Source organism: Pristiophorus japonicus, chromosome 2, assembly GCF_044704955.1.
Source record: "Pristiophorus japonicus isolate sPriJap1 chromosome 2, sPriJap1.hap1, whole genome shotgun sequence".
Taxonomy (NCBI): Eukaryota; Metazoa; Chordata; class Chondrichthyes; family Pristiophoridae; genus Pristiophorus; species Pristiophorus japonicus.
This window is the reverse complement of record NC_091978.1, coordinates 307,683,062-307,755,150: the sequence shown is the minus strand read 5'-3', so window position 1 is coordinate 307,755,150 and position 72,089 is coordinate 307,683,062. Positions and strand designations below refer to the sequence as shown.

The window sequence follows — 72,089 nt, the reverse complement described above, 5'->3', positions numbered from 1 at the left end:
CTTTCTTGATAGGTCAGTCCCGCCATCCCGGGAATCAGTCTGGTGAACCTTCGCTGCACTCCCTCAATAGCAAGAATGTCCTTCCTCAAGTTAGGAGACCAAAACTGTACACAATACTCCAGGTGTGGCCTCACCAAGGCCCTGTACAACTGTAGCAACACCTCCCTGCCCCTGTATTCAAATCCCCTCGCTATGAAGGCCAACATGCCATTTGCTTTCTTAACCGCCTGCTGTACCTGCATGCTAACCTTCAATGACTGATGTACCATGACACCCAGGTCTCGTTGCACCTTCCCTTTTCCTAATCTGTCACCATTCAGATAATAGTCTGTCTCTCTGTTTTTACCACCAAAGTGGATAACCTCACATTTATCCACATTATACTTCATCTGCCATGCATTTGCCCACTCACCTAACCTATCCAAGTCACTCTGCAGCCTAATAGCATCCTCCTCGCAGCTCACACTGCCACCCAACTTAGTATCATCCGCAAATTTGGAGATACTGCATTTAATCCCCTCGTCTAAATCATTAATGTACAATGTAAACAGCTGGGGCCCCAGCACAGAACCTTGCGGCACTCCACTAGTCACTGCCTGCCATTCTGAAAAGTACCCGTTTACTCCTACTCTTTGCTTCCTGTCTGACAACCAGTTCTCAATCCACGTCAGCACACTACCCCCAATCCCATGTGCTTTAACTTTGCACATTAATCTCTTGTGTGGGACCTTGTCGAAAGCCTTCTGAAAGTCCAAATATACCACATCAACTGGTTCTCCTTTGTCCACTTTACTGGAAACATCCTCAAAAAATTCCAGAAGATTTGTCAAGCATGATTTCCCTTTCACAAATCCATGCTGACTTGGACCTATCATGTCACCATTTTCCAGATGCACTGCTATGACATCCTTAATAATTGATTCCATCATTTTACCCACTACTGAGGTCAGGCTGACCGGTCTATAATTCCCTGTTTTCTCTCTCCCTCCTTTTTTAAAAAGTGGGGTTACATTGGCTACCCTCCACTCCATAGGAACTGATCCAGAGTCAATGGAATGTTGGAAAATGACTGTCAACGCATCCACTATTTCCAAGGCCACCTCCTTAAGTACTCTAGGATGCAGTCCATCAGGCCCTGGGGATTTATCGGCCTTCAATCCCATCAATTTCCCCAACACAATTTCCCGACTAATAAAGATTTCCCTCAGTTCCCCCTCCTTACTAGACTCTCTGACCCCTTTTATATCCGGAAGGTTGTTTGTATCCTCCTTAGTGAATACCGAACCAAAGTACTTGTTCAATTGGTCTGCCATTTCTTTGTTCCCCGTTATGACTTCCCCTGATTCTGACTGCAGGGGACCTACGTTTGTCTTCACCAACCTTTTTCTCTTTACATACCTATCGAAACTTTTGCAATCCGCCTTAATGTTCCCTGCAAGCTTCTTCTCGTACTCCATTTTCCCTGCCCTAATCAAACCCTTTGTCCTCCTCTGCTGAGTTCTAAATTTCTCCCAGTCCCCAAGTTCGCTGCTATTTCTGGCCAATTTGTATGCCACTTCCTTGGCTTTAATACTATCCCTGATTTCCCTAGATAGCCACGGTTGAGCCACCTTCCCTTTTTTATTTTTACGCCAGACAGGAATGTATAATTGTTGTAATTCATCCATGCGGTCTCTAAATGTCTGCCATTGCCCATCCAGTCAACCCCCTAACTATCATTCGCCAATCTATCCTAGCCAATTCACGCCTCATACCTTCAAAGTTACCCTTCTTTAAGTTCTGGACCATGGTCTCTGAAATTACTGTTTCATTCTCCATCCTAATGCAGAATTCCACCATATTATGGTCACTCTTCCCCAAGGGGCCTCGCACAATGAGATTGCTAATTAATCCTCTCTCATTACACAACACCCAGTCTAAGATGGCCTCCCCCCTAGTTGGTTCCTCAACATATTGGTCTAGAAAACCATCCCTTATGCACTCCAGGAAATCCTCCTCCACCGTATTGCTTCCAGTTTGGCTAGCCCAATCTATGTGCATATTAAAGTCACCCATTATAACTGCTACACCTTTATTGCATGCACCCCTAATTTCCTGTTTGATGCCCTCCCCAACATCCCTATTACTGTTTGGAGGTCTGTACACAACTCCTACTAACGTTTTTTGCCCTTTGGTGTTCTGCAGCTCTACCCATATAGATTCCACATCATCCAAGCTAATGTCTTTCCTAACTATTGCATTAATCTCCTCTTTAACCAGCAATGCTACCCCACCTCCTTTTCCTTTTATTCTATCCTTCCTGAATGTTGAATACCCCTGAATGTTGAGTTCCCAGCCCTGATCATCCTGGAGCCACGTCTCCGTAATCCCAATCACATCATATTTGTTAACATCTATTTGCACAATTAATTCATCCACCTTATTGCGGATACTCCTTGCATTAAGACACAAAGCCTTCAGGCTTGTTTTATTAACACCCTTTGTCCTTTTAGAATTTTGCTGTACAGTGGCCCTTTTTGTTCTTTGCCTTGGGTTTCTCTGCCCTCCACTTTTCCTCATCTCCTTTCTGTCTTTTGCTTTTGTCTCCTTTTTGTTTCCCTCTGTCTCCCTGCATTGGTTCCCATCCCCCTGCCATATTAGTTTAAATCCTCCCCAACAGCATTAGCAAACACTCCCCCTAGGTCATTGAGGAGGCCTGCTGGTGCAGGGAGAGAAGGCAAAAAAGAAGCAAAAAGAAATCAAAGGGTGACGTCACAGGCAAGGGGGTATGTGATTGGCTGGTGATTGGTGAGTAGTTTTTCTTCTTTTTCTTTTACTTTATCAGAGAGTAACTTTTGGCATTGTTGCCAAATTAAGTTAATTTAAGGGTTAAGTCAAGGCAGGAGAGCCCAGACCCATGTCATGCTCCTGCTGTGCTATGTGGGAACTCAGGGATGCTTCCAGTGTCCCTGACAACTACATGTGCAGGAAATGTATCCTGCTGCAGCACCTAACAGACTGCATTGCGGCACTGGAGTTGCACATGGATTCACTCTGGAGCATCCGCGATGTTGAGGATATCGTGAATAGCACTTTGAGTGAGTTGGTCACACCGCAGCTAAAGGTTACTCAGGTAGATAGGGCATGGGTGACCATCAGGAATAGCAATGGAAGGAAGGTAGTGCAGGAGTCCCCTGCGGTCATCCCCCTCCAAAACAGATACACCACATTGGGTGCTGTCGGGGAGGATGACTCACCAGGGGAGGGCAGCAGCAGCCAAGTTCATGGCACTGTGGGTGACTCTGCTGCACAGGAGAGCAGGAAAAAGAGTGGGAGAGCCATAGTGGTAGGGAATTCTATTGTAAGGGGAATAGATAGATGTTTCTGTGGCCGCAATCGAGACTCCAGGATGGTATGTTGTCTCCCTAGTGCAAGGGTCAAGGATGTCTCGGAGTGGCTGCAGCACATTCTGGAGGGGGAAGGCGAACAGCCAATGTTGTGGTGCTTATAGGTACCAACGACATAGGTAAAAAAAACGGGATGAGGTCCTACAAGCTGAAGTTAGGGAGCTAGGAGTTAAATTAAAAAGTAGGACCTCAAAGGTAGTAATCTTAAGATTGCTACCAGTGCCACATGCTAATCAGAGTAGGAATTGCAGGATAGCTAAGATGAATACGTGGCTTGAGGAATGGTGCAAGAGGGAGGGATTCAAATTCGTGGGACATTGGAGCCGGTTCTGGGGGAGGTGGGACAAGTACAAACCGGACGGTCTGCACCTGGGTAGGACTGAAACCAATGTCCAAGAGGGAGTGTTTGCTAGTGCTGTTGGGGAGGGGTTAAACTAATATGGCAGGGGGATGGGAACCAATGCAGGGAGACAGAGGGAAGTAAAATAGGGGCAGAAGCAAAAGATAGAAAGAAGAAAAGTAAAAGCGGAGAGCAGAGAAACCCAAGGCAAAAATGAAAAAGGGCCACATTACAGCAAAATTCTAAAGGGGTGAAGTGTGTTAAAAAGACAAGCCTGAAAGCGCTGTGCCTCAATGCGAGGAGTATTCAGAATAAGATGGACAAATTAACTGTGCAGGCATCTATTAACAAATATGATATAATTGGCATTACGGAGACATGGCTCCAGGGTGACCAAGGCTGGGAACTCAAAATCCAGAGGTATTCAACATTCAGGAAGGATAGACAGAAAGGAAAAGGAGGTGGGGTAGCATTGCTGGTTAAAGAGGAAATTAACATAATAGTAAGGAAGGACATTAGCTTGGATAATGTGGAATCTGTATGAGTACCAAAGGGCAGAAAACGCTAGTGGGAGTTGTGTATAGATCACCAAACAGTAGTAGTGAGGTTCGGGACAGCATCAAACAAGAAATTAGGGATGCGTGCAAAATGGGTACAGCAGTTATCAGGGCGACTTTAATCTACATATAGATTGGACTAACCAAACTGGTAGCAATACGGTGGAGGAGGATTTTCTGGAGTGTATTAGGGATGGGTTTCTAGGCCAATATGTCGAGGAACTATAGAAACATAGAAAAATAGGTGCAGGAGTAGGCCATTCGGCTCTTCGAGCCTGCACCGCCATTCAGTAAGATCATGGCTGATCATTCCATCAGTACCCCTTTCCTGCTTTCTCTCCATACCCCTTGATCTCCTTAACCGAAAGAGCCATATCTATAGAAACCAACTAGAGGGCTGGCCATCCTAGACTGGGTGATGTGTAATGAGAAAGGACCAATTAGAAATTTTGTTGTGCGAGGCCCCTTGGGAAAGAGTGACCATAATATGGTAGAATTCTTTATTAAGATGGAGAGTGACACAGTTAATTCAGAGACTAGGGTCCTGAACTTAGGGAAAGGTAACTTCGATGGTATGAGACTTGAACTGGCTAGAATAGACTGGCGAATGATACTTAAAGGGTTGACAGTGGATAGGCAATGGCAAACATTTAAAGATCACATGGATGAACTTCAACAATTGTACATCCCGGTTTGGGGTAAAAATAAAACGGGGAAGGTGGCTCAACCGTGGCTAACAAGGGAAATTAAGGATAGTGTTAAACCCAAGGAAGAGGCATATAAATTGGCAGAAAAAGCAGCAAACCTGAGGACTAGGAGAAATTTAGAATTCTGCAGAGGAGAACAAAGGGTTTAATTAGGAGGGGGAAAATAGAGAATAAGAGGAAGCTTGCTCGGAACATAAAAACTGACTGCAAAAGCTTCTATAGATATGTGAAGAGAAAAAGATTAGTGAAGATAAATGTAGGTCCCTTGCAGTCAGAAGCAGGTGAATTTATAATGGGGAACAAAGAAATGGCAGATCAATTCACCAAATATTTTGGTTGTCTTCACGAAGGAAGACACAAATAGCCTTCCGGAAATACTAGGGGACAGAGGGTCTAGTGAGAAGGAGGAAATGAAGGAAATCCTTATTAGTCAGGAAATTGTGTTCGGGAAAATGATGGGATTGAAGGTAAATAAATCCCCAGGGCCTGATAGTCTGTATCCCAGAGAACTAAAGGAAGTGGCCCTAGGAATAGTGGATGCATTGGTGATCATTTTCCAGCAGTTTATCGACTCTGGATCAGTTCCTATGTACTGGAGGATAGCTAATGTAACACCATTTTTTAAGAAAGGAGGGAGAGAGAAAATGGGGAATAATACACCGGTTAGCCTGACATCAATTGTGGGGAAAATGTTGGAATCAATTATTAAAGATGAAATAGCAACACATTTGGAAAGCAATGACACAGGATCGGTCCAAGTCAGCATGGATTTATGAAAGGGAAATTATGCTGAACAAATCTTCTAGAATTTTTTGAGGATGTAACTAGTAGAGTGGACAGGGGAGAACCAGTGGATGTGGTTATTTGGACTTTCAAAAGGTTTTTGACAAGGTCCCACACAAGAGATTGGTGTGCAAAACTAAAGCACATGGTATTGGGAGTAATGTATTGACATGGATAGAGAACTGGTTGGCAGACAGGAAGCAGAGTCGGGATAAACGGGTCATTTTCAGAATGGCAGGCAGTGACTAGTGGGGGGCTGCAGGGCTCAGTGCTGGGACCCCAGCTATTTACAATATACACCAATGACTTAGATGAAGGAATTGAGTGTAATATCCAAGTTTGCAGATGATACTAAGCTGGGTGGCAGTGTGAGCTACGAGATGGATGCTAAGAGGCTGCAGGGTGACTTGGACAGGTTAGGTGAGTGGGCAAATGCATGGCAGATGCAGTATAATGTGGATAAATGTGAGGTTATCCACTTTGGTGGCAAAAACACGAGGGCAGAATATTATCTGAATGGCGGCAGATTAGGAAAAGGGGAGGTGCAATGAGACCTGGGTGTCACGGTACATCAATCATTGAAAGTTGGCATGCAGGTACAGCAGGCAGTGAAGAAGGCAAATGGCATGTTGGCCTTCATAGCTTGGAGATTTGAGTATAGGGGCAGGGAGGTCTTATTGCAGTTGTGCAGGGCCTTGGTGATGCCACACCTGGAATATTGTGTTCAGTTTTGGTCTCCTAATCTGAGGAAGGACGTTCTTGCTATTGAGGGAGTGCAGCGAAGATTCACCAGACCGATTCCTGGGATGGCAGGACTGACATATGAGGAGAGACTGGATCGACTGGGCCTGTATTCACTGGAGTTTAGAAGAATGAGAGGGGATCTCATAGAAACATATAAAATACTGACGGGACTGGACAGGTTAGATGCAGGAAGAATGTTCCCAATGTTGAGGAAGCTAGAACCAGGGGACACAGTCGAAGGATAAGGGCTAGTGCTGTTGGGGAGGAGTTAAACAAATATGGCAGGGGGATGGGAACCAATGCAGGGAGACAGAGGGAAACAAAAAGGAGACAAAAGCAAAAAACAGAAAGGAGATGAGTAAAAGTGGAGAGCAGAGAAACCCAAGGCAAAAAACAAAAAGGGCCACTGAATATAAAGGGGCTGCAGGAGGGGTCAAAACTAAAAATTATGGTTTCAAAACTAGGATTAAAACACTCTACCTAAATGCACGCAGCATTCAAAATAAAGTAAATGAGTTGACGCCACAAATCATTACAAATGGGTATGATTTGGTGGCCATTACAGAAACATGGTTGCAGGGTGGCCAAGACTGGGAATTAAACATACAGGGGTATCTAACGATTCAGAAAGATAGGCAAGAAGGGAAAGGAGGTGGGGTAGCTCTGTTAATAAAGGATGATATCAGGGCAGTTGTGAGGGATGATATTGGCTCCATTGAACAAAATGTTGAATCATTGTGGGTGGAGATTAGAGATAGTAAGGGGAAAAAGTCACTGGTCGGCGTAGTTTATAGCCCCCCAAATAATAACTTCACGGTGGGGCGGGCAATAATCAAGGGAATAATGGAGGCATGTGAAAAAGGAACAGCAGTAGTCATGGGGGATTTTAACCTACATATCGATTGGTCAACTCAAATCGCAAGGGGTAGCCTGGAGGAGGAATTCATAGAATGCATATGGGATAGTTTTTTAGAACAGTATGTAACAGAACCTACAAGGGAGCAAGCTATCTTAGATCTGGTCCTGTGTAATGAGACAGGAAAAATAAACGATCTCCTAGTAAAAGATCCTCTCGGAATGAGTGATCACAGTATGGTTGAATTTGTAATACAGATTGTGGGTGAGGAAGTTGTGTCAGAAATGAGCGTACTATGCTTAAACAAAGGGGACTACAGTGGGATGAGGGCAGAGTTGGCTAAAGTAGACTGGAAACAAGGACTAAACGGTGGTACAATTGAGGAACAGTGGAGGACTTTTAAGGTGCTCTTTCATAGTGCGCAACAAAAATATATTCCAGTGAAAAAGAAGGGCGGCAAGAGAAGAGATAACCAGCCGTGGATAATCAAGGAAATAAAGGAGAGTATCAAATCAAAGACCAATGCGTATAAGGTGGCCAAGGTGAGTGGGAAACTAGAGGATTGGGAACATTTTAAACAACAGCAAAGAATGACTAAAAAAGCAATAAAGAAAGGAAAGATAGATTACGAAGGTAAATCTGCGCAAAACATAAAAACAGACAGTAAAAGCTTTTACCGATATATAAAAAGGAAAAGAGTGACTAAAGTAAATGTTGGTCCCTTAGAAGATGAGAAGAGGGATTTAATAATGGGAAATATGGAAATGGCTGAGACCTTAAACAATTATTTTGCTTCGGTCTTCACAGTGGAAGACACAAAAACCATGCCAAAAATTGCTGGTCACGGGAATGTGGGAAGGGAGGACCTTGAGGCAATCACTATCACTAGGGGGGTAGTGCTGGACAGGCTAATGGGACTCAAGGTAGACAAGTCCCCTGGTCCTGATTAAATGCATCCCAGGGTATTAAAAGAGATGGTGGAAGTTATAGCAAATGCATTCGTTATAATCTACCAGAATTCTCTGGACTCTGGGGAGGTACCAGCAGATTGGAAAGTAGCTAATGTAATGCCTCTGTTTAAAAAAGGGGGCAGACAAAAGGCAGGTAACTATAGGCCAGTTAGTTTAACATCTGTAGTGGGGAAAATGCTTGAAACGATCATTAAGGAAGAACTAGCGGGACATCTAGATAGGAATAGTGCAATCAAGCAGACGCAGCATGGATTCATGAAGGGAAAATCATGTTTAACTAATTTACTGGAATTCTTTGAGGATATAACGAGCATGGTGGATAGAGGTGTACCGATGGATGTGGTGTATTTAGATTTCCAAAAGGCATTCGATAAGGTGCCACACAAAAGGTTACTGCAGAAGATAGAGGTACGCGGAGTCAGAGGAAATGTATTAGCATGGATAGAGAATTGGCTGGTGAACAGAAAGCAGAGAGTCGGGATAAATGGGTCCTTTTCAGGTTGGAAATTGATGTTTAGTGGTGTGCCACAGGGATCGGTGTTGGGACCACAACTGTTTACAATATACATAGATGACCTGGAAGAGGGGACAGAGTGTAATGTAACAACATTTGCAGATGACACTAAGATTAGTGGGAAAGCGGGTTGTGTAGAGGGCACAGAGAGGCTGCAAAGAGATTTGGATAGGTTAAGCGAATGGGCTAAGGTTTGGCAGATGGAATACAATGTCTGAAAGTGTGAGGTCATCCACCTTGGGAAAAAAAACAGTAAAAGGGAATATTATTTGAATGGGGAGAAATTACAACATGCTGAGGTGCAGAGGGACCTGGGGGTCCTTGTGCATGAATCCAAAAAGTTAGTTTGCAGGTGCAGCAGGTAATCAGGAAGGCGAATGGAATGTTGGCCTTCATTGCGAGAGGGATGGAGTACAAAAGCAGGGAGGTCCTGCTGCAACTGTATAGGGTATTGGTAAGGCCGCACCTGGAGTACTGTGTGCAGTTTTGGTCACCTTACTTAAGGAAGGATATACTGGCTTTGGAGTGGGTACAAAGGCGATTCACTGGGCTGATTCCGGAGATGAGGGGGTTACCTTATGATGATAGATTGAATAGACTGGGTCTTTACTTGTTGGAGTTCAGAAAGATGAGGGGTGATCTTATAGAAACATTTAAAATTATGAAAGAGATAGACAGGATAGAGGCAGAGAGGTTGTTTCCACTGGTAGGGGAGACTAGAACTAGGGGGCACAGCCTCAAAATACGGGGGAGCCAATTTAAAACCGAGTTGAGAAGGAATTTCTTCTCCCAGAGGGTTGTGAATCTGTGGAATTCTCTGCCCAAGGAAGCAGTTGAGGCTAGCTCATTGAATGTATTCAAGTCACAGATAGATAGATTTTTAACCAATAAGTGAATTAAGGGCTAAGGGGAAAGGGCAGGTAAGTGGAGCTGAGTCCACGGCCAGATCAGTCATGATCTTATTGAATGGTGGAGCAGGTTCAAGGGGCTAGATGGCCTATTCCTGTTCCTAATTCTTATGTTCTTATGTAAGCCATTTATGACCGAGATGAGGAGAAACTTCTTCACTCAGCGAGTTGTTAACCTGTGGAATTCTCTACCGCAGAGAGTTGTTGATGCCAGTTCGTTGGATATATTCAAGAGGGAGTTAGATATGGCCCTTATGGCTAAAGGGATCAAGGGGTATGGAGAGAAAGCAGGAAAGGGGTACTGAAGTGATGATCAGCCATGATCTTATTGAATGGTGGTGCAGGCTCGAAGGGACGAATGGCCTACTGCTGCACCTATTTTCTACATTTCTATGATAAGGGTTTATCTGAAAAAATCAGAATTTTGAAATTGAGACTAAACCATATGGCAAACAGCTTTCTTTTCCCTCTTTTCCACAATCCCCAGGCAATATCTAGCTGTAGAAAACTTGGCATAAGACTTGGCTTTATGTTCATCTCTTTTTGAGATTTCATTTTATTCCAGCTCAATTTAGCACATTTGTAGTTCGGAAATTGCAGGGATATGGGGAAAGATCCAGAGAGTGGGACTAACTCGACAGCTCATCGAAGGAGTCACTGGAAACATGATGGGCCGAATGGCAACCTTCTGTGCAGTATTATTCTATAAGCACTGGAGAAAGTGTAAAAAACATTTATCAGAACTGAGAGATTATAGCTATTGGGAAAGATTGAATAGGTTGGATCTATTTTCTTCAGAAATCAGAAGACATAGAGGTGACCTGATATTGGTCTTTAAAATTATGAATGGCATGGACAGGGTACATGTGGAGAGAATGTTTCCACTTGTGGGAGAATCCAAAACTAAGGGCCATAAATACAAGATAGTTATGAATAAATCCAAGATAGTTATTAATAAATCCAAGAGAAATAAGGAGAAATATCTTTGCTCAGAGAGTGATTAAAATGTGGAACTCGCTACCACAGGATGTGGTTGAAGCAAATAGCTTTGATGCTTTCAAAAGGAAACTAGACAAGTACATGAGAGAAAAGGGAATAGAATGATATGCTGAAAGGCTGAGATGATGTAGATGGAATGGGAGGAGACTTGTATGGAGTATAAACACCAGTACAGACTAGTTGGGCCAAATGGCCTGTCTCTGTGCTTTATATTCTATGTAATAAATAGCTACAATTACTTAGATTTGACCTTTTAGATCAGACACAGGCCAGGTTTGCAGTTGAATAACATAAAAGTGCTCCAGATCTGACACTAAGTGCAAGCAAAAACCATGAGAGATGTGATTTTTTTTTAATTCATTTGCGGGATGTGTATGTCACTGCCACTGTTGGAGTGGATTTTCGGACATAGCAAAGCATGATGGGGTAAGCCAACTATCTGCCTTTTCACTAAATGAACTTTGTACCAAGAAGCCTATACTGGGGGAAGCGGCTGGCCGGTGAAGTGGTATCAAACGAATAAAATAGATTAAGTAAGTAAAGAGACATAACTTGATAGTATGTGACAGTATGTGATAAGAGTTAAGAAATTCAGACTGTAGGGGCGTACAACGCAGACTGAAAGTAAAGTAATTAGTGATGTGCAACAATATGATTGGTTGTATGTAAATGAATTGTGTTGCCATATGGATTGATTGGTTGTATGTAAATGAATTTAAATGATTCTATTCCACCCTCTGTAAACTGCTCATAACCCCGTGGCACAAGGCACTCAGGAAGAAGGTGCTTCGCAGGTTGCGGGATCTCAACTCTTCTCCCAGAGCTCTGTTAGCAATAAAGTTTACCTGAGTCTATGTGAATTTATTTTCACTAACAAATTGGCGTCACGAACAGGATACCGCGGAGCTGGATAGTTGTATGACCAGTAGAACGGGACAGTAGTCAATTTCTGACCACTCAGAAATTATACTGGGGGAAGCGGCTGGCCGGTGAAGTGGTATCAAACGAATAAAATAGATTAAGTAAGTAAAGAGACATAACTTGATAGTATGTGACAGTATGTGATAAGAGTTAAGAAATTCAGACTGTAGGGGCGTACAACGCAGACTGAAAGTAAAGTAATTAGTGATGCAGGGGTTGATTATTTTAGTCCAATGTTCATAGAAGGTGATATAGAAATCGGTGCGGAAGGGAGCTGATCACTCCAACTAAGAGCCGGACTCCAGTGGTAAGGAAACACGTTAATCTTCGCGAGCAAGACAAGAGGTCTCTGCGAGGTGAATCGTGGCCGTGAGTATTTAAGTTTGGAAATTGCATAAAGTAGAGGGGAATACAGGAACATAGAGTAAACATATTCAATGGCAGGTAAGGAAACGGACGTAAAATGTGGACCGCCCGGGTCCCTAATTAATTCTTACATGACCGATCAACAAGTCTTAATTAAAAAAATGCAGAAAGACGGCTGGGATGTATCCCGGACATTAGAACAACAACGAAATTGGATGGCAAAACAAAAGAAAGATAAAACCAAAAAGGCCGGAGTATTACTAGTACATCAGTTAGCAGGACTAATTGAGCAAGTAAAGGACGTTAGAGAGAAAAGGGAAGAGAAAAGTAAACAATTAAGTCAAGCACAAGGAAAATGTAGGGAATGGGAAAAGAAATGCCTGGCATTCGAACAACAGATTCAGAACCGTTCCCAATGGTGGGGGGAGGAACTGCAGCGAATCCCACTGAAACCTATAAACCATTTGCCCCCGGCGAGAGACAGCAGATAATGGCATCCTTGGGTAAATTACAACCCCGGTGTGAGAATACCAAATTTTGGGCAGAGCTGGATGCAGTTTGGGTGGGCCACCAACTACACCTCAGAGATATCCACCAACTAGTCTAAGCGGCTTGCCCGGCAGATCGGTGGAGAGTAGTGGTCGGAGGACTTTTGCCGACTTTTCAGGGGGACGCACGCGGTACTTTTAACCACCGAAGTAGATGGTCAACAGGCGGCCTTTGGCCCTTTTAAAGCCGAGATCCAACGAGTTTTAGGTAATGCCCCTACTAATTGGAGTAAAATTACTACAACCAAACAACAAAAGGGGGAAGGAGCCTCAGAGTATGGGAAACGATTATTCCAGATATATCAAGAATCCTCTGGACAGGGAAACCTGGGCCGCGGCGACCGAGCATTTATCCAGGCATTTAAGGATGGACTATCCGCTGCACACCAGACCATTATAAAAATGGGAGTAATTGTAACCCAGGATTATGATGAACTGGTCGAGTGAGCTAGTGGTGTCCAGGGAGGGGGCGATGAAAAATCCCAAACAAAGATAAAACAAGAAAGGGTTTTTGCAGCAGGGATGGGGGAGGACAGAAAAAGGGGACATGCCATAACTGCGGGAAGGTGGGTCACTTTGCAAAAGAATGTAAGGGGAAACGCATGGAAAAACAATGCACATATTGCGGCAAAAAGGGACATTTAGACGCGACCTGCTATAGTAAAAATGGCTATCTTAATAAGGCAAGGACCCTGTCAGAACAGGAATACCAGCAGTGGCAGGAGTACAAAGTCACCCTGTGATGCCCGGCGGCCCCTGTACAAAGTAAAAAGGAGGGAAGGATATATGTGTCTGCACTAGCAGGGGGCCAACAGTGTGAGATGCTAGTGGACACGGGAGCCTCAATATCCATTACCAATCTACCCCTTCCCGTAACTGACAAAAAGGCTTTAATAAATGGAATAGATGGACGGCTAACACCGGCCTACCTGAGCACCACCCAAGTGGTGGAAATTGATAATTTATGTATACCCATGAGATTTTACGTATGCAAGAATCGTGAGGGAACAATATTGGGGAAAGACGTAATGAAGGAATTTCAGGCCCTGATTGATTGTGGCAAGGGGAAATTAACTTGGCCAAAGGCAGATGGCAGTAAGGGAGATTTGGGACAGATAGCTCACCATATGGAAAGTTTAGGTGTAGCAACAGCCACAAAAACCAACTGGCATACCGAGAATGGAGGATATGGCGGCATTTGTGCCTCTGTGCCCGGGGTTTGGGCACAGACAAAATTGGATACCAGAAAGGCGGACATGGACCCTATTAAGGTCCCTGGACCATCTCATAAACCACACCGGCAATTCCCTATAAGATCCGAAGCCAGAACAGCAGTTGTAGAAATAGTAAAGGGACTCGTGGAAAAAAGTATCTTAAGAGAAACTGTTAGCATCACTAACTCCCCAACATGGCTAGTAGGGAAGCCAGATGGGAGTTACAGACTAACTACACCGCCCTTAATAAGGTCACCCCCAAACTATATCCGATAATGGACAGTCCCTCCACAATCCTTAATGGATTATCCCCTGAACATAAAATCTTTACAATCCTGGACATAGCCAATGGCTTCTGGGCACTTCACCTCGACCCAGTATCACAAGAGAAATTCGCCTTCACTGTGGAGGATAAACAATATACTTGGACCCGATTACCACAAGGGTTCCATAATAGTCCTGCCATATTCCACCGAGTCATGAGCGACGTACTAAAACAAATAGAAGTACCGGCAGGAAATAGTATTTTACAATATGTCGATGACATATTAATAGCTTCAGAAACCAGGGAGGGACATCAGGCAATCCTATACCTGGTGTTACGAGCTTTGGAGGCGGCAGGCCTTAAGGTCAACCCAAAGAAAGCCCAGGTAGGGAAAACCCAAGTCCTGTACCTAGGGTACTGCCTTTCAAAGGGGTTGAAAGAAATGCCCTCGGATAGGAAAAAGGCTGTCAAGGACATGCCTAGACCAGTAACGGTAAGGGGGGATGAGGAAGTTACTGGGTCTCTTTAATTATAGCTGGAACTTTATCCCTGAGTTTGCAAAGATTGCCGAGCCTATACAAAGACTAGTAAAGGGAGGAAAACTGGCCCTAGACCTTATAGAGTGGGGCCCTGAACAAGAACAGGCATATAGTAAACTCAAGTCAGAACTAGTCTCCGCACCTGGATTGGGACTGCCTGACATGGGTAAAGATTTCCACATCCAATGTACCAATGAAGATGGGTTCTATACGGCCGTGGTCATCCAAGATCACGGGGATAAAAGGAGACCTATAGCCTATTACTCCACCGCCGAAGGTCCGGTGGTGGCCGGATTATCCAGATGTATAGCTGCACTGGACTGCGCAGCTTGGGCAGTAAAAATAAGCGAGCCCGTGGTAATGACCGGAAACATCATTCTCCACACCAAACACACGTTGGTAGAAATGTTAAACACAGGAAAATCGTTTCTAGTATGAGATGGGCAAAGTGGGAAGCAGTCCTCTTGCCACCCAACAAAGCAGTAACTATAATTAGAAATGTAGGGGAAAACCCCGCGGAGGGCATAATGCAAGAGGGAGAGCCCCACGATTGCGGGGACGTGGATATGGACATGGAAGAGGATAGAATAAAAGACATGCCCCTTCAAATCACAGAACAAACCTTGTTTGTGGACGGCTCGCGAAAATACGTAGAGGGACTACCTTGTACCGGATGGGCTGTAGTTAACCAGGATCTAGAGACAGTCGAATCAAGGCGAATTAGTGGGGGGTCATCAGCTCAGGTGGCAGAATTGGTAGCCCTCACCCGGGCACTGGAACTATCAGAGGGTAAGATCGTTAATATTTATACGGACAGTAGATATGCATTCAGGGTAGTACAAGATTATATGACAGCATGGGGGAAGAGGGGTTTTATCACAACCAGCAGACATCCCATAAAACACCAGCTGAGAATAGAAGCTCTCTTAGCAGCCAGTAATAAACCAAAACAGGTAGCGGTCATTAAAATTAAAGCCCACCAAAGGGAACCGGACCGAACCAGTCCAGATTGGCTGAGTCACCAGGGAAATCAAGCTGCGGACTTAGCTGCACAAGAGGCATTAGAACAAGAGGAGTGTGAGGAAGCCTCAGTCAGCGCCGCTGGGGTCTGAGACGAACAGATAAGTATCGAGAAACTACACCAGGACACTTCTGAGGAAGAAAGGGGTATGTGGACAAAGCAGGGCGCAACGCAAGGAAAGGATAACGTTTGGAGACGAAACGACAAGGTAATGGCACCTGAATGCATACAGAATACCTTATTGAAGTTGCACCATGGCCTGTCCCATTCGGGATGAGAGGCCATGACCGGGAGTCTTCGAAGAGATTGGTGGTGGAAGGGGATGGGGAGAGATATTGCCAAACATTGCCATCGATGCATTATGTGCACACAATATAATCCAGGTAGGCCCATTAAAATTAAAATGGGACACCAGCCCCGTCCACGGGGGCCATGGGAACATTTACAAATTGATTTCGCAGGTCCTTTGCCCCCATCCCATGGAAAAAGATATTGCCTAGTAATTATAGATCAATTTACCCGGTGGGTGGAAGCTTTCCCCACACGTGATTGCACTGCCTCAACAGTGGCAAGGATATTGACCGAGCAGGTGATTCCCCAATGGGGAGTGCCTCTTCAGATAGATTCCGACCAAGGCACCCACTCCACCGGGAAGATTGTAAAAACAGTATGCCAGTTGATGAGCATAAAACAAAAATTCCACATCCCCCTACCACCCGCAGAGTTCTGGAATGGTAGAACGCATGAACCGTACTCTTAAGAACACCCTGGCCAAGGCCATGCAAACGTCAGGATGAATGTGGACAGAAGTATTACCTATTATATTAATGAAGTTAAGAGCCACGGTAAACCGGACAACCGGATTAACCCCTTATGAACTAATGACAGGAAGGGCGATGCAATTACCAGAAAGCATCATAACAGGTGGGGCCGACGTAGGCCCATTAAAAGACAAAATTAAACGGTATGTTTTGGAACTAAGCACTCAACTCAAAGGGATGCGTAAATTAGTAAGAGACGATCAGGAAGAGACGCTCAGAAAGACCTTGAAAGGCTCCCTGATGTCCCGATGGCGGGACGTCGTGTCATGGTAAAAACATTACCTGAAAAAACAGAGTTTGCACCAAAATGGAATGGCCCATATGAGGTCATAATCAGTGGAGACACCTGTGCCTGTCTGGACATAAGAGGGAAGAGTATATGGAAACATCGGACCCAGTTGAAATTGTACAAAGCAACTAATGAGTAAACACAAGACATGTGATTCACGATAATGTAACCAGGATACTTGTTTATGCACCCCGAACAGGTGACGACTGCAAGCAAGTCCAAATTACGGCTACTGCTAATGTGTAAATATTGTATTGTCTGAGCGTAACAAACATGTCTAAGATAGCGTATATAATCGCGTTACTCTATGTTGTCACGGTTGTAAAGCTAATAGGATTAGACGATAACTTGTTTTTCAAGACCCATATACGTTTACACGGCAATCGAACCATGTGTTGCCCACTAGCCCAATCAGTAGAGGCCCTGCTCGTGGCCACCCCTGGGTGGACCCCCCGTGACTTATAAACGGCGGATACCTCGGACGCAACCTGTGAGGGACAAATGGGCGAATATAGAAGGGGTATACAGGGAAGATGCGTGGAATTAATAAATCCCACAGATCCTGTGTGCAGGGGGTCCCGGGGAAAGGATGAAACGGTATGCTCAGACAATGCAAGCTACCCGCTTTGCTTCTCGGGGCAAGGGTGGGGGTGTGCATATGCCCTGGTCCCCGAGAACGCCACCTGTGTGCAGACGCAGTGTGCCCGTCAGCACTGTCGAGTGCATAGAGGCCAGTTTACTTTCACCTGTAACAAGCAAAGATGCCTGAAAGTGACCGCAGGGAGGCAAGTTATCTGCGGTCAGTGCAACGGAACTCATGTCAGCTCAGAAACATGGGCATACCCGTTTGATGCTTACCAATTGGTAGGATTGGGCTCAAATTCAAGGGAACCGAGCAATTGGTGGTATAAGCAGTTCACGAGTGTTAGCAACACAGACGTAAAGTGTTATAGAGCTAAGGAGGGATTCGTGTTCCTCCTCAACGGCACCTTCAAGACCGCAACACCGACCCTCCCGGTCCTCTTTGCAGTAGGAACTATAGGACCACTCACTGTTCCATGCCCCAAAAGGGGGCATACCCGGAGGATAGTAACACGGGCCATCAGCAAGGAGTTCTGTGCCGATTGGGAGGATTCTATCACGCTGGGATCATCACTGGGTTACGGGTTCCTCGGGGCACTGGCTATTAGGGGGATCCTGGGGGTCCTATTTAACGCATGGAGTAGTTTTTCTTGTTGTAATAATAATTACTTGTTGCTTGATTATCGGATGTTGTAATATCTGCTGTAAAGTCATAATAGCCCGAATAGTGCCGGTTGCCAGCGTGATCACCGGAAAAGAACATCTGATGGGAACACCCGGAGACACCGAGGAAGACGGAGCGGACGACGCAGGCACAGACCACTACCTATGAAAGGTAGGCTAGAGCTACAGGCAAGGTGTACATACGAAATGTCAGGGAAGTAACTTGCCTCGAAGGCCGCATATTAGGCACTGAGCCACCTTCATTGTGGTCATCTGGATTTCGTGAACATCCTCCAGGACCAACAGGGGGAACTGTTGGAGTGGATTTTCGGACATAGCAAAGCATGATGGGGTAAGCCAACTATCTGCCTTTTCACTAAATGAACTTTGTACCAAGAAGCCTATCTGCTGTCTCTGATATGAACTCTGCAGCAACAAGGACTCATGGCCAGGTGCAGACCACTGTTTCATAGAAAGCTTTGCAACAGAATAACTAACCACAAAAGATAAAAAGGAAGGGCCCCCAAACTCGCATCATGCTATCAGGTTTCACTAGGACTAAAAAGTTGTGCAACAATGATTAGTTATATGTAAATGAATTGCGTTGCCATATGGATTGATTGGTTGTATGTAAATGAATTGCGTTGCCATATGGATTGATTGGTTGTATGTAAATGAATTTAAATTATTGTAATCCGCCCTCTGTAAACTGCTTATAACCCCGCGGCACCAGGCACTCGGGGAGAAGGTGCTTCTTCGCAGGTCGCGGGACCTCAACTCTTCTCCCAGAGCTCTGTTAGCAATAAAGTTGTCTCTCTTACTTTACCAGAGTCTATGTGAATTTATTTTCACTAACACTGCCAATGCCAGCATTTATTGCCCATCCATAATTGCCCTCGAGAAGGTGGTGGTGAGCTGCCTTCTTGAACCACTGCAGTCCATGCAGTAAAGCTACTCCCACAGTGCTGTTAGGTAGGGAGTTCCAGGATTTTGATCCAGGATGGTGTGTGACTTGGAGGGGGAACTTGGGAGGTGGTAGTGCTCCCACGTGCCTGCTGGGGCAGTGGCAGACAAAATACGACCTACAGGCTGTATCTGGCCCGCCAATGGAATTCATCCGGCCTGCCAAGGCCTGGCTTCGAGGCTGTATGTCCGCCACACCTAACCCCTAGCCTGACCCGCCCACGTAATGTTAGGTGGCAGGTCATTGCCTCCAAGGCAGCACGGGAGCCGGAATCAAAATCAGAGGCTTGCAAATCGAATCTACTGTTCGCTGCATCAATGTGCCATTATCACACTGTAAGGGGTGGTCTCCAGGGGGTGGGGTCAGGTTCACTTCTGACCTATTTGAGCAGTTTGAAACGCTCCCACTCCCTTGGGTTCTAGACTCTGGATTTATTTGGGGGGTGTGATAAAGTGCAAAGGACAACTGGTTTGATGCAAAAGAACTTTGATTTTATTACAGACAAGAAAGTACAATGTCAAACTTATAATCACTCTAATAAAGAACAATACATCACACATTCAAAGGGGGTTACAGTAAATATTACACCTCCCATCTCCCAAAACCTAATCCTAAGCTAGGTTAGACTCCAGGGCAGTCAGGGACTATGCTTTCCAATCCTTTCTGGTCAGTTCGCGGTAGTTCGCGATTCGTTGAATTCTGTAGGTTCTGCTTGTCGTACCCCGAACGTCGGAGGAGACTTCTTACTGCGCGATCTTCAGTTGGGTTGAGTCCGCTGATGCGGTAAGGCGCATTTTGGATTTGTGGGGTAAGTAGCCGTTTTCTTTCGTTAGTAGATTTTTACAGTTCTTTAGGTAATGTTTTATCCGTTGGTAGCTCAGGAACAGCTTGTAGAGTGGAAACTTTCGATTCTTCGGTTTCTTTCTGTTGGAGTTTTGTTTCGAGTTTGGTCGATCGCGGTGTTTTTGGTGGTGCCACGTTGGCTGTGGTCGGTTGCTGCCGCGATGGTGATGTTCTTCCTTCCTTTTTGGACTTCAGGACTTCGAGGCTGGAGAAGTTGGTTTTCAACTGTCACGTTGGTTTCTCTCCCTTCTTGATGGCATAGTTGCTGTATGGCACATCCTTTGTTAAAACAGGAGGCCAGTTATACTGTTTGAGTTGTCCTAATCTTTGCGCCACATCAGTCCAGAATTCTTTGTTTAAATTTGGCGGGCTTGACATTTCTTTGTAATATTTGGCGGGCTCGTTAAAAGTTAATATGTCTTGGTTGGGTTGCTCTTCTAAATCTGTTTCCTGATGGAAATATTAGCTTGGTAATCGCAATGTCCTTTTGTGCTTGGTTTTTGCATACAGGCCCTTTGTTCTTATTCATGCTGAAGATGGCTTTTCTCCGTTCAATTTGATAGCTGGCCATCTCTGAGTTATTGTTGTAATGTTAATGTCTCTTGTGGAGAAGGGTTTTCGAATATCCATTTCTCCAGACAATTTACTTTAGTCCCAACACCCAGACAGCTTCAATAATCAAGTTGGCTCCTTTAGTTCCTTAGGCCCGCCCACAGACTTGAATGTCTTGTAAAAGTCCAAAATTCGATTAAAGTTCATAGTTTCTTCCATAAGCACTTTAGGATTTCAAACTTTCCGGTAGATAGTCCCAAAGTAAATTTCCTTTCCAATGAGCCCAAACACTGCGGGGGGGGGGGTTCCTGTGAATTTTGACCTTTCAACACTCAGAACCTCAGTTTCTGCTCCATCACTGCAATATGAAAGATGAGTTACTCACGGTTGCTGGGTTCAGTTTCCATAACTCTGTGCAAACTTTCCAGATAAATGCATGATAACATTTTAACATTTGTCAATTCAAATATATAAAATAACGCCATTGGCAGCATGGCTTGGAATTGACATCATTGAATTGGTTGGAAGATTGTTTACTTGGAGTTATCCCCGATATCCTGGCCAATATTTATCACTCAATCAACATAACAAAAATGATCTGGTCATTGTCACATTGCTGTTTGTGGGAGCTTGCTTGTACGCAAATTGGCTGCTGCATTTCTTACATTACAACAGTGACTACACTCCAAAAGTAATTCATTGGCTGTAAAGCGCATTGAGACATCCGGTGGTTGTGAAAGGTGCTATATAAATCCAAGTCTTTCTTTTAAAACTATTTTTAAAACTTGACAAAACTTGAGTTTTTAGTCTCAATTTGTCTCTGAAGGAATTTTAGCGACCAATTCATAATTAGTCCTGGGCTTGATTTCATTCCAGCCAGTTACAGAATGCTATTTTTGTTTATTGGTGCAATTGGATGAAAAGTGTTGTCTGAATTCTGCGGGGGTTGTGCCAGTTTTCCGGCGTAACTCTAGCAGACCCAGTGAAGTCGGGTCCCTGCCATTTCTGGCAGTTTCCTCAGTAAAGTGGTGGGGAGCTTCTAGCTCAGTGGTGGGCAAAGTTCATTCTATCCGGCTCGCTTGACATGGCAGAAATAGAATGCGAGCCGGAGCTCGAGCTGAACATTAGTCTGAGTCGAGATGACTCTTTTATCGAAGAAAGAGACAGGCGCTATGGCTTTCCTCTCCCGGTACCCAGAGTACAACGGCAGAAGGGTTCTCATCGTCGATTTAAATACAGGAGTAGCACAAAGATCCCAGATAATGGCACGCGATTGTAGTTCGGGCCTTATGAAGCTTCGGGTTCCTGTATTCACCACATTAACAACAGAACATCTCTTGCTGCGGAGGCTCTGCAGACTCGAGCTGCTCTGCCAAACAGCCTCGTAGACTTTCAGTAGAACATTCGATCGATCGATCAATCATTTCATTCACTTAGTAACAGAAGCTTTTACTACTATACTACATTTTGTGTATTTAAGATAGTATCTGACTACCAACTAAATGTATGTTTATAAATTATTGGGAGGGTAAAAGTGGGAGTGATGATCAACATCTGTTGGCCTGTTTCAAATTTACCATTTTAACACTTCGCTCTCATCAACGTGCAGTCCCTTTAAATTTGCTGGACGGTATCTCTTCCAGCAGCAGGAGCTAGTGAGCAGCCTGCGCATGACCTCACGATTGGTGCGCAACCGTGCAGCTGCTCACCTTAGGGGGAACATTGGTATGAGTCCCTCAACAGCTCACCAAAACTTGTTAAGTGGCCCTCCAGCCCAAATACATGCATAAGGTGGTGGATGGGGTGCTTTGTCCTGGATGGTGTTGAGCTTCTTCAGTATTGTTGGAGCTGCACTCATCCAAGTGGAGGGTTTAAAAGTGTGATCCATTTACATGATTCTCGTGCACAAAACACCTCCCATTTGATAAGATGCCACATAAAAGGTTACTGCACAAGATCATGGGGTTGGAGTAATATTTTAGCATAGAGGATTGGCTAACTAACAGAAAACAGAGTTGGGATAAATGGGTCATTTTCTGGTTGGCAAACAGTAACTAGTGGGGTGTCACAGGGATCAGTGCTGGGGCCTCAACTATATATGAAAGGGAAATCATGCTTGACGAATCTTCTGGAATTTCTTGAGGATGTAACTAGCAGAGTGGACAAGGGAGAACCAGTGGATGTGGTGTATTTGGACTTTCAAAAGGCTTTTGACATGGTCCCGCACAAGAGATTGGTGTGCAAAATCAAAGCGCATGGTATTGGGGGTAATGTACTGACATGCATCGAGAACTGGTTGGCAGACAGGAAGCAGAGAGTCAGGATAAACGGGTCCTTTTCAGAATGGCAGGCAGTGACTAGTGGAGTGTCGCAGCGCTCAGTGCTGGGACCCCAGCTCTTTACAATATACATTAACGATTTAGATGAAGGAATTGAGTGCACTATCTTCAAGTTTGCGGACGACACTAAACTGGGTGGCGGTGTGAGCTGTGAGGAGGACGCTAAGAGGCTGCAGGGTGACTTAAACAGGTTAGGTGAGTGGGCAAATGCATGGCAGATGCAGTATAATGTGGATAAATGTGAGGTTATCCATTTTGGGGGCAAAAACACGAAGGCAGAATATTATCTGAATGGCGGCAGATTAGGAAGAGGAGGTGCAATGAGACCTGGGTGTCATGGTTCATCAGTCATTGAAAGTGGGCATGCAGGTACAGCAGACGGTGAAGAAGGCAAATTATATGTTGGCCTTCATAGCTAGGGGATTTGAATATAGCAGGGAGGTCTTACTGCAGTTGTACAGGGCCTTAGTGAGACCTCACCTGGAATATTGTGTTCAGTTTTGGTCTCCTAATCTGAGGAAGGACGTTCTTGAGGGAGTGCAGCGAAGGTTCACCAGACTGATTCTAGGGATGGCTGCACTGTCATATGAGGAGAGACTGGATCAACTGGGCCTTTATTCACTGGAGTTTAGAAGGATGAGAGGGGATCTCATAGAAACGTATAAGATTCTGAAGGGACTGGACAGGTTAGATGCGGGAAGAATGTTCCCGATGTTGGGGAAGTCCAGAACCAGAGGACATAGTCTTAGCATAAGGGGTAGGCCATTTATGACTGAGATGAGGAGAAATTTCTTCACTCAGAGTTGTTGATGCCAGTTCATTGCATATATTCAAGAGGGAGTTAGATATGGCCCTTACGGCTAAGGGGATCAAGGGGTATGGAGAGAAAGCAGGAAATGGGTACTGAGGGAATGATCAGCCATGATCCTATTGAATGGCGGTGCAGGCTCGAAGGGCCGAATGGCCTACTCCTGCACCTATTTTCTATGTTTCTATACAATGTATATTAATGATTTGGGTGAAGGGACCGAGTGTAATGTAGCCAAGTTTGCTGATGATACAAAGATGGGTGGGAAAGCAAGTTGTGAGGACACAAAAAATCTGCAAAGGGATTTGGCAGATGGAGTATGTTGTGAGAAAGTTTGAGGTTAGCCATTTTGGCAGAAAAAATTAAAAAGCTAATTATTATTTAAATGGAGAAAAATTACAAAATGCTGCAGTACAGAGGGACCTGGGAGTCCTTGTGCATGAAACACAAAAAGGTGAGTATGCAGGTACAGCAAGTAATCAGGAAGGTAAATGGAATGTTGGCCTTTATTCCACAGGGTTGGAGTTTAAAAGCAGAGAAGTCCTGCTGCAACTGTGAGGTCACACCTAGAATTTTGGTCTCTTTATTTAAGGAGAGATATATTTGCATTGGAGGCAGTTCAGAGAAGGTTCACTCAGTTGATTTCTGAGATGAAGGGGTTGATTTATGAAGAAAAGTTGAGCAGGTTGGGCCTATACTCATTAGAGTTCAGAAGAATGTGATCTTATTGAGACATATGAGATAATGAGGGAGCTCAACAAGGGGAGTGTTTGCTCGTGCTGTTGGGGAGGATTTAAACTGATATGGCAGGGGGATGGGAACCAATGCAGGGAGACAGAGGGAAACAAAAAGGAGGCAAAAGCAAAAGACAGAAAGGAGATGAGGAAAAGTGGAGGGCAGAGAAACCCAAGGCAAAGAACAAAAAGGGCCACTGTACAGCAAAATTCTAAAAGGACAAAGGGTGTTAAAAGAACAAGCCTGAAGGCTTTGTGTCTTAATGCAAGGAGTATCCGCAATAAAGTGGATGAATTAACTGTGCAAATAGATGTTAACAAATATGATGTGATTGGGATTACGGAGACGTGGCTCCAGGATGATCAGGGCTGGGAACTCAACATCCAGGGGTATTCAACATTCAGGAAATATAGAATAAAAGGAAAAGGAGGTGGGGTAGCATTGCTGGTTAAGGAGCAAATTAAGGCAATAGTTCGGAAGGACATTAGCTTGGATGATGTGGAATCTATATGGGTAGAGCTGCAGAATACCAAAGGACAAAAAACGTTAGTGGGAGTTGTGTACAGACCTCCAAACAGTAGTAGTGATGTTGGGGAGGGCATCAAACATGAAATTAGGGGTGCGTGCAATAAAGGTGCAGCAGTTATAATGGGTGACTTTAATATGCACATAGATTGGGTTAACCAAACTGGAAGCAATACGGTAGAGGAGGATTTCCTGGAGTGCATAAGGGATGGTTTTTTAGACCAATATGTCGAGGAACCAACTAGGGGGGAGGCCATCTTAGACTGGGTGTTGTGTAATGAGAGAGGATTAATTAGCAATCTCGTTGTGCGAGGCCCCTTGGGGAAGAGTGACCATAATATGGTGGAATTCTGCATTAGGATGGAGAATGAAACAGTTAATTCAGAGACCATGGTCCAGAACTTAAAGAAGGGTAACTTTGAAGGTATGAGGCGTGAATTGGCTAGGATAGATTGGCGAATGATACTGAAGGGGTTGACTGTGGATGGGCAATGGCAGATATTTAGAGACCGCATGGATGAACTACAACAATTGTACATTCCTGTCTGTCGTAAAAATAAAAAAGGGAAGGTGGCTCAACCGTGGCTATCAAGGGAAATCAGGGATAGCATTAAAGCCAAGGAAGTGGCATACAAATTGGCCAGAAATAGCAGAGAACCCGGGGACTGGGAGAAATTTAGAACTCAGCAGAGGACAAAGGGTTTGATTAGGGCAGGGAAAATGGAGTACGAGAAGAAGCTTGCAGGGAACATTAAGACGGATTGCAAAAGTTTCTATAGATATGTAAAGAGAAAAAGGTTAGTAAAGACAAACGTAGGTCCCCTGCAGTCAGAATCAGGGGAAGTCATAATGGGGAACAAAGAAATGGCGGACCAATTGAACAAGTACTTTGGTTCGGTATTCACTGAGGAGGACACAAACAACCTTCCGGATATAAAAGGGGTCGGAGGGTCTAGTAAGGAGGAACTGAGGGAAATCCTTATTAGTCGGGAAATTGTGTTGGGGAAACTGATGGGATTGAAGGCCGATAAATCCCCAGGGCCTGATGGACTGCATCCCAGAGTACTTAAGGAAGTGGCCTTGGAAATAGTGGATGCATTGACAGTCATTTTCCAACATTCCATTGACTCTGGATCAGTTCCTATGGAGTGGAGGGTAGCCAATGTAACCCCACTTTTTAAAAAAGGAGGGAGAGAGAAAACAGGGAATTACAGACCGGTCAGCCTGAAATCGGTAGTGGGTAAAATGATGGAATCAATTATTAAGGATGTCATCGCAGTGCATTTGGAAAGAGGTAATATGATAGGTCCAAGTCAGCATGGATTTGTGAAAGGGAAATCATGCTTGACAAATCTTCTGGAATTTTTTGAGGATGTTTCCAGTAGAGTGGACAAGGGAGAACCAGTCGATGTGGTATATTTGGACTTTCAGAAGGCTTTCGACAAGGTCCCACACAAGAGATTAATGTGCAAAGTTAAAGCACATGGGATTGGGGGTAGTGTGCTGACATGGATTGAGAACTGGTTGTCAGACAGGAAGCAAAGAGTAGGAGTAAATGGGGACTTTTCAGAATGGCAGGCAGTGACTAGTGGGGTACCGCAAGGTTCTGTGCTGGGGCCCCAGCTGTTTACACTGTACATTAATGATTTAGACGAGGGGATTAAATGTAGTATCTCCAAATTTGCGGATGACACTAAGTTGGGTGGCAGTGTGAGCTGCAAGGAGGATTGTATGAGGCTGCAGAGCGACTTGGATAGGTTAGGTGAGTGGGCAAATGCATGGCAGATGAAGTATAATGTGGATAAATGTGAGGTTATCCACTTTGGTGGTAAAAACAGAGAGACAGACTATTATCTGAATGGTGACAGATTAGGAAAAGGGCAGGTGCAAAGAGACCTGGGTGTCATGGTACATCAGTCATTGAAGGTTGGCATGCAGGTACAGCAGGCGGTTAAGAAAGCAAATGGCATGTTGGCCTTCATAGCGAGGGGATTTGAGTACAAGGGCAGGGAGGTGTTGCTACAATTGTACAGGGCCTTGGTGAGGCCACACCTGGAGTATTGTGTACAGTTTTGGTCTCCTAACCTGAGGAAGGACATTCTTGCTATTGAGGGAGTGCAGCGAAGGTTCACCAGACTGATTCCCGGGATGGCGGGACTGACCTATCAAGAAAGACTGGATCAACTGGGCTTGTATTCACTGGAGTTCAGAAGAATGAGAGGGGACCTCATATAAACGTTTAAAATTCTGACGGGGTTAGACAGGTTAGATGCAGGAAGAATGTTCCCAATGTTGGGGAAGTCCAGAACCAGGGGACACAGTCTAAGGATAAGGGGGAAGCCATTTAGGACTGAGATGAGGAGGAATTTCTTCACCCAGAGAGTGGTGAACCTGTGGAATTCTCTACCACAGAAAGTTGTTGAGGCCAATTCACTAAATATATTCAAAAAGGAGTTAGATGAAGTCCTTACTACTAGGGGAATCAAGGGGTATGGTGAGAAAGCAGGAATGGGGTACTGAAGTTGCATGTTCAGCCATGAACTCATTGAATGGCGGTGCAGGCTAGAAGGGCCGAATGGCCTACTCCTGCACCTATTTTCTATGTTTCTATGTAGTGAGGATGTTTCCCCTCATGGGGGAATCTAGAACTAGGGACATAGTTTTAGAATAAGGGGCCGCCCATTTAAAACAGAGATGAGGAGGAATTTCTTCTCTCAAGAGGTTTGTAAATCTGTGGAATTATCTGCCCGAGAGCTGTGGAGGCTGGGTCATTGAATATATTTAAGGCGGAGATACAGATTTTTCAGCAATAAGGGAGTAAATGGTTATCGGGAGGGGACAGGGAAGTGGAGCTGAGCCCAAGATCAGATCAACCATGATCTTATTGAATTGCAGAGCAGTCTAGAGTGGCCAAGTGGCCTACTCCTGCTCCTATTTCTTATATGTTCAAGTAGGCATGCAATTTTTCACTTCCTTTTGATTAAAAATCTCACTCATAACATTTCCTGGTGGTGACAGCCCTGCAATGTTTACATGGCAAAATAAAATTTTAAAAACCTAACAAAACCCTGTACTCCTCCCGACGTGCCTCAGCTGTCTTTGCGGTTTAGATGCATCCACCACTATTGAATAAGATTGAGGTCCATGTCGTTGTGGGTGTGCAGACGAGCAACGCTGCATTATGCAGTGCAGCAAAGCGCTCACGAGAGCAACAAACCTTGGATTCATGATCAACGTATAACAAATGGAAGAAGCTCCAAAGTCTATGAGCCAGTCTCACTGGGCGTTTAAACGAGGAATCGGGTATTGTTCGAACGCACTTTTTGCGATTCACGCTTCTAAATGAAGTGAAGCATTGTCGCTGGTAACATTAACAAACTTTGCTACAGACAGAACCCCCACTTGTTCCTTTAGCCGCTCGTCGCCGTTGACACCGGCGGTAAGCGTGTCAGTACCCAAATACAGCCATGCCGTAATCATTTAAAAATGTTGTGAAATATTTCGCGACGATGATATGTGGCTTCACTGAACAATCACTCTCCGTGCAACGGTTCCCGGCACTGTCACGTGACCGCAGCACCCAGGTCCACGCTCGCGTCGTCGGAACTCTATTTATGATTGGCTATCTTTTTTCACCTCTTCCTCCTATTGGCCAGCGGCAACCAATGGTTTCGATGCTGCGCGGGGTCGGTGGATTTAAATTGGAAGCAGCGGGCGGCAAATTTGCTTTTACTGGTCCGGACCCGGCTCCTTGTCCCGCAATCCGGTTCACTTAATGGCGGCCCAAAGGTAGGACTCTTGTTTCAAAAAAAAATACAGCATTGCTGGTGGTGATGTTTTAAAAAGTATTTCTTTATATCAAGAGGGGGAGGTTGTGTATTAACAGGGATGCTTGGTATTCAAATCCAACCAGAGAGTGCTTTGTCTCCACGGCAACTTTCACTGGTAAACATTCAGCATCAAGAACGTATTTTACATTTTTAATAAAACGGGATTTAATGATTTAACCATTAACTTTAAACATTTTAAAGTTCTGTAATTCCAACAGCTTTTTTAAAAAAATAGATTTTTTTGTTTAGATATTTTGAACCTGGACTATGTTATGCTTTTTGAACGTGGTTCTCAGTAACCGAGAATAAAGAATACGGCGGCAATTAACTCTTGAAAATGAAAGTTCACTGAAAACTAATCTGATTGTCAATGCAAATTTATTCCAGTGAAGTTCTAGCCTCGTCAATAAGTCACCGTCTGAACAGTACGATGGCGAAGCTCCAGGACGTCTGGGATGTTGTTGGTATACAAGAAAACAAGCGGCTTGAACGGATGGAATCTGTAAAGATGCATATAGAGGTAGTATTGAAGAAATATTTAAAGGAAACGTTATTTTTCATCTCGGAGGAAATGCTAGTGGGGTGGCGGTATAAGGGTTTATCATCACATACAGTCCCTCGGAATCGAGGAAGACTTCCACTCTTAAAATGAGTCCTTAGGTGGCTGAACAGTCCAATACGAGAACCACAGTCTCTGTCACAGATGGGACAGATAGTCGTTGAGGGAAAGGGTGGGTGGGACTGCTACCTGCGCTTGATTTCTGCATGCCCTCAGCAATGAGACTTGAGGTGCTCAGCGCCCTCCTGGATGCACTTCCTCGACTTGGGGTGATCATTGGCTAGGGACTCCCAGGTGTCAGTAGGGGTGTTGCACTTTATCAGGGAGGTTTTAGAAACATAGAAAATAGGTGCAGGAGCAGGACATTTGGCCCTTCAAGCCCGCATCGCCATTCAATATGATCATGGCTGATCATGCAACCTCAGTATCCCACCCCTGCCTTCTCTCCATACCCACTGATCCCTTTAACTGTCAGGGCCACATCTAACTCCCTTTGAATATGTCCAATGAACTGGACTCCGCAACTTTCTGTAGCAGAGAATTCCACAGGTTCACAACTCTGGGTGAAAGAGTTCCTCCTCATCTCGGTCCTATATGGCTTACCCCTTATGCTTCGACTGTGACCCTGGATTCTGGACCTCCCCAACATCGGGAACATTCTACCTGCATCTTACCTGTCGAGTCCTGTCAGAATTTTATACATTTCTGAGATCCCCTCTCCTTCTAAATGCCAGTGAGTATAAGCCTAGCTGATCCAGTCTTTCCTCATATATCAGTCCTGCCATCCCAGGAATCAGTCTGGTGAACCTTTGCTGCACTCCCTCAATAGCAAGCACATCCTTCCTCAGATTAGGAAACCAAAACTGCACGCAATACTCAAGGTGTTGTCTTACCAAGGCCCTGTACAACTGCAGTAAGACCTCCCTGCTCCTATACTCAAATCCCCTTGCTATGAAGGCCAGCATGCCATTTGTTTTATTTACTGCCTGCTGTACCTGCATGCATATCTTCAATGACTGCTGTACCTGCATGCCTACCTTCAATGACTGATGTACCATGTCACCCAGGTCTCTCTGCACCTCCCCTTTTACTAATCTGTCACCATTCAGTTAATCTGCCTTCCTGTTTTTGCCCCCAAAGTGGATAACTTCACATTTATCCACATTATACTGCATCTGCCATGCATTTGTGCATTCACCTAACCTGTCCAAGTCCCCCTGCAGCCTCTTGGCATCCTCCTCGCAGCTTGCACTGCCACCCAGCTTAGTGTCATCTGCAAACTTGGTGATATTACCTTCAATTCCTTCGTCTAAATCATTAATGTATATTGTAAATAGCTGGGGTCCCAGTGCTGAACCCTGTGGCACCCCATTAGTCACTGCCTGCCATTCTGAAAAGGACCCGTTTATTCGCACGCTTTGCTTCCTGTCTGCCAACCAGTTCTCTATCCACGTCAATACATTACTCCCAATACCATGTGCCTTAATTTTGTACACTAATCTCGTGTGGGACCTTGTCAAAAGCCTTTTGAAAGTCCAAATACATCACATCCACTGGTTCTCCTTTATCCACTCTACTGGTTACATCCCTGTAACGTTTCCGCTGCCCTCGTTTGCTGTGAAAGTGTTCCGAGTAGAACGCTTGCTTTGGGAGTCTCGTGTCTGGCATGCGAACTATATGTGGCCTGCCTAGCGGAGCTGATCAAGTGTGGTCAGTGCATCAATGCTGGGGATGTTGTCCTGATCGAGGACTGGATCAATGGTGCACCGTATACTGGGATGTGTGCTAATGTGCTAATTCAGCTACGATTATGGATTTATAGTGTTTACACTGAATATTCTCAATTTTCAAGAACTTGTGGTACTCTTTCAGGCTTTGTGATTTAAAACTTAAGAATGCAACAACAACTTATATTCATATATTGCCTTTAATGTTGTAAAATGCCCCAAGGTGCTTCTCAGAGGAGTGTTATAAGACAAAATAAAATTGACACTGAGCCACAAGAAGAAATTACAGCAGATGAGCAAAAGCTTGATCAAAATGGTCAGCTTTAAGGAGTGTCTTAAAGGAGGAAAGAGAGATAGCGTGGCGGTGAGATTTAGGGAGGAAGTTCCAGAGCTTGGGGCCCAGGCTACTGAAGGCACGGCCACCAAAGGTTGAGCAGTTATAATCAGGGATGTTCAAGAGGGCAGAATTTGAGGAGCGCAAATATCTCTGAGGGGAGGAGGCTGAAATTGGTTAGAGATAGGGAAGGGCAAGGTCATGGAGGGATTTGTAAACCAGGATGAGAATTTTGAAACAAACAGTCAGGCTTATTTAGGACATTAGTACTAACTGGTTGAATAAGGAAAATATGGTTGTCTTTCTTTCCATCCATCCAATACGTGGGCTTGCCATTTGAGTTGGCCATGTTCTTTATGAATAATGACGTGCTGCTTAAATCCTCATGCCTGCTACATACAGGTCAGTGACAGTTAATGTTGAAGGAAGTGCTGTTACTAGCTAAATAGTCACTAATATTAACGTTACCGCATCTGTGAGCTTGTGGTTAAAATGCTGCTTTCGGAAATGCATTATTCATATTACGGGATCGTGTCAGTAAGAACATAAGAACATGGAACAGGAGTAGGCCATCTAGCCCCTCGAGCTTGCTCCACCATTCAATAAGATCATGGCTGATCTGGCCGTGAACTCAGCCCTCTCCCTGTAACCCTTAATTTCCTTATTGGTTAAAAATCTATCTATCTGTGATTTGAATACATTCAATGAGCTAGCCTCAACTGCTTCCTTGGGCAGAGAATTCCACAGATTCACAACCCTCTGGGAGAAGAAATTCCTTCTCAACTCAGTTTTAAATTGGCTCCCTGTATTTTGAGGCTGTGCCCCCTAGTTCTAGTCTCCCCGACCAGTGGAAACAACCTCTCTGCCTCTATCTTGTATATCCCTTTCATTATCTTAAATGTTTCTATAAGATCACCCCTCATCCTTCTGAACTCCACGAGTAAAGACCCAGTCTACTCAATCTATCATCATAAGGTAACCCCCTCATCTCCGGAATCAGCCTAGTGAATCGTCTCTGTACCCCCTCCAAAGCCAGTATATCCTTAAGGTGACCAAAACTGCACGCAGTACTCCAGGTGCGGCCTTACCTATACAGTTGCAGCAGGACCTCCCTGCTTTTGTACTCCATCCCTCTTGCAATGAAGGCCAACATTCCATTCGCCTTCCTGATTACCTGCTGCACCTGCAAAATTAACGTTTTGGGATTCATGCACAAGGACCCCCAGGTCTCTCTGCACCTCAGCATGTTGTAATTTCTTCCCATTCAAATAATATTCCCTTTTACTGTTTTTTTTCCCCAAGGTGGATGACCTCACACTTTCCGACATTGTATTCCATCTGCCAAACCTTAGCCCATTCGCTTAACCTATCCAAATCTCTCTGCAGCCTCTGTGTCCTCTACACAACTTGCTTTCCCACTAATCTTAGTGTCATCTGCAAATTTTGTTACACTACACTCTGTCCCCTCTTCCAGGTCATCTATGTATATTGTAAACAGTTGTGGTCCCAGCACCGATCCCTGTGGCACACCACTAACCACCGATTTCCAACCCGAAAAGGACCCATTTATCCCGACTCTGCATTCTGTTCGCCAGCCAATTCTCTATCCATGCTAATACATTTCCTCTGACTCCGCGTACCTCTATCTTCTGCAGTAACCTTTTGTGTGGCACCTTATCGAATGCCTTTTGGAAATCTAAATACACCACATCCATCGGTACACCTCTATCCACCATGCTCGTTATATCAAAGAATTCCAGTAAATTAGTTAAACATGATTTCCCCAGCAAGACCAGAAGCTGTTGTGAAATTGTTTTAGGACCCTATTAATTACTCACTTCACATTGCTACCACCACACTAGTGAGACCTGTAGCCACAACTACTTCATCTAGATACAATTTAAAAGCACACTCCCCTTGTACTATAGATAATTTTGGCCCCTCCATGAACTCTGTTCCCTGGCCATCGCTGGAACCTCAGCGTCCTTATTTCTCACTGAGCTGGCTACTTCCACCTCTCAATATTTGCCTCAGCCCAGCGGATGCTGAAACCCTCATTCGTATTACCTCCAGACTCAACGATTCCAATGCTCTCCTGGCCTGCGTCCCATCATTAACTGAAGCGCAATTAAAATTTTGCTGCACATATTCTTACACCGTCCGTTTGCCCATCACGCCTGTACTTGTTGACCTACATTGAACCCTGGTTCACCAATGCCTCTTTTAGAAATTCTCACCCTTGTGTTCAAATCCCTCCATGGCCTGCCCCTCCCTATCTCTGTAACCCCCTTCAGCCTGACAACCCTTGGATCTGTCTTCCACTTCTGACCTTTTGTCCTTCTCTCATCCCCCTACTATTGAGATGTGTCCAGCTATGAAGCCCCAAGCTCTGGAATTCCCTCCCTAAATGCCGCTCTCCTTTAAGACACTCCTTAACCCACCCCTCGTAATATCTCCTTCAACGCCGTGTCAATTTTTGTCTGACTTTGTTCCTGTGAAATGCCTTGGATTGTTTTACTACATTAAATGTTCTAGATAAATGTAAGTTGGTATAGTCTGGTTTATCCATCGGAACATTGGAACAGGAATATGCTATTTTGCCCCTCAAGCCTGTTCTACCATTCACTGAGATGGCTGATCTGTAACCTAACTCTGCATACCTGCCTTTGTCCCATATCTCTTAATACCTTTTGGTTAACAGAAATCTATCAAACTCTGATTTAAAATTAACAATTTACTCAACACCAACCTCTCTTTATGGAAGAGTTCTGAATATCTACCACCCTTTTCCTAATTCCACTCCTGAAAGTCTGTCTAAAATGTTTAGACTGCAATTCCCCAATGAGTGGAAATTGTTTCTCTATGAAAACTTTGATCAAATCACCCCTTTAATCTTTTAATTTCCAGGAAATACAAACCCTAGTTTGTGTAATCTTGCCTCTTTTAACCTTTTGGAGTCTAGGGTATTCTCATAAATCAACACTGCATTACCTCTTAGGCCAATATGTTCTTCTAAGGTGTGAGCAGGACAGAACACACTACTCTGGTTGTGGTCTAACCAGGCATAACTTCTGCCCCATGGATTCTAGTCCTCCAGATAGAAAGGCAATTCCATTAGCCAGTTTTTTTTTTTGTATCTGTCCATCACATTTTAAATGATCTATGTAAATGGAGCCTCAAGTTTCTTTGGACCTGCACTGCTTCTAGCTTTTCACCTTTTAGAAAGTACTTTGATTTCAATCATTTTTTAGATCCAAAGCTTATAACCTCACACTTGCCTATATTGAAATCCATTTACCACAGTCTTGCCCATTCACTTAATCTATTGTTGGCCCAGAAATTCCAGACTCCCGGGTCTGTACGGAGTGCGTATGGACCCGGGAAGGCATCGCAAAAGCCATCAAGCTGGAGCTTGACCGATCTTCCGTATCTCCACATCCAGGACATTTGCAAGGGCAAGATTGTGGTATTTACCCATATCTTGCCCAGCGGATGTCCTGAAAACTCTTGTCTGATAAAAGCAGGCACATAGCCTACTTTTAAGGGAGTAAGAGTTTTAAAATACGCAAATATCATAAAATTAAATTAAAAAAAAAACACTTTGTTAAACATCCTCCCCACTACATTAAGTTTATTTTAGACTATAATAAACATCGGGAAAATATATTTTTTATAATACATAAATAACTTTAATTTAAATTAATAAAAATATGTGGTGTGTTTTTTTTCTATTTTTATTTGTGTTTGGGGGTGTTTCTCAATCATCATAATGGGAACTCCAACTTAGAGTTCCCATTATTATAAATGAGAAAATACTTTACCTGGATTGGCTGCCCAGAGCCATGTGACTGTAGCTCCAGCTTACGAACGTCCTGATGTGCACATGCTCCGATGCGCAGTCAGTGGAGGCCTCAGGACCGGGATCTCTCATGGGCGCAGCAGTTCAGCTAAGTGCGCATCTTTTTAAACTTTTTTTTACCCAATCGCCTGTGGGAACCAGCCAACTAGGATTTCTAGGCCAATATCTTTAATCTTCCATCTGCACTGCTTACAATGCTACTGATCTTTGATTAATCCAAGATTCATCAAATTACATCTGGGTATCCAGATAGTCTAAATGTATGGATTATGTAAAAAGAAACTTGCACCAAATTCAAATTAAATTAATTGGTGACATTCATCAAATGCCTGCTACTGTCAGTTAACTGAAATAACTGCTCGCTCTGCCTGTTTTTTTCCCACTTGACTGTGTATTGCTTGTGGAAAATCTTTAATTGTCAAATAGTATAAGTACTAGCATGGTTTCACATTAAAGTAGGTGCACTTTTATAAAAAAAAATGTAGCAACAAAACATGCTGGCACTCTATGGTGCTTTTAATCATGCATTTGTTTGAGTATGACGAGTCTCCCCTGCTTGCACTATAACTTGGTGTTGTCCTCAGTCAGGTGCCAGGCTGAAGTGTAGCATGGGAAGCTGCCAGTACAAGGTAAATTAACAAGCTTCTCTTTTTATAATTACGGTTGACAGCTATAGAATTGTTCATTAGTTACAGTACAGTGTTTAAAAGTAGGTTGATAAGAAAAGTACTGTTTCAGGCTCATGAGATTTCAGCATGTAGCTTGTCATAATTATGTAATAATTATATAACATTACAGGCCATATCAACAATGACTTTCATCAATCACTTGCACAAGCAATTCCACAAGCAATACACAATTCCACAAGCTGTTTTTTCCCGACGATCCAATGCTCTAATTAGCACTTTGTACTTGAATGGCGGTTCTGTTGTATGGGGTAATAATCTAAAGACAAATCTTTTATTTTGAAAACTTAATACTTTTTTAAAAACCACTTTGATAGAGACTTCTAGATCAAATGATTCATGAAGAGGAACTTATGAAAGAACAGTTAGAGGAGGAGATTAAAAAATGGCAGAGGGAACTGCAGACTTTATGTTCTGAGCTTCATCTGGATCCTTATAAGGTAATGTACTTTTCAGTAATTACTTTTTTGGAGCATAGATTAACAATTTTTATTTTGCTTATTTGCTTTAAATGTACTTTTTTTCGAATGTAAGCTGATACAATTCGGATAACATTCCAACTATATGATGCAAATAGTCCGTCCTTTATGCTCTGTCGCGTCCTGGAGTATCACGATTTCCATTAAAAGAACAAACTAGTTCTTCTTTGATGCTGAGGTTGCTGATGGCTGTTGTCTGTCTTGTTGCCCCAAACTTTGGTTTTGGATGGCGCTAATCCAGCTGTGAGCTGCTTTTCCTGTTGAGCACTATAGTTACATTCACTTATTCATTGTTTTTCTATTGAGGGAGTTCCACAGTGAATCCTATGTTTGCCATTTTAAAATATACTTCCAAGGCATCTGCTGCTAACTTCTATAGCAGGTCCATGCTTCAATGCTCAGGAAGAGTACTGATGTCACATCTTAGAGTAGCAGGGTCTCTACAGGGTTTAGATAAATCAACACCTTTCTTGGTTAGCTGTTTCAAATATAGCTACTGTCACTGTAAAAGTAAAACGGAGAAGGTGGCTCAACCGTGGCTAACAAGGGAAATTAAGGATAGTGTTAAATCCAAGGAAGAGGTATATAAATTGGTCAGAAAAAGCAGCAACCTGAGAACTGGAGAATTTTGTAATATAGTAGAGGAGGATAAAGGGTTTAATTAGGAGGAGGAAATAGAATATGAGAGGAAGCTTGCTGGGAACATAAAAACTGACTGCAAAAGCTTCTATAAATATGTGAAAAGAAAAAGATTAGTGAAAACAAAAGATGGTCCCTTGCAGTCAGATTCAGGTGAATTTATAATGGGGAACAAAGAAATGGTGGATCAGTTAAACAAGTACTTTGGTTCCGTCTTCACAAAGGAAGACACAAATAACCTTCCCGTAATATTAGGGGACCGAGGGTCTAGTGAAAAGGTGGAACTGAAGGAAATCCTTATTGGGCGGGAAATGGTATTGGGGAAATTGATGGGATTGAAGGCCGATAAATCACCAGGGCCTGATCGTTTGCATCCCAGAGTACTTAAGGAAGTTGCCATAGAAATAGTGGATGCATTGGTGATCATTTTCCAACAGCCTATCGACTTTGGATCGGTTCCTATGGACTGGAGGGTAGCTAATGAAACACCACTTTAAGAAAGGAGGGAGAGAGAAAACGGGTAATTATAGACCGGTTAGCCTGACATCAGTAGTGGGGCAAATGTTGGAATCAATAATTAAAGATGAAATAGCAGCACATTTGGAAAGCAGTGACTGGATCGGCCCAAGTCAGCTTGGATTTATGAAAGGGAAATCCTGCTTGACACATCCTCTGGAATATTTTGAGGATGTAGCTGGTAGTGGACAAGGGAGAACCAGTGGATGTGGTGTATTTGGACTTTCAAAAGGCTTTTGACAAGGTCCCACATAAGAGATTGGTATGCAAAATTAAAGCACATGGTATTGGGAGTAATGTACTGATGTGGATAGAGAACTGGTTGGCAGACAGGAAGCAGAGAGTTGGGATAAACGGGTCCTTTTCCGAATGGCAGGCAGTGACGAATGGGGTGCCGCAGGGCTCAGTGCTGGAACCCCAGCTATATACAATATACATTCATGATTTGGATGATAGAATTGAGTGTAATATCTCCAAGCTTGCAGATGACACTAAGCCAGGTGGCAGTGTGAGCTGTGAGGAGGATGCTAAAAGGCTGCAGGGTGACTTGGACAGGTTAGGTGAGTGGGCAAACGTGAGGCAGATGCAGTATAATGTGGATAAATGTGAGGTTATCCACTTTGGTGGCAAAAACACGAAGGCAGAATATTATCTGAATGGCGGCAGATTAGGAAAAGGGGAGGTGCAGCGAGACCTGGGTGTCCTGGTACATCAGTCATTGAAAGTTGGCATGCAGGTTCAGCAGGCGGTGAAGAAGGCAAACGGTTTGTTGGCCTTCATAGCTAGTGGATTTGAGTATAGGAGCAGGGGAGGTCTGACAGCAGTTGTACAGGACCTTAGTGAGGTCTCACCAGAAATATTGTGTTCAGTTTTGGTCTCTTAATCTGAGGAAGGATGTTCTTGCTATTGAGGGAGTGCAACGAAGGTTCACCAGACTGATTCCCAGGATGGCAAGACTGACATGAGAGACTGGATCGACTGGGCCTGTATTCACTGGAGTTTAGAAGGATGAGAGGGGATCTCATAGAAACATATAAAATTCTGACGGGACTGGACAGGTTAGATGTGGGAAGAATGTTCCCGATGTTGGGGAAGTCCAGAACCAGGGGACACAGTCTAAGGATAAGGGGTAAGCCATTTAGGATTGAGATGAGGAGAAATTTCTTCACTCAGAGTTGTTAACCTGTGGAATTCCCTACTGCAGAGAGTTGTTGATGCCAGTTCATTGGATATATTCAAGAGGGTGTTAGATATGGCCCTTACAGCTAAAGGGATCAAGGGGTATGGAGAGAAAGCAGGAAAGGGTTACTGAGGTGAATGATCACCCATGATCTTATTGAATGGTGGTGCATGCTCGAAGGGCCGAATGGCCTATTCCTGCACCTATATTTTATGTTTTGTTTCCTCTCAGCCTTTGCTGCTGGGTCAACTCAAAGTGGCCTGGAAATGATCCTACTTCCAGAACGGGATTGAGAATCAGACCTCATGACTGCCATTTGATCAGCTTTCCCATCTGGGAAGTTCCGATCATCAATATGATAATCATGGTCTTTAATGCCTTTTCAACATAATTCAAAGGAATAGCATTTGGGTGACTTGATTATGATCTGAAATAAAACTTGAGTCGGCTGGAGTAGCATTGCCTGAATCTATTGCCTTCCATTTGAAGATCGCCTTTCCCCAAGGAAGGTATGAAAGTGGAATGGGTGGCCTATCCCTGACATTCAAAATTACTTGGCACTGATCTTGCCAGATAGGCTCTTCCTTGATCAGTAGCCCAAAAATCTTCTTTTTTTTTTTTGTTGCCATTGTGATCTACTTCTAAAGTAATTACTTGCATCTTGAACTAAGTTTTAAATGTTCATTAATTCTCAGGCTGAGAGTTCTACTCCCCTTCAATTGGAAAAGGAGCTTAGACAAGAAGTGGAGGCCTTGATTCAAGAAAGAAATGGTCGCATGGAGGAGTGTGCAATGCTTTTAAAAGAAGATCAAGCTTTGTGTACTGACCTCTGCAAGACACCATATTATATTCCTACTGGCAAAGTTCCTTCCCTCCAAGAACTGGAGGAGCTTAAAAATCACCTCCTAAATGCAGCCAAAGAAAAGGTGTTCAATAGTTTGTTTGCAAATTAGTTTGTACTTTTGAATCAAATCTAATATATATGAACATTAATAGCATTTGGTGCTGTTTGAGGAAAGAAAAGTGGAATTGCAACTGGTCTTGCCTTTTCACTTTCAGCGTTCCTAGATGGTAATCAGAAACATCTAACCTTTATTTGCTGTATGTCCACCCCATCCCCCAAAGACCCGAGATGCTATTGCTGGTTGCAGTGTCTATCACTCTCCTGGGCAAGATCAGCTAAGTTTGCTAAACCTGGGTGATCTTGATTTGTGTACTCATTCCGCCATTTGGAGGTGCAGAGAGCATGTTTCCTTGTTTTGTGGAAATAGACGAAGTACATTTTCATAAAGCGCATAAACAAAGTGATGTTGGGCCAACTCTTTATGGAGTTGTTATTTTTAAGACATTTTTAAAAGAAAACTATTTAATAATGGGAGGGGTGCACAGGCACAAGTGAGGCATGTGATTTGAAGTACCTTTATAATGACTGAGATCTTGGAAGCATGGGATCAACACAGGTGCAGGATGTGCCTCTTGACTGCTTGAGCTTGATCTTTCAGTTTGAGCTGCTGAGGACACTATTTTATATGATAGTCTGAAGGGTTTCTGGAATTCCTATTCTCGGAGATTACACAGGCAGAGCAAGATGGTGGAGAAGGGAGGGGAGAGGCCATCTGTTGGGGTAGGAAGAGATGAGTGGCAGTGTAGGAATGCCCTACATGTTGATTTGACAAATATTTAGTGCTGCACACCTGTGACAATGTCTCCTAGTGAGCATATAGTGACACAGTTGGTGTTTGGGGATCGGAGATGCTACAGTTGGGAGGATGCTACAATTTGTAGCTTTGACAGTGGCCCAAATGGTGTGTTGCCCCTCTGGCGCTGGGGAAAAGATTAATAAAGGAAAGGGAAACACCTGAATGTTATTTATGTTGAAACCAAGAATTGGCAAATAGAATTAACTTGGTCCTTTTTAAAGAGAGTTTCGGGAATTAAAATATATTAAAGGGGATCTCCAGGGTGATAATCTTAGGATTACACCCCTTGCACTAATTAATATCTATGAGAAAGGAAGAGTCTTGAATCCTGGAGTACTGGACAAGATGGATGAGCCTCACCTGGCAAGACTCCTTGCTGGGAGAGCAGTGTTGTGGGGTTAACTATTAAGGCAATGAGGTAGAGAAGAGATCAAATGGTACAGTATAAATTATAGGGGGGAAATAAAATTGATAAAGGGTTCAAATTCAGAGGTTTGAGTTGTATACAAATGCACAAAGTTCTAAATAGAGAAACATAGAAAATAGGTGCAGGAGTAGGCCATTTGGCCCTTTGAGCCTGCACTGCCATTCAATGAGTTCATGGCTGAACATGCAACTTCAGTACCCCATTCCTGCTTTCTCGCCATATCCCTTGATCCCCCTAGTAGTAAGGATGACATCTAACTCCTTTTGGAATATATTTAGTGAATTGGCCTCAACAACTTCCTGTGGTAGAGAATTCCACAGGTTCACCACTCCCAGGGTGAAGAAGTTTCTCCTCATCTCGGTCCTAAATGGCTTACCCCTTATCCTTAGACTGTGACCCCTGGGAATATTCTTCCTGCATCTAACCTGTCTAAACTCGTCAGAATTTTAAACGTTTCTATGAGATCCCCTCTCATTCTACTGAACTCCAGTGAATACAAGCCCAGTTGATCCAGTCTTTCTTGATGTCCGACCTGCCATCCCGGGAATCAGTCTGATGAACCTTTGCTGCACTCCTTCAATAGCAAGAATGTTCTTCCTCAAGTTAGGAGACCAAAACTGTACACAATACTTCAGGTGTGGCCTCAGCAAGGCCCTGTACAACTGTAGTAACACCTCCCTGCCCCTGTACTCAAATCCCCTTGCTATGAAGGCCAACATGCCATTTGCTTTCTTAACCGCCTGCTGCACCTGCATGCCAACCTTCAATGACTGATGTACCATGCCACCCAGGTCTCGTTGCACCTCCCCTTTTCCTAATCTGTCACCATTCAAATAGTAATCTCTCTGTTTTTACCACCAAAGTGGATAACCTCACATTTATCCATATTATACTTCATCTGCCATGCATTTGCCCACTCACCGAACCTATCCAAGTCACTCTGCAGCCTCAGCATCCTCCTCGCAGCTCACACTGCCACCCAACTTAGTGTCATCTGCAAATTTGGAGATACTACATTTAATCCCCCCGTCTAAATCATTAATGTACAATGTAAACAGCTGTGGCCCCAGCACAGAACCTTGCGGTACCCCACTAGTCACTGCCTGCCATTCTGAAAAGTGCCCATTTACTCCTACTCTTTGCTTCCTGTTTGCCAACCAGTTCTCGATCCACGTCAGCACACTAACCCCCAATCCCATGTGCTTTAACTTTGCACATTAATCTCTTGTGTGGGACCTTGTCGAAAGCCTTCTGAAAGTCTAAATACACCACATCAACTGGTTCTCCCTTGTCCACTCTACTGGAAACATCCTCACAAAATTCCAGAAGATTTGTCAAGCATGATTTCCCTTTCACAAATCCATGCTGACTTGGACCTATCATGTTACCTCTTTCCAAATGCGCTGCTATGACATCCTTAATAATTGATTTCATCATTTTACCCACTACTGATGTTTAAAAAGTGGGGTTACATTGGCTACCCTCCACTTCACAGGAACTGATCTATGGAATGTTGGAAAATGACTGTCAATGCACCTGCTATTTCCAAGACCACCTCAAGTACTCTGGGATGCAGACCATCAGGCCCTAGGGATTTATCGCCCTTCAATCCCATCAATTTCCCTCAGTTCCTCCTTACTAGATCCTCTGATCCCTTTTATATCCGGAACGTTGTTTGTGTCCTCCTTAGTGAATACTGAACCAAAGTACTTGTTCAGTTGGTCTGCCATTTCTTTGTTCCCCGTTATGACTTCCCCTGATTCTGACTGCAGGGGACCTATGTGTCTTTACTAACCTTTTTCTCTTTACATATCCATAGAAGCTTTTGCAGTCCGTCTTAATGTTCCCTGCAAGCTTCCTCTCGTACTCTATTTTCCCTGCCCTAATCAAACCCTTTGTCCTCCCCTGCTGAGTTCTAAATTTCTCCCAGTCCCCGGGTTCACTGCTATTTCTGGCCAATTTGTTTGCCACTCCCTTGGCTTTAATACTATCCCTGATTTCCCTTGATAGCCACGGTTGAGCCACCTTCCCTTTTTTATTTTTACACCAGACAGGGATGTACAATTGTTGTAGTTCATCCATGCGGTCTCTAAATGTCTGCCATTGCCCATCCACTGTCAACCCCTTAAGTATCATTCGCCAATCTATCCTAGCCAGTTCACGTCTCATACCTTCAAAGTTACCCTTCTTTAAGTTCTGGACCATGATCTCTGAATTAACTGTTTCATTCTCTATCCTAATGTAGAATTCCACCATATTATGGTCACTTCCCCAAGGGGCCTCGCACAACGAGATTGCTAATTAATCCTCTCTCATTACACAACGACCAGTCTAAGATGGCTTCCCCACTAGTTGGTTCCTCGACATATTGGTCTAGAAAACCATCCCTTATGCACTCCAGGAAATCCTTCTCCACCTTATTGCTTCCAGTTTGGTTAGCCCAATCTATATGCATATTAAAGTCACCCATCATAACTGCTGCACTTTTATTTGCATGCACCCCTAATTTCCTGTTTGATGCCCTCTCCAACATCACTACTACTATTTGGAGGTCTGTACACAGCTCGAACTAATGTTTTTTGGCCTTTGGTGTTCTGCAGCTCTACCCATATAGATTCCACATCATCCAAGCTAATGTTCTTCCTAACTATTGCATTAATCTCCTCTTTACAGCAATGCTACCCCACCACATTTTCCTTTCATTCTATCCTTCCTGAATGTTGAATACCCTTGGATGTTGAGTTCCCAGCCCTGATCATCCAATCACATCATATAATTGGTGAACTAGAGATCAAAATTGTTATCAGGTGGCAATGATGGAAATGCAGCTTGGGCTAAATATTCCTGGTTACAAAATGTAAGGTGGGAAGAAGTGATGGGGCATTAATCAAAATTGACTTTACAGTACTGGAATGTAGTTATGATCCAGCAGGAATGAGCAATTGGCTAAGAACTAGATGTTGAAGTCATGCTGAAAGTTGATGCAAGTTGATGGATAAAACTTCTCTAGCATGAAACCTAGCATGATTTGGGCAGTCTGAGAAAATGGCAGAGGGCCTGACCAATATTCTTTCAAAATGTCTCAAATATCCTAGATGGAAGTTAACTAGAGGTTTGTAATGTCAATTGATAAGAGTAAACTTCTGAATACTTGGCACTGGTTATACAAGGACAACCAGCACTAATTTATAAAAAATGAGTTGTTTTGACACCTGCAAGTTGCATTTGGATTTCCAGTAAGTGTGAGTAAATACTGCACAGGAGACTTAACAAAATAAGTTTCATGATAGTCAAAGGAACTTGCATTAATAGGAAGCTGAGTAACACACTGAAGACAGTAGTAGTTAATGGGTAAGAATTGGGTCCAATCATTATTTTGATATTAATGAATGATCTGAACTTTGTAGATGTGTTTTGGGATTTTTGACCTTTTCTCCTCCAAGGATTTGGGAATGAATTATATTTATATCTTTAAATATAAGCTTAATCTTTCTTGCAGCAACTTTCCCTATTGCACCTGAATTGCACTCCACTGTTATCAATGCTGCAGCTTCAGCATTATCAACAAACTGTCTAGTCTGGCTAGCTGACACTAAAGTTTACATTCAGATACCAATCTTGCAAAATTCTGCCCACTTTTCCTCTTGAATGGAAGCACAATATGGTGATTGTAACTGTCCACCATAATCACAAGAGATCTGTGCTTTATATGCTCATGTAGAAACGGATTTGGTGGTTACTCTACATCAGATTCATTGACTTTTTGATGTCGTTCTTTTAACAGGAGTGTCGTTTAGCTACGTTCCTTGGTCTGCGGCATATGATCACAAAGCTCATGGCAGATATTGATCATGTTCCTGATACTACATTTGAAAAGGATGCAGTCCTTGAGCAGGAGGATCTCTTTTTCCTCTCTGATGGAAACATTAAATCACTGGAGATGCTTCATCACCAGGTCAGCTCGCCAATACTACTTCTCCCACCCTAGATTTTGTATTAATATTGAGATGCTAAATTTATGTCCACATTTCAGATTGTGGCTAGCATGATCACTGTTCACATTGTGTAATTTACTATTTTTTTTAATTGCAGCTGGAGATGAAAAAGCAAGAATTGATGGCTACACAGGAAACTCTGAAAAAAGAGATCGGTTCTCTATGGAGTACCTTGCAAATCCCTTTAGAGCAGCAGAACATGTGTACAACAGGTTCCCTACATCAAGTCAATACAGTGGTTAGTATTGTATCCTGCACAACACACTCATGCAATTTAGTCAATTTGCACTTCTACTGTCCTTGTTAATATCCATGCACAGACATAATGGATATCAATAGAAAGATGCAAGTAATTGTAATTGCTATAATCAATGCTTGCAAACAAAGCACCCTAATTGAACATGACCGCCACCTTAATTGCAGCAACAAATGGATGTGATATTTTGGAAGAACTCACTAAATATCCACAAGTTATTTTTACTTAAATAGGAGCAGGAGTAGGCCACCTGGCCCCTCGAGCCTGCTCCACCATTTAATAAGATCATGGCTGATCTGATCATGGACTCTGCTCCACTTCCCTGCCTGCTCCCCATAATCCTTTATTCCCTTATCGCTCAAGAATTTGTCTATCTCCACCTTAAATATATTCAATGACCCAGCCTCCACAGCTCTCTGAGGTGGAAAATTCCATAGATTTACAACCCTCAGAGAAGACATTCCTCCTCATCTGAGTTTTAAATGGGCGGCCCCTTATTCTGAGACTATGTCCCCTAGTTTTAGTTTCCCCTGAGTGGAAATATCCTCTCTGCATCCACCTTGTCGAGCCCCCTCATCTTGTACATTTCAATGAGATTACCCCTCATTCTTCTGAACTCCAATGAGTATAGGCCCAACCTACTCAACCTATCTTCATAAGTCAACCCCTTCATCTCTGGAATCAACCTAGTGAACCTTCTCTGAACAGCCTCCAATGCAAGTATATGCTTCCTTAAATAGGGACACCAAAATTGAATGCAGTACTCCCATGTGTGGCCTCACTAATACCTTGTACAGTTGTAGCAGGATTTCTGCTTTTATATTCTAGCCCCCTTGCAATAAAGGCCAAAATTCCATTTGCCTACCGGATTACTTGCTGTACCTGAATAATAACTTTGTGTTTAATGAACAAGTATCCCCAGGTCCCTCTGTACTACAGCACTGTGCAATTTTTCTCCATTTAAATTATAATTTGCTTTTCTATTTTTTCTGACAAAGTGGATACATTTACATTTTCCCACATTACACTCCATCTGCCAAATATTTGCTCACTCGCTTAGCCAGTCTATATCCCTTTGCAGATATTTTTGTGTCCTTTTCACAATTTGCTTTCCCACCCATCTTTGTAACAGCAAATTTGGCTACATTACACTCGGTCCTTTCATCCATGTCATTTAATATAGATTGTAAATAGTTGAGGCCCCAGCACTGATCCCTGCAGTACCCACTAGTTACTGTTTGCCAACTGGAAAATGACCCATTTATCCCAACTGTTTTCTGTTCGTTAGCCAATCCTCTATCCATGCTAATATATTGCCCCCAGCCCCGTGAACTTTTATCTTGTGAAAACAGTCGATGCCAGCTTGGGGAATCTCAACAGTTGCAGCTCTCAATGATTTAATTGTCCAGACTCTATCCAGATTCATTGTATTCCTTAATGTGATTGATTTAGAAATATTAGCATTACTGTCCTGGATCTGTTGGTGTGATTTGGGCTCCCTCTTAATTGAAAGACAGCACAATGCATTCAAATTTATACCTAAAGGAACTTGCATGTTCTGTACTGTAGCTATGAGTTGGGTTTCTCTATTGTGTTGGTTTATAATACCTTACTAACTTTCTTTGTAGTTGCAACAGGAGCTTGAGCAACTTCAACAAATGAAGACCAAAAAAATATCTCAAATTGTCACTGGCATCCGACAGCAGCTACACACTTACTGGGATAAGTGTTTCTACAGCCAGAAACAAAAAGAAGAATTTCCTTTTCTCTTGGATGGTATATTATGCCTTACTTAATAGTTCATTGTCCACAAAATCATCATGTAGACTCCAATTATGCATTCATTGTTTTGAAATACAATCACAATGGAGACCATCTTAAACAGATGACATTTTTGACTGCTGTCACCTTTTTTACTGTATAATTAAGTGCAAAATACTTCTGATGAAGTATGCCAACATTATTGTGTATCCCTCAATTTAGACAAACTTCAGTATCAACAGGTTAGTCAATGTCTGCTTTTAGCCATCTCCAGCAAAACTCCAAAGTTGATGGTCTTCCCTTTTTTTATATTAAGAGGGTTGTGTTTTGATTCCAGAGTACAAATCCAGACCAGAATATTTCCTCACTACCAGCTCCACATATCTGGTGTGAAATTAATTTGGACAGTTTCAATCTAGTTCTTAGTGGGTGCAGGTTACAAACTGACCCCAATTGACACTAAGCGAGAAGACCAATTTAAAAGCCAGAAGAATAGCTGGTGTGAACAGTAGTTCAGTACAAGGTTGTGGTGAAGAAAGTTCAGGCATGTTGAGATTTTACTCTGCAGCTGTCTCATTCTAAATCTGACCCAGGAGTGATACTGAGTCAGTAAGGTGGGTGAAGGGAAGAAATGTCTTTCTCTTGGTTAGCACTAATATCTGCCATTCAATCACTATCCTGATCTGGACTTTTTGATATGCCAGTGAAACCATTGTTTTGTTCAAATCTTGAAAGGTACATTATCTTTTGTTGTTTTGTCTCCACTTTTGGTCCATCACTTGACATTATTAGTATCATCTCAAAGCATGGGATTTTCTCATTAATGCTGTCTCCCAGAATCCTGGGTTACACTTTCACACTAACACTTCCTCAATAGCTTTTACTCTAAAGAGCTACTCAATTGAGGCCTTGAACACTGCTTTATCCAGGAATGCTCTCCAGCAGTACTAGAGGTTACAAGAACTTGCTCGAGGAAGTAATCTTGTCTTGCCTTTAGTTTTCTTTCTTGCCCCTCTAACCTCAGTGCTGGGCAAATATTGTGGGAAAAAATTGAGGGACTGTACTAATCTTCATTTAGAAAGGCATGGATTAATCAAGGCCAGTCAGCATTGTTAGGGTCATCCCTGACTGAGTTGGGTCGATGAGGGTAGTGCATTTGATGTAATCTACATGGATTTTAGCAAGGCTTTTGACAAGATTCCACATGGCAGACTGGGATCCAAGGCAAAGTGGCAAGTTGGATCCAAAATTGGTTCAGTGGCAGGAAGCAAAGGATAATGGTCGACTGATGTTTGTGACTGTGACTGGAAGGCTGTTTCCAGTGCGGTTCCGCAGGGCTCCGTACTAGGTCCCTTACTTTGTGGTGTATATATCAATGATTTAGACTTCATGAGGAAAGATTAGATAGGCTGGTGTTGTTTTCTTTGGAACAGATGAGGCTAAGGGGAGACTTCATTGAGAGGCCTAATAGTGGATAGGAAGGAGGTCTGAGGTTAATAACCAGTGGGTATAGATTTAAAGTAACTGGTAGAAGGATTAAAGGGGAATTGAGTCACCTAGAGGGTGGTGGGTTCTGGAACTCACTGCCTGAAAGGCAGAAACCCTCAGCGCATTTAAAAAAAGTACTTTGGTATGCAGTTGAAGTGCTATGGATCAAGAGCTGGAAAGAGGGAATAGGCTGGATACCTCTTTCGGCTGGCACAGACACAGTGGACTGAATGGCCTCTTTCCCTGCCACACACTTCTTGCTCTCGCATCGATACAATTTGCTCCTCCACTTTCTTGTTCCTAAATATTGCTTCTTTTTCTTTTGTCTTCTAAATTCAATTGAAGTATACCAATTGCATGTTCTCCTACTCTTGGCTCATTTTTTCCATCAAGCTATAAGCCTTGACTAAGTGCTAGCACATTTTTAAAATATTTGTTCGTGGGATGTGGGCGTCATTGGCAAGGCCAGCACTTATTGCCCATCCCTAATTGCCCTTGAAGGTGGTGGTGAGCCACCTTGAACTGCTGTAATCATGAGGTGAAGGTACTCCCACAGAGCTGTTGGAGGGAGTTCCAGGATTTTGACCCAGTGAAGGTGAAGGAATACTTCCAACTCTGCATGGTGTGTAACTTGGAGGGAAACTTGCAGGTGATGGTGTTCCCATCTGCCTGCTGCCCTTGCCGTTCTAGGTGTTAGAAGTCACGGGTTGTGGAGCTCCTGCCAAAGAAGCCTTGGCGAGTTGCTGCAGTGCATCGTGTAGCTGGTACACACTGCAGCAATGGAGTGCCGGTGGTGCAGGAAGTGAATATTTAAGGTGGTGAATGGGATGTTGATCAAGCAGGCTGCTTTCTCCTGGATGGTGTCAAGGTTCTTGTGTGAAGTATTCCATCATACTCCTGACCTGTGTCTTGTAGATGATGGAAAGGCTTTGGGGAGTCAGGTGAGACACTCTCCACAGAATGCCCAGCCTCTGATCTGCTCTTGTTGCCACAGTATTTATGTGGCTGGTTGAGTTTAAGTTTCTGGTCAATGGTGACCCCCAGGATGTTGATGGTAAGGGATTCGGCGATGGTAATGCTGTTGAATGTCAAGGGGCAATGGCTAGACTCTTGCTTGTTGGAGATATTTATTGCCTGGCACTTGTGTGGTGCAAATGTTACTTGCCACTTATCAGCCCAAGCCTGAACATCGTCCAGGTCTTGCTGCATACGGGCATGGACTGCTTCATTATTTGAGGAGTTGCGAATGGCACTGAACACCGTGCAGTCATCAGCAATCTTCCACACTTCTGACCTTATGATAGAGGGAAGGTCTTTGAAGCAGCTGAAGATGGTTGGGTCTTGGACACATACCTGAAGAACTCATGCAGCGATGTCTTGGGGCTGTGGTGATTGACCTCCAACCATCTTCCTTTGTGCTAGGTATGACTCCAGCCAGTGGAGAGGTTCCCCCTGATTCTCATTGACTTCAGTTTTACTGGGACTCCTTGATGCCACACTCTTGTCAATTGCTGCCTTCATGTCAAGGGCAGTCATTCTTGCTTCCTCTCTGGAATTCAGCTCTTTTTTTTCCATGTTTGGACCAAGGCCAAACATGAGGTCTGGAGTCTGGTCCTGACAGAACCCAAACTGAGCATTGGTGAGCATGTTCTTGGTGAATAAGTGCCGCTTGATAGCACTGTCCACAACACCTTTCATCACTTTGTTGATGATGATTGAGAGTAGACTGATGAGACAGTAATTGGCTGAATTGGATTTCATAGAATCATAGAATGGTTACAGCACAGAAGAAAGCCATTCGGCCAGTTGAGCCATGAGAAAGTAGGCAAGTTTAAGGCTATCTTTGGTCACTTTAATAAACAGGATCACCTGTAAACCAATCTATGGGCTTATTGTGTTTAATCAGAGTTTAAGACAGAATATAACACACATTAGTAATACAGCAAAACATACGACCGTAACGATAGTTGATACTGATCTGATTGGACAAATGGCTGGCACACATGAGCAGTTCTTTGGCTTGCAGTCTCTTTCTATTTATCAAGAGCTTCCTTTGGTAAAGCATGGGATCACTTGAGTGTTTGACCAGCTCAACTTCTGTTTTACTCTTCCCTCACACCATTTGTGTTGAAAAGATCTCTAAGTGTTACTTTTATTCTCTTTTTTTCAGGGTGGTCCTGACATGGGATATTGACTAGACATTTTGACCTAAAGAGGTTCTTCTTAAAAACTTAATATCCAATAAGGCTTCGAGTTCTGTCTCAATTCTTGTTTTGAGAACCCTCCCTAAAGATGTCTCCTGATTTTCTTGGCCACATGTCTTTCTCTATTTACTTTCCCAGAGTTTATTCTTTGAAATTCGTATCGTATCTTATCTCCTGTCCCTATTCTCTCCTTTGAGGCCAAACAAGAAAACTCCTCACCCCAGTCATGATCTCCTTTACAATGTAGCAACATGTTTGCGTTCACTCTCAACTTCCACCCATTTTAAATCTTTCTATAACAAATTGTATTGAAGATGCATAAATAAAGCTGCAGTTTTAACTTGGAAAACAACAGATAATCGCTTAGTAACAAGGAGATTGTATATCGTACAAAGAACTATACCCTCCGTAGGAAACCAAGACATTAGTATTTCTCTGATCTGAAGAGACATTCTGTCTGCAATTCGAACACAGCTTTATCCTGTCAGTTTCAATCACATAACCATATCCATTTTTAGGCATCCCTTATTTCGAACCGAGCCAGTGCTGGCTCTCCAAGAGCACCTCAGCTAGTCCCTTTCTCCATAGCCCTGCAAATATTTTTCTTTCCAGTACATATCCATCTCCCTTTTGAACACTGTGATTGAGTCTGCTTCCACCACCCTTTAAGGCAGTGCATTCCAGATCCTAATCACTTGCTGTGTAAAAGTTTTTTTTTTTCTTGTCGCCTTTGGTTCTTCTGCCAATCACCTTAAATCTGTGTCCTCTGGTTCTTTCCCTTCTGCTCTGCCCTGACCCCATGATTTTGAACACCTATCACATCTTCTCTATTCTAAGGAGAACAACCCCAGCTTTTCCAGTCTTTCAATGTAACAGACATCCCTCATCCTGGAATCATTCTCGTAAATCTTTTCCGCACCCTCTAAGCCCTTCACATCCTTCCTGAAGTGTGTGCCCAGAATTGAACACAGTACTTCAGTTGAGGCCAAACTAGCTTTTTAAACCTTTTAAACAGCTTTCTCATCCTGCCCTAGGTCTCTGTTCATGCACCCCCTTAAGGATTGTACCCTTTGGTTTATATATTCTTTCTATCAAATGACTTCACTCTTTTCTGCATTGAGTACCTCGGCCATACCCTCTGCCTCCATGCGTAACTCTCCTTTTTGGTCCATAATCAGCCCCCCAACCCCCTTACTACCTATTTATTATTTATATGTCTATAGAAGACTTTTGGATTACCTTTTATGTTAGCTGCCATTCTATTCTCATACACTCTTTCTTCCCTCGTTTTCTTTTACAGCTCCTGAACTTCCTATATTCAGCTGGATTCTCAGATATATTATCGACCTGACATTTGTTAAATGTGTTCTTTTCTGTTTCATACTCTCTCCCTTTTGCCATCCAGGGAGCTCTGACTTTAGTTGCCCTACCTTTCCCCCCTGAACTATTTCCTCCTTTAAAGGCAGCCCATTGTTCCACTACACTTTTGCCTGTTGATCTTTGATTCCAATTTACCTGGGCCAGATCCGTTCTCATCCCGCTGAAATTTGCCTTTCTCCAATTAAGTATTTTTACTCTAGATTGTTCCTTGTCCTTTTCTGTAGCTAACCTAAACATTATGATACTATGCTCAATGTTCACTGACACTGGCTCCACTTGACCTACCTCATTCCCCAGAACCTGATCCAGCAATACCTCCTTCCTTGTTAGGCTGGAAAGCTACTGATCAGGAAAGTTCTCCTGAACACACTTCAGAAATTCTTCTCCCTCTCTGCCCTTTACACTATTATCCCAGGCTATATTAGGATAATTGAAGTCTCCCATTATCACTACTCTATAGTTCTTGCTTCTCTCTCATTTCTCTGCCAATTTGTTCGTCCATGTTTTTCCCACTAGTTGTTTCCCTATAGAATGTCAGATAGATGCCAGTGTTGCAACTCTACTGGAACAGCTTGGCTAGAAGCGTGGCTAGTTCTAGAACACAAGTCTTCACAACAGCCAGGATGTTGTTGGGGCCCATAGTCTTTGCTGCATCCAGTGTGCTCGACCGTTTCTTTATCACGTGGAGTGAATCGCATTGGCTGAAGACTGGTTTTTGTGACAGTGGGGACCTCCGGAGGAGGCCGAGATGGATCATCCACTTGACACTGCTGGTTGAAGATGGTTGTAACAAACCCTTCAGCCTTGTTTTTTGCACTCATGTGCTGGGCTCTGCCATCATTGAGGATGGGAGTCTCCTCCTTCCATTAGTTGTTTAGTGGTCCACCACTTCATGACTCTTGCCTCTGTCAGAATTTTGTGGGTTTAATAATGCTCCAGGACTTGAGCACATAGTTTTGGCTGACACTTTGTGCAGGGACTGCTGTGTTGTTAGAGGTGCTTCCAGATGAGATGTTAGAGGTCTTCTCACTCACTCCCTTCCTCTCCTTCCTCACCCCCCCCCCCCCCCACCTCTGCCTTTGGGTGGATGTAAAAGATCCCTTGGCAATATTTGAGGAACAGGAGAGCCTTCCCAGTGACCTGGCCAGCATTATATATACTGTTTGAAAACTTAATTACTTTTAAATTAACTGTGTCTGTATATTAGAACAGTTCAAAGTACTTAATTGATGTCCAGAGGTCATAAAGTGCTATATAAATGCAGAGTCTTGCTTGCTCTCCCACCTTGATGTTCTTTCCTATAGGCATTGGCTTTTTTCTCCTCACCACCCCAGCTCCCCCCAAAAATTACCCCATGCCTGGCTTTGGGGGCAGTAACCTCCCGGGTCTGGGCATTTTTTGCCCTTACCCGGAGGTCCCGTCCCCGAAAAGGAGCCTTGTTTCAGAGGTGCAGAAGTCGGCCGACAAAAAAAAAATGCGCCGCACAGGCCCTCCCCTTTTAAGGGGTGCCCAGGCAGCTTCGTGCCCCACGAAGCTGTAGCAGACATTGGCCTGCACGATCCTCACTGGGCGCAAAGGAGTCTTTGCTAGGTGGTGAGGGGTCGCGCACATTGACATCGGCCTGTGTTTCCCCATCTAGGGTGCAAAATAAGGGGCATGGTCCAATCAATACATTGTGCCCAAAATAACACAGCCAATTCCGATGGAGGCACTATTGTCGCCTACCCCTGGACTAACAGACCTTTTAGGAAGAAGCAATTTCACCCCCTTTGTTTAGAGAGTACTGCTTTTAGTCTTCTGCTAACATGTCTTAATTTTTCAGGAGTACTCTTGATACTACACTTCACTATTTTGTATTTGTGACTAATTACATGATACATTTCTATGGATGGCAGTACAGTGTAATGGAAAGCCCAATTTGTAGCAGTGGGATAGATACAGGTCCCTTGATTTTTAGAAACTACACTTGCTGCTGTGGTTGATACCAGCAGGGGGAAGGGAGGGGAGGGGAATTGGCAGAGATCAGTGGGCACATCTTGTGGGTATGCCCTTGTGACACAATTGAAGGGCAATATTGGCAGAGGGATAGAAGCTGGGAATGCCACACTGCAATTAGCAAGCAAAGTCCAAGATACTGTTTAATTCCTTTCTTTAAAGTTCTGCATGGCTAATATTGAATATGATCCAATGTGCAGAAAATTTCACAGAAGAAGTACTGAAAATGCATGATGAAGAGCTGGTAAAGATTACTCTTTATTATGAACAGCACAAAGAATTGTTTGATGATGTTGAAAAATGGGAATGTTGGTGGAAGCTGTTCTTAGAACTTGAGGTACAGTATTCTTGATTCCTTATCGAAATACTGGTAAAATCAGCTTGTATCTTGCCTCTCATATTAATGATTTGCTTATATTTATGTTGGCTATTTCACCAACCATCTCCTTCACACTCTCTTGACTCTGAAGATCTGAATGTATTTTTTTTATTGCTAATGTACAATTGGGTCCTAATTTTGCTGATTTGGCAGGCTTTATATTCTCGCGAGCTTATTTTTGTAATCATCGGGTTAGAAAAATTTGTTGCAAAAGAAACCTTGGATTACTTGTGTTGCCTGGACAAAAATAACTTGCTGCAGTTTGAGTATCAAAGTATAATGGTGTAATCATCATCATAGGCAGTCCCTCAGAATCGAGGAAGACTTGCTTCCACTGAGTTCTCTGGTGACTGTACAGTCCAATATGGGAATTACAGTCTGTCACAGGTGGGACAGATAGTGGTTGAAGCAAAGGGTGGGTGGGGAGTCTGGTTTGCTGCATGCTCCTTCCATTGCCTGCGCTTGTTTTCTGCATGTTCTCGACGATGAGACGCAAGGTGCTCAGTGCCCTCCTGGATGCTCTTCCTCCACATAGGGTGGTCTTTGGCCAGGGATTCCCAGGTGTCTGTGGGGATGTTGCACTTTATCAAGGAGGCTTTGAGAGTGTCCTTGAAACATTTCCTCTGTCCACCTGGGGATCGTTTGCCATGTAGGAGTTCTGAGTAGAGAGCTTGCTTTGGGAATCTTGTCAGGCATGCAGAAGATGTGGCCCGCCCAACTGAGTTGGTTGAATGTGGTCAGTGTCTCGATGCTTAAGATGTTGGCCTGATCGAGAACACTGACGTTGGTGCATCTATCCTCCCGGGGGATTTGCAGGATCTTGTGGAGATGGCGATGGTGTAAAGAGCAAATAAGGCTATGCTTTGACAAAGGTATGTCTGATCCAAGTCCAGGCTCAATGGGCCCAAATTTCCCCATGAGTTGCACTTTTTTTTGGTGTAACTTGATTTTTCTGGTGTATCTCAAAAGTTGCAAATATGGCCATTTAATTTGCACCAGTGTAAGTGAGTTAGGTTTTTAGTTGAGTCAGTGTTTTTTCAAAAATGGGTGTTCCCAGCCACACCATTTTTGCCAATTTGGCCAGAAAAAAGTTGTACTAAACTAACTTAGGGCAGTGTATGTGTCCACTTTTATCTGCACAGAAAGACCGTACTTACAGTTAAGGAATCGGTGCAATTAACTACATTTCAAGCACCAAACAAAGCACAAAAAGTAATAAGCAATTAATTACAAATAAAATAGAAGCAACCCTGCAACTAAAGCACCAAGACCAAAGTAATAAGCAATCAATAAATAAAAAAATAGAAGGAACCCTGCACTTAACAACATTTCAAGCACCAATCAGTAATAACAATTCAATAAAAAAATAAAGAAGTGAAGTAAATAATTAAAGTAACAAATAAAAGTACTGCATCAAATCCTACCTTAAACTGAAGGCTGGCTGTGCTGGAGTCCGTTCGGCCAGGGCAAGGTGCGGGACTCCGGCAAGCCCTTCGGCCAGGGTAAAAATTGGAGAACGTGGCGGGGGAGAGGAGGGGGAGGATTGTGGGGGCATGCGTGAACGCTGCAACGCGCATGCGTGTGCTGCCGGCACACTCGATCACCATGATCGCAGCAAGTTTTTAAGGTACAAAGTCAGCGGGGGGCTTGAAGGTGCGGGGTTTTAAACGGAGGGTCAAATTTGGGTCCAATGTACCAAACCACTTCCAGTTCTTGTGTTCAGCCAGTTTTGCTCGAATTGGAATTGCACTGTGTATAGTCAGCCAAATTTTCCAAGATGTTTGTACACTTTTGGACCTGGCATTTCCAGTTGAGCGGGCATTTTTTATGCAATTTCCCCCAGTGCAAAAGATCACGGGATTTTAAGCACAAATTGCATTCAGTGCAACTTTAGGTTCTATGATCTTTTACATTAGTTTTAAAACATTGTGCTCAATTCAGGACTTGCCCACAAATCTGGCCATGCCCTCTGAATTAATCACCATTGTGAGTTTCTGCTAATTGCACTCGTTTGCAGGCTTTTGAGGAGGCTTGGAGTTAAGCTGGAACTTTTGGGTGCAAGGACACTAATAGATACGTTTTGAATTTAAAATTTACTCACGGCTGTACCCCAATCTAACAGTCATTTTCAGTATTTAAAATCGGGTTGCTCACAGGTGGTGGATTGAGTAATTTAAATTTTTGGCTGTATTCAACTTTACCAATTTAACAAGAAATATTTTTAAAGCAGAAGTCTTTAAATTATGCTGCTTTATGGCAGATTTTGTGTTGACTATATCCAAATGAGTAAGCAGGAATTGGGAGGGAGAAAATTTTCAAAATGGGTACAATTTGGTCCAGAATTGCCAATTGCACCCAAAGCAGAAACTCAACCCCTTGGTACTTCATTTGAATAGCAAATAACTAGTATAAATCCCTTCCGACTCAAATCCAAAGCCTACAACTGCCAAATGTAATGTATTTTGGGGGTGTTATTGTCACATTCTAAGTTAAGACTGCAGAAAATTGTATATAACCATGACTTTTATTGTATAGAAGAAGGCATCGGACCCAAACAGATACGCTAACAGAGGTGGAGCTCTACTGAGAGAGGCGAAGGAGCATGGTCAGCTGAGCAAGAAATTACCAAAGGTAAGCATTACTTAATTATAATGGAGAATTTTCCACACTTAACACTGATTGTGCTTGAGCACTCTTGTATGTTCACACCACTGCTTATTCTTCTGGCAGTTAAAAGATCATTGTGTCCATGTTTACAGTTTCATTTTTTTTTTTAGCTTTAAAAGTCCATTTACCTATGTAAAAAAACATTTTCTTCCTTCAGCTGGAAGAAAAACTGAAGTTATACATAGAAAAATGGGAGTGTGAGCAAGGCTGCCCATTTCTGGTTCATGGTCAAAATTTCGTAACCTATATTGCCAACCGATGGGAGCAGCATAGACTCAAGAAAGAACAAGAACGAGTATGTGATTTGGAGTTGAGCATTCACATGTTCTATTTGGCAAATTGATACAAATCTTCTTCCTACATTTTAACTGGTTCTATTTTCAACTAACTTGGTATCCTCTACCCCAATTAACAAATTTAGAATTGTAGTACATGAAGTCTTAGCATTTCAAAGTATTGCTAATACACAATTAAGTTTTGTTTTCTGTATGGTACCAAGTGATTTGAAAGTCTAGTATTGTTTGCAATTGCTATCTTGTGGTTTTATTTCCAGTGTTTAAAGAAGGAAGATCGGATTGTCTGTAAACCTCCTTTAAAACGACCATTGGGTGCATCTAATACACCACACAGCAAAATCAGAAAAGTAAGTAATTCATGGGTTTTAAACATCTATTTTATTGAAGGGCAGTACTGATGACTCCTGATTTGCCTTTTTGTACATGTATTCAGGAATTTGAATTAAGTAATGCAACACAGCAAAGTGTGATCAGGGTTTATCTGGGGGAAAAAAATCAATTTTGAAATTGGGACTAGACCATATGTTGGAGTAAACAGCCTTCTTTTCCCTCTTCCACCACCCCCAGGCAATATCTAGCTGTTAGATTAAAAATATCTTAAGTGCCAGATGAAGGTATCAAGACAAATCAATGGATTTTTTTGTATGAATTTTATTTAACCTTTTTTAATTTGGGAATTAATTTGCTATGGGGAGAAAATGTTAAATGAAGGTTGGCTAATTTGCTCAAGTCACCTGCTGGCCAGAGTGTTGACTTAGTCACAGGCTGTCACAAATGGGGGAAATCCTATTTTAAAACATGACTGGGCAGGTGTCACCAGATGGCGACTGAATTATTATGGAAAATCCCATAGACAGTGTTGGCGGAAAGATGACTGCAAGTCTTCGAGAAGTAAACTAGTTTGTACCCAAGTGACTTCCATTAGTCAGTCTCCAATGAATTTCTTGTGCACCTGTTAGGAGCTGCGCAAAAGTGTTCAGGGAGAAAAAATAATTCACTCTCATGCAAGTCTGTCCAGGACTTTACTGCTCCTTTATCTGTTTATCTGGAAGTGCTTTTTTATCCCCCGTGCCTGCTAAAAGGTTTTTTTTTTCCCCTCTACTCTTTTTTTAGAATTTTTTTCTTGCTGATTTTTGTTCATCTGAACTTCCTTCCCAGCTCTGAATGTTCTGTTCTGCATGCATTCTTTCCTTCCTTTCATTTTCATTGTCAATTTGTTGTCTCTCTCTCTCTCTCTCTCTCTCTCTCTCTCGCTCGCTCGCGCGCGCGCGCGCGCGCTCTCTCTCTCTCTCTCTCACTCCTCCCTCCCCCCTCCCCCACCCCCCCATTCATTTTCCCCTTCAAACCTGTGAATTCCGTTCTTCCCTTTACTACATGCAACCTTTTATAATAGTTTTAGCATTGATAAACCAGTTGGAAACAGCAGTGCATTGTTGAGCCATGCAAACATAAAGCTTCTAAGTTCAATTGCTGGTCTGTTGAGTTGGTGGCAGTGGGGGAACTATAGTTGTCGTCTGTGCTGGGGAGGAACATTTTGCTACAGTCCCCCTGCTTGATTGACTTGTGCTGTGATCCCATATGGTTGAAAGGCTACCAACACTTGCCATCTAGAATCACAAATGGAAAATGGGTGCCCTTGAATCGTATCTTGCCAGGAGTCAGTGTCTTCAGAAGATTATGAAATAGGAGGTGGAGCTACTACTTGCTTTGTTACACTCCAACCTTGTCCCACACAATTGTCTTATCCCTTCATCTTTCAATTTCACAAACTTGCATGGCGATAAGAATTGCACTCCATGATTAGTAAAATCGTTGGAGCTTTGTAATTAGTGGAAATATTTAATGAGCATTATGCTCGCAGTCTTGGTATAGAGTGAGGCATCACAGCTGACTGGCTGGTGATGTCCAAGTGCAAATTACAGTGTGCACTAGCCTATTTTGCAAGTAACTTAGCTTGTTCCAACTCGATTAAAGCTGTCTAGGAAGTATGTAGAAGTTTTAAAATTCAGTTGGGTAGCGCTGAAGGAAGCTTTGAATGTTTTTCTGTTCATGTTAGACTCCAAATACAAGCAAGTTGCCAGACCTGTTACAAAGACCAGACAAAAAAACAAATGCCAATGTGGTTCGGCAGCCCAGTACATTCAACTGTCTTGTTGCCAGCTATTCAGAATTTTCGGTAAAGTCTACCTTTTTTATCTATTCTCTCTTTGACTTAAATAATCTCTTCCTACAATTTATTGAATTGAAATACTGATGGCTTTCTTTTTCTAGCATCATGGCAAACTAAACCTTTTGTAGAGTGAATGCCAGTTCATTTTAGTAATCACTCCCTTTTCTTTCCACCTGTTTAAATAAATATTATGGTAACTTCCAGTACAAAATAGCTGAATTTTTCTAGGGAGGTGGGGGTGGTGGTCTACTAAATTGCCCCATCATTCTAATGGGGATATGTGCATGTAGTCACTCAGGGTGGTGATCTTTGGCATTCTCTACCCCAGAGGGCTGCAGATGCTGTCGTTCGGCATATTCAAGACCGAGATCGATAGATTTTTGGATATTAAAGGAATCGAGAAATTATTGGGATTGTGCAGGAAAGTGTTGCAGTAGATCAGCCATGATCTCATTGAATGGCATAATCCTGATCCCATTTCTCTTGTGTGCATCTCTCGTTGCCTCATTGTTGCATTTAGAATGGGCTAGATGTAGACTGGAGTCCAACTTTGCTTAGAATTCTTATCTTGTAGCATGAATTTCTCATGTATCTTGCAGATCTAAGCAAAATATCAGGGGAAGTTATGCATATTCCTATTTTGGTTCAGTGACATCCATACTATATTGGGCAGGCAGACAGCAGCATTTGTCTCAATATACAACACTGTAGGCAAGTAGCCTATACTATAGGATACAGTAATCTAGTGGTTAGGAATCCAAACTAGCAACCCAAGTCATCTCAACATGGCAAGTTGTGAAACTGACCATGAAGTTACTGCATTATCATAAAACCCAACTGCCACCAATGTCCTTTCAAGCGTGGAAAAATTCAGGACTTGATGCTACTCCAGTGATGCTACTCTTGATGTCCTTTGGGAAAATAAAGTTGGGCTTTGGCAGTGTCTCCCAAATCCCCACAACAACTTTCTTTTTATAGCGCCTCTAACATAGTAAAACGTCCCAAAGCACTTCACAGCAGTGTTCTAAGACAAAACCGATAAATTTGACACCGAGCCACATGAAGAAATTATGGAAGATGATCAAAAGCTTGGTCAAAGAGGTAAGTTTTAAAGGAGGAAAGAGAGGTAGAAGCTGAGAGCTTTAGGGAGAGACTTCCAGAGCTTGTGGCCCAAGCAGCTGAAGCCATGGCACCGATGGTTGAGCAGTTATAATCAGGGATGCTCAAGGGGGCAGACATCTCATGGGGTTGAAGCTGAAAGAGATTAGAGAAGGGGAGCGATGAGGCCATAGAGGGATTTGTAAACCAGAATGAGAATTTTGAAATTGAGGCATTGCTTAACCGGGAGTCAATGTAGGTCAGTGAGCACAGAGGTGATGGGTGATCGGGACTTGATGCGAGTTAGGACACGGGTAACTGTGTTTACATATGGTAGAATGTAGGAGGCCAGCCAGGAGTGCGTTGGAGTAGTCAAGTCTGGAGGTAACAAAGGCATGGATGAGTGTTTCAGCAGCAGATAGGCTGAGGCAGGGGCGGAGGCAGGCAGTGTTACGGAGGTGGAAATAGGTGGTTTTAGTTATGCTGTGGATATGTGGCTGGAAGCTCATTTCAGGGTTAAACATGATGCTGAGGTGGCAAAGTCTGGTTTAGCCTCAGATAGATGCTAGGGAGGGATGGAGTCAGTGGCTAGGAAACAGTTTGTGGTGGGGACCAAAGACAATGGCTTTGGTCTTCCCAATATTTATTTGAAGAAAATTTCTGCTCATACATTACTGGATGTTGGACAAGCAATCTGACAATTTAGAGACCATGGAGGGGTTGAGAAGTGGTGGAGAGGTAGAGCTGAGTGTCATCAGCGTACATTTGGAAACTGACTCTGTTTTCGGATGATATTGCCAAGGGGCAGCATGTAGATGAGAAATAGGAGGGGCCAAGCATAGATCCTTGGGGGACACATCTGCCTTCGATTAGATATATTGAAAATGGAACCAGGCGAGTGCAGTCCCACCTAGCTGGATGATGGTGGAGAGGTGTTGGAGGAAGATGGAGTGTATCAAAGGCTGCAGACAGGTCCAAGAAGACGAGGAGGGATAGTTTACCTTTGTCACAGTCACAAAGGATGTCATCCGTGACTGTTATGAATACTGTTTCGCTATTCTGTAGAGGGCAAAAACCAGATTGGAGGGATTCAAACATGAAGTTCTGGGAAAGATGGGCACTGATTTGGGAGGTGACAAAACATTCAAGGAACTCTGAGAAAGGGAGATTGGAGATGGGATAGTAGCTAGCCAGCATAGTGGGATCAAGGGTTGGTTTTTTGAGGAGAGGTGTGATGACTGCAGATTTGAAGGAGAGGGAGACAGTACCTGAGGGGAGAGAACCGTTAACAAGTCAGCTAACGAGATCCTATAAAGGAAGTTGGGTGGTCAGCAGTTTACTGGGAATAGTGTCCAGGGAACAGGAAGTGGATCTCATGGACAAGATGTGGAGAGGTCAAGAGGGGGAGATCAGAGAAACTAGAGAAAGATGTGAGTTTAGGGCTAGGGCAGGAGGGAGCCTCAGGATGTTTGGCCTGGTGGGCTAGGGGAAGGAAGGGAACTTGCAGAGGCAGCTGATTGAATGGTATCGATCTTTGAGACAAAAGTTCTTGAGCTCCTCACTTGAGTGTGGTGGAGACTGGGGGAGGGGTTTAAGATGGTTAGCAGTAGAGAATAGTAGCCGGGTGTTATCTTTGCATTCCAGAATGATAAATAATAAAGTATTATGCTATATAGCATAGCCCACTTAACATTCACATACTTTGATTAAATTAAGGGATGAACATCAATCATTGTATACAGTACAAACCTGATCAGTGAGCAAATACCAGTGTAAACTATTGGTATCTTGTATTGTGTAGAAATTGTGACTGGTCCTTCTACTGTTGAACTTGCAGATTAGAGCAGTTCAGTTCTAATACATAAGAACAGATGTAGACCATACAACAACTTGTATTTATATAGTGCCTTTAATGTAGTGAAACATCCCAAGGTGTTTCAGCCCCTTGATTCTGTTCTGCCATTCAATTTGATCATGGCTAATCTGTATCTTGACTCCATTTACCCACCTTGATTCCATATCCATTAATGTCCTTGGAATCTTTCAATCTGTTTTGAAGTTTTCAATTGACTTGGCCTCAACAACATTTTGAGGGAAAGTTCTCTGTAATAACAGATTCTAGTAACTTCTCCACAACAGACATTCCAGTAATGGGTCAATAATTTCCTGGTTTACCTCTCCCACCCTTAACTAATGGTGACATTGGCAATTTTCCAATCCAAGAGGACAAATGGAATTAGTTGTGGCCACCTTAATTTAACAACTGAACAAAGGTGGATTAAGGCACTGTTATAAAAGACCGTGACTTGCCTTTTTTGTCTAAGATCCAGAAATGCATTTGGGCAGTGAGAAATATCAAATAGTTTGAGATCTATCTTTAAGGTTTTTTTTGTTGCAATTTAAATCCTTTTTATATTGGGCAACACCCTTGTCGCTCACCTTCAGTACTTTCCTTTGTGATACTGATTGAAGCTATACACCGCCCAGCAAGAAATAGGACATCACTGGTTTTGATTCCAAAGAGTGTGATTTGGAATGAAAGGGTACTGGAAGTGGAACAACTCGATGATTATTGATGAGGCAGTCACACTGAAGTTGCCGAAAGGGTGCTAGCTTTGGTATGAATCTTGAGGAAATAAGTAGTTCTGATAGTCCAATGAAGGCTACTTGGGGTAATTATATACTGACCAACTTAACACTATCCAGTCTCTGTTAATTAAGGACATCTGGTTTGTTAAGTTCATAAGAAATAGAAGCAGGAGTAGGCCATTTGGTCCCTCGAGCCTGCTCCGCCATTCAATAGGATCATGGCTGATCTGATCTTGGCCTCAGCTCCACTTCCCTGCCTGCTCCCCATAACCCTTAACTGTCATTCAAAAATCTGTATCTCCACCTTAAATATATTCAATGACCCAGCCTCCACAGCTCTTTGGGGTAGAGAATTCCAAAGATTCACGACTCTCTGAGAAGAAATTCCTCCTCGTCTCAGTTTTAAATGAGCAACCCCTTATTCTGAAACTATGCCCCCTAGTTCTAGATTCCTCCACGAGGGGTAACCTCCTCTCTGCATCCACCCTGTCAAGAACATAAGAAATAGGAGCAGGAGTAGGCATTTGGCCCCTCGAGCCTGCTCCATCATTTAATAAGATCATAGCTGATCCCCTCAATCTCGTGTTTCAATAAGATCACCTCTCATTCTTCTAAACTCATGAGTATAGGCCCAACCTGCAATTTATGCCTTGACCAATGAGGTATTAATTTATGTGGATGTTGTTTGAATTTCAAAATGTTTGAGATACTACAAATTATGCTTTTCGAAAATTGAGTTTGGTATTAAAAGGAATGTAGCAGTATGGGTAGAAAATTGCTGAAGGGCCATGAGGTGTTTTTTTTTCTCCAACTGGGAGGTGATATGATCTCAACTCTGTACAAAGAGTGCCACCAAATGAGTATGATTAACTAAAGCGAATTGGACAGGTATCAGACAAAATTTAATGCAGAAAAGAGCCTTTGGGAACAATGTATATACTAAATCACTGAGTATCAGACACTTGGGAATTAGATACATAAATATTGTGGGAGAGCAATGCAATGAAGCTGTTTGCATGAGAGCAGGATTAGGCCATTCAGCCTCTCAAGCCTGTTCCACCATTCAATCAGATCATAACCTCAACTCTCTAACCCACCTTTTTAATCCATATCCCTAGATCCCCATGCCTAAGCAATATCAAGTTCCATCTTAAATTTCAATTGACCCACCACCTTTTGGGGAAGAGTTCCAGATTTCCACATCCCTTTGTGGGGGGAAAAAAGTGCTTAAATGGCGTAGCTCTAACTATGAAGATTGTGCCCCCTTGTCCTGCATTCATCATCAATAGGCTGATCTAGCCTCTTAAATCCAATTAAACACCTCAATTAGATTATCTCAACCTTTTTAATCCAAGTTTATGCAACCACTCTTCATAATTTAATCTATTAAGCACCAGTCTCATTCTGGTGAATCTGTCCTGTACACCCAAGGCCAATATTCCTGCAGTTTGCTTCCCAAAACTGAATGCTGTACTTCAGGTGACAAAGGCTCTGTGCAACTGAAGCATAACTTCCTCCCCATTGTATCTCCAACTCCTTGAGAGGAAGCCAGCATTCCACTTGGCTTTTTTGTACCACTTAGCATTCACTTTTTAATTTTTCAGTACATAGACACCCAAATCACTTCGCTCCTTCACAGCTCCTGGCCGCTGACCATTAAGCAAATATTCCACTTGATCCAAACTGGATGACCTCTCACAACCCCCCTCAGTGATCTGTATTTGCTACAGTTTTACCCACTCACTTAGTCTATGTCCTTTGTAACTTCCTGCTCCCATCTACACATTACTGTCTCTTAACTTAGTTAGCATTTAACTTCTGCAAACATGGATGTGCAACCTCACTATCCATTCATCTAAGTTATTGATATACATGGTGAAAACCTGAGGCCTCAATATGGATAGAAACATAGAAAATAGGTGCAGGAATAGGCTATTCAGCCCTTTGAGCCTGCACTACCATTCAATAAGATCATGGCTGATCATTCACCTCAGTATCCCTTTCCTGCTTTCTCTTCGTACCCCTTGATCCCTTTAGCTGTAAGGGCCATATCTAACTCCCTCTTGCATATTTCTAACGAACTGCCATCAACAACTCTCTGCGGTAGAGAATTCCACAGGTTAACAACACCTGAGTGAAGAAGTTTCTCCTCATCTTGGTCCTAAATGGCTTACCCCGTATCCTTAGAGTGTGACTCCTGATTCTGGACTTCCCCCAACATCGGGAACATTCTTCCTGCATCTAACCTGTCCAGTCCCATCAGAATTTTATATTTCTGAGATCCCTCTCATCCTTCTGAACTCCAGTGAATACAGGCCCAGTCGATCCAGTCTCTCCTCATATGTCATAGAAACATAGAAAATAGGTGCAGGAGTAGGCCATTCGGCCCTTCTAGCCTGCACTGCCATTCAATGCGTTCATGACTGAACATGCAACTTCAGTACCCCATTCCTGCTTTCTCGCCATACCCCTTGATCCCCCTAGTAGTAAGAACTTCATCTAACTTCTTTTTGAATATATTTAGTGAATTGGCCTCAACAACTTTGTGGTAGAGAATTCCACAGGTTCACCACTCTCTGGGTGAAGAAGTTTCTCCTCATCTCGGTCATAAATGGCTTGCCCCTTATCCTTAGACTGTGTCCCCTGGTTCTGGACTTCCCCAACATTGGGAACATTTTTCCTGCATCTAACCTGTCTAAACCCATCAGAATTTTAAACGTTTCTATGAGGTCCCCTCTCATTCTTCTGAACTCCAGTGAATACAAGCCCAGTTGATCCAGTCTTTCTTGATAGGTCAGTCCCGCCATCCTGGGAATCAGTCTGGTGAATCTTTGCTGTACTCCCTCAATAGCAAGAACGACTTTCCTCAGATTAGGAGACCAAAACTGAACGCACTATTCCAGGTGAAGCCTCACCAAGGCCCTGTACAACTGCAATAAGACCTCCTGCTCCTATACTCAAATCTCCTAGCTATGAAGGCCAACATGCTATTTGCCACCTTCACTGCCTGCTGTACCTGCATGCCAACTTTCAATGACTGATGTACCATGACACCAAGATCTCGTTGCACCTCCCCTTTTCCTAATCTGCTGCCATTCAAATAATATTCTGCCTTCCTGTTTTTGCCACCAAAGTGATAACTTCACATTTATCCACATTATACTGCATCTGCCATGCATTTGCCCACTCACCTAACCTGTCCAAGTCACCCTGCTGTCTCTTGGATCCCTGAGGAACACCACTTGTCTCATCCCTCCAATCAGAGTACATCCTCTTTGTCCCTACTTTCTATCTCTACCTCCCAACCCAATTACCAACATGTGTTTCAATGTTTTTTCAAATTCTATACACTGTTGTTTTTTTTTGCTAATCTTGTGTAGAACCTCATTATGCCTTCTAGAGAACCATATAGACAATATCCATAGTCACTCCCCTATCCATTATGTTTGTGACTTCATAGAATTCAGCTAGATTAGTCAAATAGGACTAGCCCTTCAAAAATCAATGCTAGGTTGTATCAAATTTTTGGTTTTAGAGCCAAGGGAATTGAGTAAAAAGAGGTTATCCATACATAGCCTATACAAACCACCGGTTAGACAGCAAATAGGATGGTGCCAGCTGTAGAAAAGGTGTCAAGGCCATGGAGACAATACAGCGGAGACTTGAAGGTACCAGGATTGAAGGGCTTTAGTTGTGAGTTGACATGAGAATATGGGATTAGACATAAAAATTTAAGAGATGAGTGCTGACAATGTTTTTTTTTTGCCCTCTGATTACCAAAACAATAAAGGGAGCAGTTTGGAGAATATTTATTATGCAGGGGTTTTATTTAGTGTTCTACCAGAAAGCAATGGAAGTGGCTAAATATTTGAAAAAAATTAAAATGACTGGGGACTGGGACTAAATAGAGCCATATTGGTGCAGAGGGCTAAATGGCCTGTGCTGTAGAATTGTCCAGATGTGGTTTGACCAATGCCTTTTTATATCTAACCTCGTTTAATTTGTATTCTAGTGATTTACAAATGCAATCTGGCACCTTGCCCTTTTCTGATCCCAGCTAAGCCATGTAGATTCAAAGAAACTTGCAGCACAGAAGGAGGCCATTTGACCCATCACACCTGTGCTGTCTATTTTTGAAAGAGCATTTATGCTTGTTCCACATCCTGTTTTTTCATGTAAACCCTGTAAGTTGCTCATCCTCGAGTACCATCCAACTCTGTTTTAAAATTATTTATGAAATCGGCTTCCACCACCTTTTCAAGTAGAGCATTCTTGATCCTGACAGTTGAGTGGGAAAAAAATGTCTCCCCTCCCTCTAGATGTTTTTCCAATGATTTTTTAATCTGTCGTCTAGTTATTGACCATTCGCTAGAAGAAATAGTTTTTACTCCATCATAACCTCTTGGGTCGCCTCTTGACCTTCTCTCTACCAAGGAGAGCTGTCCTAACTTTTCCAACATCTCATAACAGCAGTCTCTTGTCGCTGGTAAACCTCTTCTGTGCCCCTTCTAATGCCATTACATTTTTCCAGAATTGTCCACAATACTCCAGCTGAGGTCTAACAAGTCCATTATTAAGGAAGCAGTAGTAGGACATTTGGAAAAGCATAATTCAATCAAGCAGAGTCAATGTTGTTTTATGAAAGGGAAATCATGTTTGACAAATTTGCAGGAGTTCTTTTGAGGATGTAACGAGCAGGGTGCATAAGGGGGAAGCAGTGGATGTGGTGTATTTGGATTTCCAGAAGGCATTTGATAAGATGCCACATAAAAGGCTGCTGCACAAGATAAAAATTTCTGGAGTTGGGGGTAATATATTAGCATGGATAGAGGATTGGCTAACTAACAGAAAACAGAGAGTCGGGATAAATGGGTCATGATCCAGTTGGCAAACTAACTAGTAGGGTGCCGTAGGGATCGGTGCTGGGGCTTCAACTATTGACAATCTATATTAATGACTTGCAAGAAGGGACCGAGTGTAATGTAGCCAAGTTTGCTGATACAAAGATAGGTGGGAGAACAAATTGTGAAGCGGATACAAGAAATCTGCAACGGGATATAGAGACTGAGTGGGCAAAAATTTGGCAGAGGAGTGCATTGTGGGAAAATGTGAGGTTATCCACTTTGGCAGAAAAAATCGAAAAGCAAATTTATAATTTAAATGGAGAAAAATTGCAAAGTGCTGCAATATAGAGGGACCTGGGGGTACTTATGCATGAAATACAAAGTTAGTATAGTATGCAGGTACAGCAAGTAATCAGGAAGGCAAATGGAATGTTGGCCTTTATTGCAAGGAGGATGGAATATAAAAGCAGAAGTTCTGCCAAACCTGTACAGGGTATTGGTGAGGCCACATCTAGAGTACCGCGTACAATTTTGGTCTCTGTATTTAAGGAATTATATTCTTGCACTTGGAGGCCATTCAGTGAAGGTTCAGTAGGTTGATTCTGGAGATGAGGGGGTTGACTTATGAAGATGGGTTGAATAAGTTGGGCCTATACTCATCGGAGTTCAGAAGAATGAGGGATCATATTGAAACATATTGGATAATGAGGAGGCACAAGGTGGATGCAGAGAGGATATTTCCACTTATGGGGAAACTAAAACTAGGGGGCATAGTTTCAGAATAAGGGGCCACCCATTTAAAACTGAGGTGGAATTTCTTGAGGGTTGTAAATAGGTGGAATTCTCTGCCTCTGGGAGCTGTGGAGGCTGGGTCAATGAATATATTTAAGGTGGAGATAGACAGATTTTTGAGCGATAAGGGAATAAAGGTTTATGGGGAGAGGGCAGGGAAGTGGAGCTAAGTCTATGATCAGATCAGCCATGTTCTTATTGAATGGTGGAGCAGACTCGAGGGGTCAAATGGCCTACTTCTGCTAATGTTCTATGCATGATCCTGCACTCTTTTCCCCCTACTCTCCTTAACCATTAGAGATCTCGTTTGATGACTGATCTCCTAGCACTCCTCAAATGGCAAGAATCCTTTGCAAATGGGGATTTGTATGAACATTTAAAAAAAATATATTTAACTAAGCTTGTTTTCAGTTAGGTTCTCGTACAACAGGCAATATTATTTTGTTTTTAACTTGCCTTTCCTGTCCATGTAGGTGACTCAATTAAATAAGCAAAAATGAGACCACTTGCATGGCGTAACACATCCTCAATCACCATGAGGAGTGCAAGTGGCTATTTAAAAAGTGACCGTGTATCCTGACTCTCTGACAATGCTCAAAGATCTGCTAGTGTATATTAAAGCAAGAGTGTGAAGACAAATGCATGGAGCATCCTGTTTACAACCTTTTTTGATTTGGAGAAAATAGATGGCTACTTTTGTGTTCTGCCTTTTTAGCAAATTTCTATACAGCACATTCTTTGCCTATTATGACTCATTACTATAGCCACCAATACTAATGTAGAATCTTGTCAAGTTTCTGAAAATATAAATATATAAGTTGCAATTCTTTCTTGACTATCATGTCTTTAGAAAATTGCAAGTTTAAACCTGGCATTGTCAGTTTTTAAATAAATTTGATGCAGTAAGAAAACTACCAAATTTGAAATGTCTTTTTTGCTTCCCCCCCCCCCCTTTAAATTTAGTGTTTGCATTGGCTTTTGGTGGTTAGCATTATGTGCATCTAAACTAGAATGACCTGCAAATGAGTGTTAAAAACTTTTTTGCCTTTAGGCCTAAAAATGTTCATGTTCAGAATTTTATCCACCTAAAACTTCCCTCCCTCTCTTTTAGCGTGACTTTGCCAGCAAATCTAATCACGGCAGTGGACAGCTCAATTCTACAACTCTTCATCATCCTTAGGATATCTTATCTCCACTTCAGACTCCACCACTTGGAAGGATTTGTTCTGCATGGTTCTTGACAATTGGTAATCTTTCTTGCTTACTTTATGTTCATTTTATTCCTGTTTGGAAGTATACAATCATGTGTGAGGACCTGTTTTTTATTTCAGTTTTAAAGAAATTACATTCTAATGGGCTGGCAGAGTGTGGCAATTATTTTTGTCTTGTGTATCTTTTGTATGTTGGACTTTGTCCTTTTTTTGTATTGAATTGAATAACTACTTTTTCTTGGATTGTGAAACCAGACATTTGTACAATAAAATACTTTAATCAAGATATTGGTGCTTGGTGTCCAATGTCTTGGAAAATTTAAGAATCCCATGACTAATGAAGTCCTATCTTATACCCTTTTATCAAGCAAATATTAGTTATCTACAGAGATTATTGCAGAAGATTGCTAGTCAGAGCTTGGGTCATGCTTGCGTGTATTGTTAAAAGGGTTACATAAACTTCAATCTTATGGCAATGGTCCAAATTGCGCAAATTGGCTGCAATGTTTCTTACATTACAACAGTGACAACACTCAAAGTAGTTAAACAGAAATTAACAGCGCAGAAGGAGGCCATTTCGGCCCATCGCGTCCACGCCAGCCGACAGAGCCACACAGCCCTCTGTCTTCATTAGTTGTAAAGTGCTTTGAGACATCCAGTGGTCGTGGAAGACGCTATATAATTGTAAGTCTGTCTTTCTTCAACTGCAGTCACTGTTAATTTCTCGACATTGCGGCACTTAATTAGCACACAATACAAATGCACGAACAGCAAATGGGAAAAATGACTCGTTCTGTGTTTTTTCAGTGCTATTAGTGGAAGATAAGTTTTAGCTATGAAGAACTCCTTGCTCTTTGAATAGTGCTATGCGATCTTTTACATCCATCTGAGCAGCCAGGTGGTGGGGGCGACACTGCTGACAGTGATGTACTCCACATTGTTTTTTTCTAGAGGGCCTCCTGGCCCCTGTGGTTAGAGGACCTCTTGCAGTGTTGACTTCCCTGCAGAAAGCTGGACTGCTGCGTACAACACCCTCAGTGTCCCTTCCTTGGCTTGCTGAGCCATTCCTGTTGAAGTTGGACAGGCGATTCAGCTTTTAAATGTGGAATATTTTTTAAAAGGCAGAAAGGGTTGAAAATTGCATTTTAATTTGTACTAGCAGAGATCCGTAAAACATTTGTGATCAAATTGATATCTTTATTGCAATAGTACTTGTTTAGACTGTTACCATCTTCTTTAGAATCAACGCTGATGTCGTCCTCCTCCCCTGTCTGCCCTTGCTTGCTTCCACCATCCCCCTCCATTACAATTCCTTAAGCTCCACAGCTTTGCTCAGAGGTTGTGGAAAGCTGCAATGTCGGACCTAGACAGGAAACTAGTCCCGATCCCTTCAGCAATGCCACTAGGGAGGCATTGCACGGAAGGTCAGCGCTGCACCACCTATCTCCATGTCGCCCCCCAGCCACCGCCAAAACCATTTTGACTCGGTTAGCATTGCAGCCATTTAGAGCAGCCATTAACTGTACCAGCAACTTTGCCAACAAACATTAATTTTTCCCCCTAGATTCCTAGCAGGAGCTGAAAAGGATGATTTCAGTCTTGCCAATGTTCAGCTGCAGAAAGTTCTTCATGTTAAACAAGCAGACCAATAACCCAGCAATAGTTATGAAGTTGAAGGTAGTTTTCTCGTCAATCCATTAAAATTTGCGTGGGATTTAGGGGGCTTGGGTCAGGCCAGGTTGGGAAATCAGTTAGGAGACCAGGTGGGAGTTGGGACTTTGCGTTGGATTGAGAAGCTGTGGTTGTAAACTTTATCTACCAGGATTGTAAAGAAAGGCACAATGCTGATAAGTAGTTGATCTGAGTATGCTTGCCACATGTTGACCTGTTCCACATTTACTGATCGTGTAAACTAAGTTTTCACATCACTTTATTGCATTTTCCTGGCTTGTCATGAATGCAGGGCAAACGTTCAAGCTGAAACTGATACCCTTGACACTCTCGTTTTCAAATTAATTGTAACACAATCTACCTGCATGATGTAGTCACTTACAATTTACTTTAGAATAGTTGCATCAAATGCAGCAGTGCAGCAGCGTTCGATGGCTGTCTTGCTGCTGTTCCTATTCAGTAGGAAACATGATAAATGCTAGCCTAATGAGCTATGCATCAAACCAGTCCCACCCACCCTTTCCTTCAATGACTCTCTGTCCCACCTGTGACAGACTGTAATTCCTGTATTGGTCTGTTCAGTCACCTAAGAACTCA

General features: G+C 43.0%; 1 protein-coding gene and 1 long non-coding RNA gene across 4 annotated transcripts; both read left to right on the top strand.

The window, feature by feature from the left end:
* The first annotated feature begins 11,570 nt into the window (after positions 1–11,570).
* Positions 11,571–18,815, top strand: LOC139234228 (uncharacterized). Its single transcript, XR_011588298.1, has 2 exons — positions 11,571–11,787; positions 16,949–18,815. It is a non-coding gene; the product is annotated as an uncharacterized lncRNA (long non-coding RNA).
* A 9,618-nt stretch (positions 18,816–28,433) lies between these two features.
* On the top strand, positions 28,434–70,073 carry LOC139247601 (protein regulator of cytokinesis 1-like). Of its 3 annotated transcripts, XM_070871680.1 has the most exons (13): positions 28,436–28,549; positions 28,978–29,110; positions 36,073–36,195; positions 39,265–39,495; positions 44,481–44,651; positions 44,789–44,929; positions 46,576–46,723; positions 53,976–54,112; positions 56,690–56,785; positions 56,979–57,116; positions 57,375–57,464; positions 59,174–59,293; positions 69,722–70,073. In XM_070871680.1, exons 1-13 carry the CDS (start codon positions 28,536–28,538, stop codon positions 69,788–69,790), a joined length of 1,611 nt encoding a protein of 536 aa, XP_070727781.1. In that variant the 5' UTR covers positions 28,436–28,535; the 3' UTR covers positions 69,791–70,073. The 3 variants fall into 3 exon arrangements, with proteins under 3 accessions (XP_070727791.1, XP_070727781.1, XP_070727787.1); XM_070871690.1 differs by lacking the exon at positions 56,979–57,116 and having other exon boundaries at positions 28,434–28,549; XM_070871686.1 differs by lacking the exon at positions 59,174–59,293 and having other exon boundaries at positions 28,437–28,549.
* Positions 70,074–72,089: the final 2,016 nt, after the last annotated feature.

Excerpts from the sequence above, each read along its gene's own strand:
- LOC139247601 (XM_070871680.1), top strand. Across the intron at positions 36,196-39,264 it reads TTCATCTGGATCCTTATAAG|GCTGAGAGTTCTACTCCCCT; the intron begins GTAATGTACTTT and ends ATTAATTCTCAG. Across the intron at positions 57,117-57,374 it reads TCAAGAAAGAACAAGAACGA|TGTTTAAAGAAGGAAGATCG; the intron begins GTATGTGATTTG and ends TTTTATTTCCAG.